Source organism: Brienomyrus brachyistius, chromosome 1 (genome assembly GCF_023856365.1).
Source record: "Brienomyrus brachyistius isolate T26 chromosome 1, BBRACH_0.4, whole genome shotgun sequence".
NCBI lineage: Eukaryota > Metazoa > Chordata > Actinopteri > Osteoglossiformes > Mormyridae > Brienomyrus > Brienomyrus brachyistius.
In genome coordinates, this window is record NC_064533.1 from 16,321,471 (window position 1) to 16,393,559 (window position 72,089).

At 43.8% G+C, this 72,089-nt stretch overlaps 2 protein-coding genes across 7 annotated transcripts; one reads left to right on the forward strand and one right to left on the reverse strand.

Moving 5' to 3' along the window:
- Positions 1-10,430: 10,430 nt before the first annotated feature.
- On the forward strand, positions 10,431-19,150 carry LOC125745121 (presequence protease, mitochondrial-like). 4 transcript variants are annotated; one of them, XM_049017656.1, is made up of 27 exons: positions 10,431-10,563; positions 10,809-10,911; positions 11,100-11,206; positions 11,384-11,535; positions 12,102-12,216; positions 12,378-12,474; positions 12,767-12,927; positions 13,112-13,238; positions 13,448-13,536; positions 13,654-13,782; positions 13,893-14,006; positions 14,611-14,707; positions 14,854-14,988; positions 15,063-15,081; positions 15,163-15,201; positions 15,518-15,634; positions 15,902-16,049; positions 16,160-16,280; positions 16,469-16,545; positions 16,686-16,851; positions 16,935-17,035; positions 17,129-17,246; positions 17,542-17,654; positions 17,960-18,085; positions 18,269-18,414; positions 18,522-18,624; positions 18,786-19,150. In XM_049017656.1, the coding sequence occupies exons 1-27, from the start codon at positions 10,517-10,519 to the stop codon at positions 18,877-18,879; spliced, it is 2,961 nt and encodes a 986-aa protein (XP_048873613.1). In that variant the 5' UTR covers positions 10,431-10,516; the 3' UTR covers positions 18,880-19,150. The 4 variants fall into 4 exon arrangements, with proteins under 4 accessions (XP_048873613.1, XP_048873586.1, XP_048873604.1 ...); XM_049017629.1 differs by having other exon boundaries at positions 15,063-15,201; XM_049017647.1 differs by having other exon boundaries at positions 15,063-15,201; positions 16,992-17,035.
- Positions 18,669-33,641, reverse strand: LOC125745141 (ATP-dependent 6-phosphofructokinase, platelet type-like). 3 transcript variants are annotated; one of them, XM_049017677.1, is made up of 23 exons: positions 33,622-33,641; positions 32,141-32,259; positions 30,297-30,370; positions 29,887-29,964; positions 29,595-29,784; positions 29,025-29,190; positions 28,887-28,931; positions 28,590-28,698; positions 28,374-28,469; positions 28,121-28,213; positions 27,815-27,940; positions 26,725-26,789; positions 26,232-26,301; positions 23,708-23,854; positions 22,525-22,595; positions 22,102-22,189; positions 21,710-21,862; positions 21,339-21,503; positions 20,961-21,022; positions 20,762-20,873; positions 20,408-20,507; positions 19,820-19,925; positions 18,669-19,744 (listed from the first exon to the last, which is right to left on the reverse strand). In XM_049017677.1, the coding sequence occupies exons 2-23, from the start codon at positions 32,232-32,234 to the stop codon at positions 19,591-19,593; spliced, it is 2,364 nt and encodes a 787-aa protein (XP_048873634.1). In that variant the 5' UTR covers positions 32,235-32,259; positions 33,622-33,641; the 3' UTR covers positions 18,669-19,590. The 3 variants fall into 3 exon arrangements, 2 of the variants coding, with proteins under 2 accessions (XP_048873634.1, XP_048873624.1); XM_049017667.1 differs by lacking the exon at positions 33,622-33,641 and adding an exon at positions 32,424-32,629; XR_007398583.1 differs by lacking the exon at positions 33,622-33,641 and adding an exon at positions 20,034-20,094 and having other exon boundaries at positions 19,726-19,744; positions 32,141-32,629.
- Between the last annotated feature and the right edge of the window lie 38,448 nt (positions 33,642-72,089).

A 72,089-nucleotide genomic window follows, 5' to 3' on the forward strand; every position in this document is an offset into this window, starting at 1 on the left:
GGAATACCATGTTTAGTTCCTTTTCAGCAACGTAGACCTGCACGCTTTAAGCTTACAGCGCTGTGTCAGCTCTATGTCCCAGCGGTGCCGCTGTACCACACCATCAGCGCCAACGATACCAGCAAGCTGCACGGCTGGCAGATTATGGGTTGCAGAACGCATGAATACATTTTCCGTCATTTTGGGATTCTGCCCTAGTGCTACACACTTCGCCGTGCTCTAGTGGATCAACGGGGAGGAAAATTGCAGGGGAAAAGCACACCATGTGCATAGTTTCCATGCAGATAACACAGTGCCTGGTGTGGTTTCCTTCATTCACAGGGCACAATTCCTTTCACAAGTGATAGCACCCTCATAAAAAAAGCGGCATTCTGCATCCATCCGTGGCCCGCTGCTTGCCGTGCGAGTTATTCTGTGACCAAGAGAGTCAGTTTTCTTGATGTGTGTCAGGTCCTCCGTGACGTTTCCTTCTCGACGGTCTTAAACCGGCCTTCAGGTCCTACGCCTCTGTCTCTCTTCAAACTGGCAGCTTGTTCTTAGCTCCTCAAACATCTCGAGTTCATCTGCATAATTCACGCCCCAAATGATTCATCGGCTTTTTAAATCGTCTTGCCGATCTTTATGAATGTTAACATTAAGGATATAAATGTTTAATGCATTATGGCTGGTTAAACTTCATAATTCTCTTATATATTAGTAGCATGGGGCCTACAGAGGGCCCATGGGGGCCCACAGGGGGTTCAACATAAACACAGCAGTTTATCTTGCAGAGACCGCCTCAGGGTTCACACACTCTCCTGGTCAGCAGCGGCTGACTGGCTGCTTGTGCTCGGAGTGCTGGCCAGATCCAAGCAGTCAGGCTGTCCAGCGGGTTCCCTTTTTAATAGGAAAAGTGCCTGTGACCCGTCGTGCTTCCATTACATCATGGTTAACTAAGTCTGATCCAGAGCAGCAACTGGTGGATATTTCACTGCCGGAAGAAAAAAAAAAAAAAGTGGGGATTTCCGTAGGTTCCCCATCCACGTCTTTGACCATTGGGACACCTACAGGCCAATGGGTTTGCTGCAGGTTTCTGAAACCATGATGCCTCTGGGCTCACTGAGCAGGATGAGGTAGCTAGGATGAGGTGGAGGGGGCACTGTCCTCTTATGGCATCTCCCCAAGAGCAGACTTTAAGAGAATAGCTTCCAAAAAAAAAAAAAAAAAAAAGAAGAAAAAAGCAATCATTTGGATCAGGCTTTAGTGATTTACACCACAAAGAAGTTTTCACTTTAAGAACCAGTATGCCTGTTCAGTCTTGGGAAACCTACGGATTTGGATTAGCTGGAAAGAGCGGCCCGACCCAGACGGCCACGCAATGCAATGCCTCGCGGTTCCTGCCGGCCGCGCCATGGGGACAGCGAGGTGGAGAGGCGCTTTATTGATTTGCATCCGTCACGCTAAGATTGACTCAGCAAGGCTTAGCTCTGTGCGTGATTTTTATTTATCTCCCGATACTACAAGAAATGAATAAATAAATCCACCCTGGAGATTTAAAAGACAAAAAAAACAACCTGAGAAACGCAACCAGTGTGAAAGTGCGTTTGGGGAGGAGCTGTGAGGCGGGTCCAGGGGATGTATTATTTTCAGACATAATAAAATGTGTTCCCTCTTTTTCTGGATGTATGAAATCATGTTTTCCCTCAGTCTTTTTTTTTTCAAACCGAAATTACAAACATTTTCCACAGGAGCAGGAGTGTATTTCGCGAGTTCAAACAAGGAACACGATTTTCCATTGTCAGAGCTTAATTAAAATGTTTCGAAATTGGCAGTCACTCGGGTCGTCGCTTTACACGGCATGCGGTGCGGTCCGCGCACGTTTTCTTCACCGGTTTCTGGCTTCTCGTTAGACCACGGCGATTCAGAAAGCACTGTGTCCATGTCTTTGCCGCTTCATGCATTATTGAGATCTCTGAATGACATGAATCAGGGCAAACGGGGGTGCAGAAGAACGTGATTTCATTACAGCCAATGAAGGTCACTCACAAGTGCCATCGACATAAACAAGTATTTCCACCTTTTTTTTTCTTTAATGGTATTGTTGGGTTCAGGTATGGCGGAGAGTGACCTTATTTTTCAATAATACCAAGGACAACTGCGAATGCACTTTTGAGCTATGGAGGTAACCATGGCAACAGATGTTTGCACCTGAGAATGCTATTTTGAGGAGTTTTCTTATTTCATAGTAATGTTGACATCTCCAGCTGTGTCTGCTATTCATTCAAATTACAAATAATTGATGGTTTAGGGGGCGGCATGGTGGTGCAGTGGTTAGCACTGTTGCCTCACACCTCTGGGACCCGGGTTCAAGTCTCCGCCTGGGTCACATGTGTGTGGAGTTTGCATGTTCTCCCCATGTCGTCGTGGGGTTTCCTCCGGGTACTCCCACAGTCCAAAAACATGCTGAGGCTAATTGGAGTTGCTAAATTGCCCATAGGTGTGCATTTGTGAGTGAATGGTGTGTGAGTGAATGGTGTGTGTGTGTGTGCCCTGCGATGGGCTGGCCCCCCATCCTGGGTTGTTCCCTGTCTCGTGCCCATTGTTTCCGGGATAGGCTGCGGACCCCCCGCGACCCAGTAGGATAAGCGGTTTGGAAAATGGATGGATGGATGATGGTTTAGTACCAGGGATTGTGCGACCAAGGAAAAGAAAAGGTTTGCATGCCACTGCAAATGAATACATATTCTTATAACGTTAGTCGCTACAACCACAATTAAAAGCTATACACAAAAAAACCATATACTACGCTACTTAAAAATAAAATTCTATTATAGCCTACAATTTTATCTTCCTCATACTTGCAGTAATAATGTTTCTAAATGCAAGCAACTGTCCGCCGAATTTAAATTTTAATAAAGTATGTATGTATGAGGGCATCTATCTGTCTATCTGTGTGCCGTATGTAATACGTATTCCAGTTTTATGGCTACTTTTATTCCTTACATGAAGGAAATTTACGGCAAGTAAAGCCACAATCTTTATTGTCCATAAATTACACATTAAATGTTTAAATGCTTATCGGTGAATCACGCTGAAATGGAGCCAGAGCTGATGTCTCATTTCTTTAGGATGAGGTCAAGGTAAGTAAGAGCTTTGAGAGGTCAAAAATCCCTCCATCTGCTTTGTAAGTTGCAAGTTTCCCACTGAAACCCAAAACTTTCTGGTGTGCGAGTGGTAACCGTTTTGTGGAACACAGGGACTGCAAGCACAATAAAAGTACAGGGATACATCATTGTTACAATCACAGGATCTTCCTGGGCAGCACACTACTCACATCAGACACAAACACAAAAACTTAATAAATTAACGTGACTGTCAGGAAGCTGAAGGCCAACAAAAGAAAACTGATATTTTCATTTGATCTACTAAAACTAATTATTCATATACATTTGGATGAATATCTTTGCTGTTTTTTTCTCTTTAATTATGCAACATTATGCAATATTACGTAATATTTGGCTTTAGAACCAAAACAAAGAAACTGCTTGCATGAGTGGAAATTTTTATTGCGGGTGTAATTAACGTGGCAGATTATTTATTTATACACTTGTATCATGCCCGCACGCGCTCGAGTGTTGAACATATTATAGCCATCTGTTGGATAGAACAATGGGATTTTTACAAATTATGGAGCAGACTAAATGTAAGAGAATATCAGGAGATGATATCAGCCAAGGAAAGCAGATTGGAGCGCAGGAACATGAGCAGCTGTAAGGAGCCACACGCTAACATCGACAAACAACCCACGTGACAAGGACACTCGCACTCAGCGCTGCGTTTCCCTGTCACTGTGGCACAGGCCTGACATGTACAGGTGGCGGACTAATTTCACTGCGAGCCCGGCACACTCACACTTTGCTGAATTACAATGAATTCACTGGGGGAGTAGATAATTTGATGATAATTAATGCTGGGACGTTCAAGTTACTTCGTAAGGAGACTCTCAAGGACAAGGGAGCGTGAGGACACAGAGTAAATTCCCAGACCCCAATCCCTCACCTCAGCAGACCACGTCTCTCTCCCCGTCTCCACTCCACGGCAACCCTTCCTCTTGCATGCGGACCTGAGCTTGTCGCCATGGAAACGCGGGAGGGGGGGAATGTACCGCCAGATTAGATGATTGACAAAATATCGCATGTTCCTCCTTTATTAAACTGGCTGCATTTCACCCAAAACAAGTTCCGCATACGACTGGGACACTAAATCAATCTAGTCAGGCAATTTGTCGATGTTTATTACTCTTTCTACGTATTGACACATTTCGGTCATCAGGCAACTTGTGATTTTAATGGCCTCTGCAAAGACTTCTGGCTGTTGGATTTGAAGCATGGTGGGCCAGAGCAACATTTACATCATCAGATCTGGGGATGCCTCAGCGCGTCTGATGAAATGTGCCTGTATACGCCAGGGCCAGCCGGAGACAAGACCGTCGCTCTCAACAATATGGGCAAAAAATGCACCAGAATCCAAGGGGGATGCAGAAGGGATGAAGTTAAAGAGGGACAGATCAAACGTACACGGTTCGCAAGTGAAAAAGACGCCAAATAAAGATGCACTCCGACTTTCTCTGCATGTTACAATTCATGGATGAATTTAAAATGAATCTGCTGCCTATTTGTTTCACTGGTCTATAACGATGCCCCTTATGTTATCTTTTGGTGAGGCGAGACTCTGGAGACTAACCTTCTAACCTTGTTGTCATACACCCCCCATCAGACATTTGCTGTTCTATGTAACTGCATAAATGCACATAAATGTCCTTTTATGGTTTCCCCCCTCTTAAACAGAGGATTAAATGCACCTTAATTTGCATGGTGTCTTGAGTATTAGCAGCCGCCCAGAATTGTCAGGAGATAATTCAATTCGCGCAGCGCCGCGATAACTTTAAACAGCGTAAATCTCAGGATAAGGTCAATGGCTGTAAATTTCTCAGCGTCCGCTAATTTATTCCAATCCTCCACGTGCAGGCTTACCGGGGAACCGCCAGTTCAAGTGCAAGTCGACCCTCCCTGCGGTTAGTTTTTACACGGCTTTACAGCATGATTGATCAGCGCGGGAATAAAACAAGCTATACCAAGTGATGGCTCAAAGGAGATAGGGGGCTTCCTCGGACATTAAATGGTGCTTTTTTTTTGGGGGGGGGGGGGAGGGGGTTATACATAGGCAGCCAAGAAGCTGAACAAAACAGAAATGAATGGGTTTATTTAGATGAGCATTATTAACCTTGGTCAGAGTCCAGAGAAATCCACTGGGTTCAGAGGAGAGTTCATGTAAACCTGGCAGGAAAGGACCCCTGTGCCACATACCCATGAAACTTTATTTCCTCTATCCCCCAATTATCCAATCATTCTCTATTAAAGCGCACATTTCAAATGCAAATGAAGGCCCTTTAAAATATGTTTCCCTTTTCATTTCCTCGCCTTTATACTCCAGCATGGATGGCCCCCAACAGGAAGTTAAGGGGACGTATCTCCAGGTCACCCAAACCGCCTTAATTGTCCAGCACCTTTTATAACATCCTCAGGGCCGCCTTGCTGCCCGGCAATGCCTTTGGGTCTAAAAGGTCTGTCCGTCACTCCAGAACTCTTGGATTATTGTGGTATATACATATATATACATATACAGGATCATGTCCAATTAAATTGCTGTTAAATATGATGATAGTCTATTGGTTTGTTCTCCAAATGCTGCAGGTGAAATTTTACAAAAGGAGGTAAATAGCAAATACAAAATAAACACAGAGGCACCTTAAGAAAAATATATCACCAGAATTTTGCTTAACACCGCTGCCCATATCAAACCTGTTTTTGCCATCTATTTACAAAGCCATATGCAGTAGCACCCCCTAGGGGTGTATTGGCAAAATGATGGATGTGACTCGATCGCACTAGTGTTTGTTGGGTGTCTTTGGGGGACAAAAGCAGCACACTGGGATCGATCTTAACCATTTACCATATCTTTAGTGGGTGTTTCCGGGCTGCTGCTAGGAATTATGGCCCCCTGACAATGATCTTGGTCCTTTTTCTGACCTCCCAGCTGCTGCATCAGTATTAACCTTAGAAACTCTGCCACTTGGTATTAAATATTTATGAATTCTGGGATATTCATTTATGGAATTCCTTCTTCCTTACATTTTCACAGATGTTTTCATAGGCTTTTTAATTAAAAACTCTAGTTAATTATTCCATTTGGAGTGACTTCATGACATAGAAATTGCTACAATATTGGGCTATTAATTATTACATCAGCAGTGGTGTAAATTCTTAACTGGTGATATACTGAATTTCCTAGTTTTCAACTATTTTCTTATGAAATATATAACTTCATAAGTGAAGTTATATATTTACCTGAATATTCAATAATCTGAAACACAGAAAATGTCATTAATGCTTTTTGTATTTATGAGTAATTATTGTTTCTCTTCTCATGTATTTTGGGCTGATCACAAGTCATCATTAACTAAGTGAATCCTAATGTCTCGGATGGGTCACAGTGGTGAGACACAGAAAACTCAAGAGGTGTGTCTCCCTCTTTTTTGAGCACAGTGCCCCCACTGGGGGAAATCAGCATCAACGCTCTTCTGGAGATTCAATCCATTTACCAGATGCTCCACTGCAAAAATACATATCTGGCAAATCAGTGTATGAATCAGATGCCTATGAGTAGGAATAGCGAGTTCCACCAAAGATACCAATATTCAAGAAAAATAAAAAATAAAAACACACAACAGAGGTAGAGAGTGACAAGCCTGACGAATGAGAGTCTCAGCCAGCAAGCTAAGCATTCCTCACGACTCTCCAGTCACTCTTCTTGTAGCCGCTCAGTAGCTAGCAAAGAGACAGCGTGCTGCTCAGACACTTGTCGTTAACCTGGGATTCTCAGTAAAGTGCTATTTGATTTGTTTTGATGGCAGTTGCTAAGCCATTAGCAATTAGCTACTCCTATGTCCTAGGGTGAACATGTCGTGAAAAATAAAATGTCACCAAGTTAGAAAGCGCTGAGGCAGCTGCCTTGGCAGGCGAGTGCAGCTTGCTAGCTATCAGCGGCTTGCAGTGCAACGCTAATCCCTCACATTGAGCCGCCTTTCAATTTACGCGGCGCCTCAATCTTTCTGCCCATGATTTAGCTCTGAGTCGGGACTTAACAGGGCCACTAAAATGTGACCTTTCTGCATAAAGTACTAAATTAACAAAGCTTTTTATTTGATTGCCATAACTTGTATTTTTTTTTTATTTGCGTTGCGACCAAAATACTTTTTTGTTTATGTGCATATGGATTTCTCTTCTCACAAATTTTTACTCACCATGCCAGATTTATCAGCTACACAGAAATGATAAAGTAATTAAAAATGTAATGTTACCATCTATCTGGGTAAGAATTTTACAGTTCCTTCACCGATTTTTCAAAAGTTAGCGCTCTCCGCCACAGACTCACAAATAACATACGGTATAAATAAAGTATATAATAGTAACAAGAGAAAGTTATTTATATACCAATAGCTGGGGTCCCTAAAGAGCCTTTAATCATTCCAGGGAGATGAGATCAATGTGTAATTTGAAAAGGGAATGGGGAAGAGATGACATGGTAATTATTATTGATCATTTCCGTGCACATTTCCCCAAAAGGTCTGCAGGACTAAATGTTTGCATTTATTAATTTAATTTGCTCAGGAGGCTCCAGACCAAGACTGCAGTGCTGGGTTAAAACAACAAGTGCCAACAAGCAGGGCTGCCTGATAAATGCTCTATAAACATGGATGAATGGGTTAAGTAGCAGGGGGAAATTGATGGAGTTATGGCGCAAACAGAAACGCCCCACTTAAGATAGGCCAGAACAAGTCAAAATAACAGCGTGTGTTAGGAGACTCAAAACGTCACGTTTAGTTAGCAGCAACGTTAGTCCACAGCAGCATACAAGAGAGCATCAGAGCGCAGGGTCAGCCAGAATCCCTGGAGCCGCTGAGGTTGTGGGTCTTGCTCAATGACCCATTACGAAACCACTCTGCCAACTGTGAAAACCGGCAACCTACTGACGAACGGCACAGTCTTAACCCACCGACCAGCTCTAAATAATAACGATGCATGTTTCCATGCACAGCTGAGTAAGGATTATGTATATCCCTGCAGGATGGAACACTGCTTCCCTCTACTGGCCTTTTGGGGTACACTGCATTATATCCGGATATATACCTAATCACTGGCACCTTCAGCTTACACAGAGTAGCCTTAACATGAAAATCAATGTTATTCACTTCACCTGTCAGTGGTTATCTTCTTACATTGGCACCTGTCAGTGTCAGGGTGTAATTATACATTAAGCAAGTAAACAGTCAGTTCTTACACATGACTCGATGGTGCATAATACGAGAGGACTACGGTAGCGCAAATTGCTGAACAAGTTAATGCTGTCTATGACAGAAAGATGACAGAATGCACAATGCATGGCAGCTTGAGGAAGGGGATGTGTAGCAGAGCAGTCAGAGTGCTAATGCTGACCTCATAGGTATGTGGGCCTCAGAATCAGATCAGGGGTAGTTAACCCTGTTCCAGGAGTGCCGGAACCCAGCGGGTTTCCCATCCTACCTGGTCTCTGATGAGTCACGTATAATCTCAGGCAGATAGTAACTCATCAGGTAGGATAGGAAATCTGTTGGATGCTGGCATTCAAGGAACAGGGTTACCAACACCTGCACTATGGGAAGAAAAGTGTGATGCTCTATACAATGGTCTGCTAAGAAACCTTGGGATCTGGTATTCATGTGGATGTTACCTTGACACGTACCACTTGCCTCAACATTGCTGTAGAAGTACAACTGTTCATGGAAACGGCATTTGCAAGTGGCAGTGGCCTCTTTCAGCAGGATAATGCACCTTGCCACACTGCAAAAGCTGTTCTTGAATAGTTTGAGGAACATGAAAGAGAGTTGATTTGATGTTGATTCGGCCTCCAAACTCCTTATAAGGCAATCCTATTCTCCATCACATCCCAAAGACGCTCAAATAAGTTCATGGACACCCCACCCCATAGGAATGGAATCCATGCCTGGATTGTTCAGATCAGTTTTGGTGGCGTGAGGGGACCCACACTATATCAGGCAGGCAATTTTAAGGTTATGGCTGATCGGTGTATATTTAAGTTATTTTGTAAGCTAGAGGGTAGATATCTGTTTAGATGTGAAAACGCTGCTGTGTGAAGTTGCACACCCCACGTCAGATCTAGATAAATTAGGGTGACCATGCAATCCATGTCAGGGAGGGCACTTTGAGTTACATCAGGTTTTAAAACTACTTTTAAACTAGTTTGATTCTTCTTGTGCTTTGACAAGGTTGTTTCCTTAATTTAAAGACTCATTCAGATGTTTCCTATTAACATTAGTGACATATGCATGATTATAGGAGACTGACCAATCAGCAGACAGCTAAAACTCAGCGCTTAAGTGAAATCCAGGTCTTTTTAATTGAAATGGTAGTTCACGAATCCTGTCCTAGCTCAAACTGTCCTCCATGACATGGATTATCTGGTCAGCGTTTTTAATGGTTTCTTTAGATTTGCAACCGTGAAAGTAGTACTCTATTTTTTAGATTAAACTGGCAAACAGAAAAGAAAAGTACAGTAGCAGGACTTCTACGGGAACCGGTTCCACAAAAATAAACGTGCTATGATGATCAAGTCAAGCACAACTTTATCACGCCTTTATAAACCCAATACCGATAGTAGCCTATCTAGCTTTTGCACCTCAGCCATGCTTTATAAGAACCACGTTCATTCCCAAATAACTACAGCAAGACTTTATGCCAACGCAATTAGAACTTGGCAAAAGGTTATTTAAATAAACCCTCAAGCATGGTACGCCGCGTAAATATGCCAGTAAATCTGGAGACGGTGCAGAGAAACAAACGGCTCTTTGCTCGCCTTCACTGTCGGTTTCTCTGCTTCACTGCCCTGAACTTATCTGTTATTATGGTTTACAGAAGGCACATATTACACTACCTACAAATGACAAAAGAAGCGTTAACCCATTTTAATGTTAAAGGCTGCACAGCGCCCGCAAAAGGCGGTCTGGTACCAGCCAAACCGAGAATGGGTCAAAGGGAGCATGTACCTCAGGTGACAGAAAGCTTCACAACACTGGAGGACTCGCACAGACTCGAAGGTGGCTTTGCAGTCATCTCACTGTCCCACTCACGAGGCTCCATGTGCAGAAATGGAATAATTCTACGGCTGCAAAAGTTGAAAATTTTGTACACCTAGATAACGGAGTAACAGCTGATCTTACGCTGCCACAGCTCGGCAGCCAACCCTCGTTGCCGTCCTTCAGCCTCGCAGCCAATGGGAAGAGAGGGTTCAAGGCAATTGGGGGCGGAGCATGGGCCCTGGTGTCTACGCCTGCGCAGACAAGGTGGAGCGCTGTCACATGGTGTAATAGGCGTTGAGATGGTGTTACGTAACGCCTCTTTAATGTTGGAGTCGTCCGATCATGTATAGACAAACTAATACTTTACTGTGGAAACTTCGATATTTAAAGTGAGTACCTCCATAATGAGCCGCCAATCAGGATTAACCTTTAATAATAATCAGCAGCAGCATGATAGTACTCGTTAAATTGCAATAACAAGCTACCTACATAATCTGTCAACCTGTAATTAGCACATAATAGTTTTGACAGCTTTGTAACAAGCCAGCGCGCACCAGTTTATTTTTTAATAATTTAATATGGAAGTAAAGTTATTTTGCAGAGTTCTCCTGAGCTATTGACATTGTGCACCTAGTATTAAGGTACAGAAATCATGGAGACACCAAAGTACATCTGTGACGGAGAAGGTTCTGTCTTATAAGGCTGGACAAAACATACATGGCTTTACAGTGAGGCAGGTAAGTCTGATGATCTAACGTCTTAAACCACCCTGTCACACGTGGTCCTTGTAACTTGTGTGTGTTTTATTCAAAATTCAGATAACTTTATCTATCCCTGAAGGGCTATTCAGTTCCACAACCAGCCCAGTCCATATAAAAATGTCAGTACAGAACATTCAGGGTTATATTCTGATTCTCCGTTTCAGGTCACACCTGTTCCTGATCTGTGCCTCACGGCTGTGCAGCTGAGCCACAATGTCACCGGAGCTGAGGTCCTGCACCTAGCCCGAGAGGACTCCAATAACCTCTTCAGGTATGAAGGGCATGTTCAGAGTACAGCTATTCATTTAGTTTTTGAAACATTTGGGGGGGGGGAAGAAACCACCCCTGCGCCTCAGGGAGTCGTCGTTTGTGGCACGACGGCAGGTGGTGCCTGTGTCTGTTAGCGTGTTCGGCTGCAGCATGTGTGTTTGCCGTCTCTTCCGCACAGCGTTCAATTCCGCACGACGCCGAGGGACAGCACTGGGGTGCCGCACGTCCTGGAGCACGCAGTGCTCTGCGGCTCGCACGAGTATCCCTGCCGAGACCCCTTCTTCAGGATGCTGAGTCGCTCCCTGGCCACCTTCATGAATGCCTTCACAGGTCCCGCGACAGACATGCCACAACTTCGAATGTGGCAGACTGCACTGCTTAGTGCTAATTTTTAAAAATCTTACACTGTTACACTTAATGCTCCTAAATGCAATATTTGATTGCATTACTTAGTTAACTGTTCAGCAAAACAGTACTGACTGTACCTGACTTGCCACCTGTGCAACATGCAGCGACTTGCACATGCGAACGAAGACTGCCTTTTTAAGAAATGAAAAGAAAATGGCATAAACGTATGTAGAAATAAATTCAGGTGGCTGTACGTTTGGCAGCGATACATCACCTATTGCGTGCTGCATGCTGTTTGTTAACTGCAGCGGTGACATATTAATTGGTAGTGTAACCATGGTGGGCTCACATACATATTCCAGTTTCATCCTCACACCAAAAAGTCAGTGAGATTATCCAAATTCTGATATATGTCCGTTTCAATGTATGTCTGTCAGAATAGAACAGAGTTGTAAGTTGGGGACAGTCTATAAAGATATTCTGTTCTATTCTATTTTTGTATCTTACAAATTTTTCTGTGTTGTTGCCTTTGTGTACTGTTATTTCAGCAAGTGATTACACTATGTATCCGTTTTCCACGCAAAATGGTAAAGATTTCCAGAATCTCCTCTCCATTTATTTGGATGCCGTGTTTTTCCCAAACCTCCATGAGTTGGATTTTTGGTAAGTCTGCCACTAGGGCGGTCTGCTTGAACATGGCCAATGGCTCCACCTTGCTTCATGCATTTGCTTGGCCTCCTCTGAGGCCTCTGGCAGTCTGCTGCTGGAAGGAGGGATCCCTGCTACGAGGAGCTTCAATTTCGCGGCTTTTCTTGTTCGGGCAGGCAGGAGGTATGGAGGCTGGAGGGCGAGAATCCCACCGATCCAGATTCTCCGCTGGTGTTTAAAGGCGTCGTCTTCAATGAAATGAAGGGGGCTTTTGTAAGTCAGAGTGATGAATAAAAACATGTAAAAATAAAAACAGTCAAAACAAATAAAACGATTGCCTTTGGCAAATCCTTGTAAAACTTGAAGTGTGCTTATTTTAGTAGGAATATGTTATTAAAACTTAATTCTATAATTTGTTGTGATGTTTAATTACCTGAATCAGTTTTTCTCAACTCAGTCCTTGGGGACCTAAATGATCTTACTGAATAATGTGAATTTAACAACTCTGTGCTGTGCTGGTCCAGGCTTATTTTCTAGCAGATGTTTCACCAGCCTCACCTTTCAGGCTCACAGCGAGAGTCTCTTCGCTCAGCACCTCCAGAACAAACTCCTCCCAGCCCACACCTACTCGGTGGTCTCGGCTGGAGATCCCTTATCCATACCCGACCTCTCCTGGGAGCAGCTGAGGCGGTTCCACACCAGACACTATCACCCTAGCAACGCGAGGTATCGCCCGGAACCATCAGGCCAGAAGTATCACACCAGCCACAAGAGCATCTGTAAAAAAGACCAGTTCAACTGTAGCCGGATCACTTGCTCTCAGATGGTTATTTAGTTGCTTGCTATAATCAAGATCTTTTTATATGGGAAAAGTGCATGTTAGTGTATAAAAACTTTGGTGCTTTTTCAGGTTCTTCACTTATGGGGACCTACCTCTCGAGCAGCATCTGAAGCAGATCGAGGAGCAGGCGCTATCCAGGTTTGATCAGATCGATCCCGACACTGCCGTGCCCCCAGAACCCCGCTGGGACCATCCTGTAAGTATGTCGTGTGTGGATCAGGAGGGAAACTTCCAGAAAGCAGAGCATGGTTATTCAGTCACGATGTATCAATAAATGCTGCTTCAGTTACCGTGGGAGCAATAAATGTGACCTTTGTTTGTGAATGAACTTTGACCTTACTTTTCATAATTGCAGCCATGGAGACTAGCCTTGTAAACGCTGACCCCATGTTCTTGCGCTTCCAGAGAGAGTACCACATAAGGTGTGGCTCCAACCCTTTGGCTCCGGAACCTTCTAAGCAGAATTGCCTGACTGTGAGCTACCTTCTCGGAGAGTGCGTACCATTTTGTAGTCACCCACTGTCAGATACACCGACCTAGCAATGTTTTGTCGCATCTTTTTACACGTTACGGTAATGAGCCTTGGTGACACTGCTGAAATTCCTGTCCAGCATCACAGACACGTTTGAGGCCTTGACACTGAACCTTCTGTCCTCGCTGATGGTAACTGGACCCAACTCGCCATTCTACAAGGCGCTGATTGAACCCAAGCTCGGAAGTGCCTTCTCCTCCATCGTGGGGTGGGCTTGAATTGTTTTTATTTATTCCCAGTGATGAGGATGTGCAAATATTGAGTTTTCACATGTTTCTCTAACAGGTTTGTCACTGCTGTCATCTTGTTTGTTTTCAGATATGATGGAAGTAAAAAGGAAGCATCATTCTCCATTGGCTTACAGGGAATATCCGAGGAAGACATGGAGAAAATTAAAAATATCATCCTCCAAACCATAGACCACGTTGAAGCGTAAGAATCGTCATTATCATCTTAATGGCAGCAACAGAAATTTCAAAATGAAAGGTCATTAGTCCCTATATATACAGGTCGTCGTCAACAGCGATCAGCTCCGACTAGCCGGTCGTAAGTCAATTTGGTTATAAATCGGCCCTTTATTATATATGGAACAATGATCGTATGTATAGTATATTGTTTAATAAAGTTAAATGATCTTTAAGTCATAATGTTTGGTGTTTTTTAACCTTATTATCGTATCATATATTATTTTCTAAGTTCACTGCTGCCCGCAGTCGGACTGTCAGACCCTGGGCAGCACTCCTGCTCTCCGACGCAGTGCAGTCATGGCCATTTGTATCTGCGGTCTCAGAACGGTCGTAAAGTCAGTCAGTCATAAGTCGCATAGGTCATAAGTCGACGATGACCTGTATATATACTCTATATACATATATAGAGTATGCCGAAGGTATTCTTCACTTGTTGAAGAAAATATAACTTATTTCAAGATATACTATTGCTCTTTGTTAGTGAGGTTGCCCAAGAAGTAACAGTGATTTTAAAGTTTGTTCTCTGTAACACTGCTTGGCTTTTATCTTCTTGGCATGATTTTAAAAAGCTCTGGCTTTGAAGAAGAGAGGATTGAAGCCCTTTTACACAAAATCGAAGTCCAGTTGAAGCATCAGTCCACGCATTTTGGTCTGGCTTTAGCATTAGTAAGTACCGGAGCTTAAATAAACCCTGGCTAATGGATGCCCATTGAAAACATGCTATCTGCAGTAATGTTTCCTTTAATAATGTACAATGTAACACTGTATTTGCATAAAACACGTTATGAGTCATTTCCTGTGTAAAAACATAGTATATTGCACCTTGCTGGAATCACGACGGAGACCCGGTGCCGATGTTGAGGATTGACGACATGGTAACGCGATTCAAGCAGTGCCTGAAGGATAATCCCCGCTACCTTCAAGAGAAAATCAAGCAGTATTTCAAGGTAGCATTTCTGATTGGAGATCTGCCTATTGATGGGTGGCATGTGTACGGTAACGTGTATGCTGTCGCCTACAGGACAACAAGCACAGACTGACTCTGTCCATGAGCCCGGACCAGGCGTATTTCGAGGAGCAGAGGAGGGCTGAGGAGGAGAAGCTCCAGCAGAAAGTCCGGGCTCTGTCCGATGACGACAGGAAGGAGATCCATGAGAAAGGCAAAATGTCTTCAGTCTCGCCACATAGATTTTGGTTCAGTTTGTCCTCGAGTTTGATTCCTCTGCATGTCAGTAACTTTGTATTAAAGACTGCAGTTACTCAGAGCATCTCGCTGCATAATGTACTAAGAAGCCCTGATAGCTTCTAGTAGGAATTGCTGAATGACAGTTCAAGAACCAAAGGGTATATCTGTGCAAAGTGGTGCAGGTCAACTTAAGAAATAAGAGCCCAATGATTATAGGCACATAAATGTGACTGGCAGTTTCTGATTGTCCAGTCCAGTACTTTACTTTACTGTGTGTTTTTTCTTTGAAGGCCTACAGCTTCTGACTATTCAGGGCTCAATCCAGGATGCCTCCTGCCTCCCAGCTCTCAAAGTATCTGATGCTGCACCAGTGATCACAGCCACTCCTTTAGAGATGGGGATGGCAGGTACATATCCAGTTGAGGAATTGCTGAGTTCTGGGTGCCGGATGGATAGACTTGGAATCCGTGGATTTTACCAGCAGGCTTAAAAAATTATGTTGGCCAAATGTTGTACTGAAGTAATTACTGGAATGTGTATGTATTTATGTTCACATGCACACAATTTGTATGAAAACACAGACCTTGGTAATGCTGTAGTTGCTGTTCAGGCAGGTTCTAGGGCTCTCTGTATGTTGATGGTCACCGGTAGGCCTTGGGTTTGTCATGGGTCAGTTCCATGTTCCCGTTCAGCTGAGGTTCCAGTACAGTACAGTCCCCAACCCACAAATGGGATGGTGTATTTCCGAGTGCTGTGCGGCCTGAGGACGCTGCCCGAGGACCTGAAGATTTACATTCCGCTCTTCTGCAACATCATCACAAAGTAAGGGAGCCTGAAGATGTCACAATGAAACGATTCAGGTAAAACTGTTTTGTTGAGATGTATTTTTACCTGGTGTCCCAGGAGTTTGATAGAGAGGTGTGCCATTGCAGGCTGGGTTGTGGAAGTCTGGATTACAGACAGCAGTCGCAGCAGATGGAGATGAAGACCGGGGGGATGGTGGTCTCTCCACAGGTCGTCACTGACACTGGAAACCTGGACACCTACGAGCAGGTGAACCTTAGCTTTCACAGCCCTAACCATGCTGGAAGGATGCTGTCTCTGGGTTCTTTAGGTCCTGTTTTACCCACCTGCAGTATGTTGATTTCAGTCATGGGTGTGGCTCTTTTAAAAGATTACCCATCATAACCAGCAATAGGTTGCTAATTCCTGTGAAGAAAATGAACTTAATTTCATTCCAGGGAATTCTCCTTACGTCTTCCTGTCTGGAAAGAAACGTCTCCGCCATGTTTGACCTCTGGGCTGAAATATTCAACAGGTTAGGGGTTGTCAAAGCCTTAACATGCAGTATGCAGCTCTTGTTTTAATACTTGAAGATGGGAAATGATTCAAATACATGCTTGCAAATGGGGGACATCGCCTTATGGTCATGGTTAGAAATGTGTACGTCTGTCCCAGCCCTAATTTTGAGGATGAGGAGCGCCTGAGAGTTCTGCTGATGATATCTGCCCAGGAGCTGTCTAATGGAATCTCCAGCTCTGGACATACATATGCCATGACGAGGGCCGGCCACACCTTGACATCAGCCGGGAGGCTTCAGGAGACCTTTGATGGAATGGATCAGGTGAGATGCACCAGGATGCCAACCACGATAAAGCAACGTGTTAAGTGCATCATTGTAAGTCATTAATGGTTGATTCATTAAAGGTGCAATTTATTCAACGGATTGTGAACCTGCCCAACCTCAGTGTTGTCCTTCAAAAGATGCTTGAGATAAAGAAATACATCTTCGACCAACAGGACATGAGGTCAGGATGCGTCACATAACCTACTCAAATATATATCAGGTCAAATGTTTTTTCTGCCATCTCTCATCTCTACACAATCGGCCATGTTCTCAGATGTGCTCTCAATGCCACACCCCAGAGGATGTCCGAAATTGCACTTCACATTGAGGAGTTCGTGGAGAGGATCTCCATCAAAAAGAATTGCAGATCCAGCCAGCTGAATGTTACTGAGGTACTCACAGTACCGACAGACTTCCGAAGGAGGCGTGGTAATTAGTTAGTGTATGTGATGTGTACATTGTTAACCATCAATAGCACTTTTAGCCCTGGGGATCTGTAGTACATGTTTAAGTCTCGGTTGGTACATGTTGGACGTTACGGTTGATTCCTATTTCAGCAGCCTGTTGACCTCCCATCGCCCTTTTCACCCAGCCCAAGTGGCAAAGTAGTCTCAGTAGCCAGGATAAAATGAGACGAGGCAGGATCTCAGGCTTCCTGCAGGGAACTCCTCTATGTCCCTTTTTCAGGAGCCGACCTTCACGCCCTCCCAGATGAAGACCTACTTCGAGCTTCCATTTCCTGTGAGCTTCATTGGCGAAAGTGTCCGTACGGTTCCTTTCACACACCAGGACTATGCTAGGTAATTCAAACCTTTAGGAGCCGAAAATGGCACTCTCCACACGCTGGTCATCACGCTCACTCTGCTGCCAAAACATTGCACGGCCTGTTGGTGCTGCTGCTTCTCACTCTTGTGTCATCATGCAGCATTGTATCTCCTTGGGCGTCTGGAAAGAGCTTGTCCAGTCCTGGCATCTGGCCCCCTTGCCTTCTGCTTACAGGTTTAGATTTCGTAATGCTGACCCTGAGGTGAAACCTCCCCCCCAGCTCCCCATAGATACACTTTCATTTCTACACTGTGGTTATTTTTCTCTGCATTTCATTTAGCCTTGTGATACTGAGTCACATGATGACGACAAAGTTCCTACATGGAGAAATCAGGGAAAAGGGTGGAGCTTATGGGGGCGGAGCTATGATGGACCACAGCGGCCTTTTCTCCTTTTATTCGTACAGGTGGGAGACCGTCAACCTGACCCATTAATGTGAGCTTAATATCACTGACTGCAACTGTCTTACTGTCATTTATCATATTATACATAATACACACCGAGTACTGCATGAGCCAGAATTCCAGGTATTTTTCAGTAATATAACAGCTGCAAACGAACTTCATTTCACCATTCAAACTCCCCACAGGGACCCAAACTGCATGCAGACGCTGTCCACCTTCAGTCGCGCTGTAGAATGGGCAAAAAATGGAAAGTTCTCCCAGCAGGACGTTGACGAGGCCAAACTGTCAACATTCGCCACTGTGGATGCGCCAGAGGCACCGTGCAATAAAGGCAGGTGGCTTCTGCTGGATGGCGCCCCCTACTGGAGCACATCAGACTGGGCCCTCTATGCGAGAGGCCTGTTCCCTTCAGGTCATGTGACTTCCTGACTGCTTTAGGTATGGACCACTTCCTGAACGGCGTCTCAGATGAGCTGAAGCAGGAACACAGGGAGCGACTCTTCGCCGTAGCAAAGCAGGACTTGATTGCTGTGGCAACCAGGTAACTATGAAAAATCCATTATCTAAAACGTTCACACAGACACCTTTCAGTGAATTGATCTGTGGGTGGAGTTTAATCATGGCCTTGGCTGGTACAGATAACGTGTATAAATACAAACACAGGCGTAACTATCACGTGGTAACATTAACGTGTTGTCACAGATACCTTTGCGTTGGACAGCAGATACATGGAATAGCTGTCCTCGGAGCGGAAAATGGAAATATCAGGAAGGATCCATCATGGGTTGTAAGATAATTAAGAATCATGGAGATCGATCCGAGGACCATCGCCTTCTGTGATATTATTCAGATACTGTATGGTTACAGGAACCTTTCATAGCCGCTGGGCTACATTCCCCTGCACAACAAACTCCTGATGTTCACAAACGTCAATATATAGAACAACCTACAGTTTGTACACAACTTTAAACCTTCTGTGGGTTTCTGAACATTTTCCTTGGCTGCACAGATTTTTAATCCACGATAAATTATTATGTACAGCTAATAAAATTTCAGCTTTTTGAACAGTTATAGTCTGACACATAGCTGTGCGTCTTTAGTCAATTTCGTCCCTATTCACATTCCATTAGTCAACTTTTCCCAGATGATCTTATGGGTCCAAATGGATGGATAAATGCTGCAAGGCCACTTGGGTAAATAAACACATACCAACATGAGATAATCTTCACGAAACATTAGCGTTACTGTTTGAACATGACTACCGTGTTGGTGTTCCTAATATATCTTCAGTTTGAAGGATCTGCAGTATGATCTACCCTGACATTGCTGGAAGGTTCTATTACATGGAGGTCAGTGGTAGGAGCACAGCCCCTCTGGCTCCCAAACTACAAAGTGAGTCACTTTCCTAAAACAACACAAGGTTTGCAGGTACACAAGAGCGAGGGGGCAAAGCCATACTAACTGTCTAACCAATGGCTAAACCATGTGGGAGGAGCCACAGCCGAGATCAGATGGTGGATGCTTCAGACTCCTTGGAGTGATTCCGTACCACGTGCTCCAGCTGGCCTGAGTCGGAGATGTCGTAGCTGGTCTTGTATTTGGCCAGGATCTTCATAAGAGGGCGCAGTTTGAGCCACCATTGTTCCTTTGGAATCCTGTGGCTGTGGGCGGAGCAGAAAGTGGTACATGAGCCAATAGTGGCAGACGGGAGATGGGTAAAAGTGGGTGGGGCTTACACAAAGTCAGTGTCATCCTTCAGCTGCACCACGGGCTGGAAGACAAGAGCACGACGGCGCATTCCCAGCAGGCAGGCCGTGTCCTCTGCACTGGTGAACACACGCCCTGCAGGTGACGCCACACACACAAACACACACAAAGATGAAATCCCATTTGACCTCAAACACCTACAAGTTAGCAGCCTGGCACACATAGTAAATATATATTTTGTACCTTCATCTTAAATGATCCGTATAAGAGGCATTCAGCAAGAAAAACAGCAGAGGGAATTGCACTGGTAAGTTAAACATAGGGATTAAAATGCAAGCAATAAAGTAAATATCAGACCACATCACATGCAAGACGGCAGCCTTATGTCCTCAGCATGTTTGAGGTTGTGCAAACCAAAATAACGAAACTGTTTGCCTGGAGTTAATATCCTTAACCAGCTTTTACCGAGAGGCTGAACCATTTAGGCATCTTTGCGCCAGCTCTTGTTGAGCGATTAATCATGCCTTGTGGAGCTGTGCACACAGACTATTTAGCATCCCTTTAATTTGTTGGTTCTATTTTGACCAGTGAAGGTTACAAGCATAGACGCATCTCACCTTGTCTGTAGCTTTCAATAAGCTTCCTAGAAATCCATTGCATAGCTTTGGCCGATATCTTTGTACCGAAATTCCTGTCAAAGGGTGATGGTGCTCCTCCCTTTCAGGAGTGAATGGAGAACATGTCAGCAAGTAGCGTCCACATTTATTTTTAAAAAAAGGCAGGGTCAGATTGTACTTTGGAACAGCTTGTGGTTAAGGACCTTGCTCAAGAGCCCAATTGTGACATCTGCAGTCTCCAGGGTTTGAATCGCTAACCTATGTATCATTAGCACAGTGTCCCAACCCACTGAGCTGCCACAAACTGCCCCCAACGCCGGGAAGCAGTGTCTCTCATTCGGTCGTTATCCTTACCTGCTGCATGTGACCCAGAACATTCTTCCTGCAGTCAAACACGCCTTTTCCTTCTTCAGAGTACAGCTGATAAATGAAGTCCGTTGTATAGTTCTTGTTGGAGTTTTCATTTCTGCAACAACAAACTTGAACTTGATGTCCAGGGTTTGAGGAAAAGAATGTCTCAGAGTAGCTATTTAGACAAGTGTGATGATGTTACCTCAGGACCAGACCTCTCTGGATGCTCGTCTTCATCTTTTCTGTCAAGTGCTCCACGTTCGACTGAAATTTAAAGATTCCACATCAGACATCCCATCTTTTGTCTTGTCTGTCTTCTCACAGGGTGTAACAGGTCACACTGATCTACAACGCTAGTTTGCATAAACCAGTTACGAACAAACCTAGTCTAATCACTCACTTTCAGATTTTATCAACACTTCATAAAGTTTGAGGAACACTAATTTTGAAGCAAAACAATTTGATCAATAATCATATGCTTATACTCAAGGGCGCGTTCTTGAGAGAGGGAAAAAAAAGCAGTATTGACTTTAGAAATCCCAATGTAGGCCAAGGTAAACTCATTAATTTCTACACATACCTGCAGGTCTCTGATATCGAAAGGTTCCTCGTAAACATAGGCTGCGTCCGCCCCCGAGGCGAGCCCTGCCATGCTGGCAAGGTACCCACAGTAACCTCCCATGGTCTCAATAATGAAGACCCTGTGCTTGGTGCCGCTGGCGGACTGCTTGATGCGGTCACATGTCTGAAATCACAGCGTTCTGTGAGAAAGCCATTCGGAACTTCTCCAGATCCTTCTCCAGAAAGAAAGAATAGAGCACATCACAGAACAATGCAAAGTGACTTCAGATGAAGACCACCGGCGCCACACGAAGAAGGAAATTAACCGCCATCTTTTGTCGTGTTTTTCAGTAATTGAATCGAAGGGCAGGTACGGGAGGTGTCGCTCACTTCCACGATGGCGTTGAGGGCAGTGTCGGCGCCGATGGTGAGGTCCGTGCCTGGCACGTTGTTACTGATGGTGGCTGGCAGCATGCAGAGCGGCACGCAAAATTCCTCGAAACGCAAACGAGCCTCGTGAAGCTGCAGCAAGCTCTCCAGCGCCTGCAGTGAAGACAAGGCACCAGGGCACTGATGCTTGCTTCCCACTGGTGAAAAGTGGGCGTCATTAAATCACCGAAAGGGCCGCCTCCGTGCCTGTCCTGCCGCTTCACCGTGAAACAAGGCAGACACAGAAATCAGAGACCTAACCGATACTCGCATGAAAATTCACAGCCCGTCAGTTTCTGCTAATTTCCGTTCCTAAGGCTGTGCTGCAAAATTATAACACGTTAACTACATACCTCAAACCCTCCAATCACGAGTAAAGCATTAATGTTGTGTTTCCTCATCTGCTCCGCAATCTTGTCCAGGTGCTTGCCAGGAAGTGTCCTAGAATTAATAAACATGACCATATCCTTGGTGTTTGTTCCCAAAGTATGATTTGATTACAGTAGTAATTTGTTCTGCCATCTCTCATCTAAACACATTTGGGCATGTTCTCAGATATGTTCTCTCAACATCACAGCCCAGAGGACCCCCAAGTCCGAAATGGCACTTCACATTGAGGAGGTCGTGGCGAGGATCTTCACCAAAAGAAAATTGCAGATCCAGCCAGCTGAATGTACTGACAGTACAGACAGACAAGAGTTCATGGTTGCTCAATATCACATTCAAATGGTGTTATTACAACATCAAAGTGAGTGCTACACTAATTAGCGCTTTACCGTTTTGTTCCTAACAGTGATCCGCCTTGTCCGGTCCAGCCTCCCACATCAGCCCACTTCACCTCCTTGATCTGAGGGTGAAAAGTGGGCAAAGTGCAGAGGAGTCATTTACACATTTCCTCTGGACGAGTCAGCAGGGTTGGGGTTAGCAGCAGGTGAAAACAATTGTGGAAAGTTATGTAATTCTAATAGTACGGCATTGCGTGAATTACTTTTACTACCATAGCGAACCTGAAATGTATCTTTATCTTCACTGACATTTATTTAATTTAACAGATGCGTTTTTCCAAAGCCACATTACGAACATTCACGCTGTCAAGGAGTCGATTAAGCATAAGTGTAGCTGAGCTTCCAATGAATACCCAGGTACGAGTGTAAGCTGTTTTGGAGCCGGAGCAACACAACGTCAGCCAAACAAAGCAAGAACATAATAAGACAGTTATTAAATGTAACAGAAAGTGCAACAATGAGAGAGTTCAAGGAACATGGAGTAGGTTAGTACAGGTATTATCCTGTGTCATCCTGATATCTAAGATATGGCATTAGCTGTTTCAAATCTTCTGTCCTCAGGAGCTCATTGCTTCCGGACAAATTGGCTGTAAATGTATTCAGCAAATGCTTTTGTCCGAAGCGACACAGAAGCGAAGCAGATCATCCATCACAAACATACATCTGTCAGGAGGCAGCTTTGGTCCAAGCCCTGCTAGGCTGAGCTTCCAGTAAAATGTAATGGCCATCAAGACACTCGTCAGTGTAAACACCACTGCCATGGCACACACTGCGGAGATCGTGAGACTGATTAGCTTACAGACCTATCTAGCAGAATCCTAGAAACACCGCAAGGGTAGGATCATGCATAAAGAGTAACGTGGGCTAAAGCAGCAAAGCTTCTACTGGACGTGAAGTAAAATGCTCCATGGATGGCAAATGGGTGGATACATTCAAAAATAAGCATCTACTGACATGGGAGAATCTGGGCTTAAGAAGCCTCAGTGGGTGGCAGTTTGTTGCTGAGTAGTTTACTGTAACAGGAAGTCATAAAAAGGTTATTTTATGCTGGTAAAGTCTTACGTACCAGGAGTATAAAACACCAGGCTAACGAGTGCTAAGCTAACAGTGTTTTGCTATTAGTAAGTGTGGTATCTGTCTGTCAGGGCAGTAAGGACAGTGAGGAAAGGCAGACCTGTCCCTTGTAGAAGCCCTCGAAGCCATCATAGACAGCAAACATCTTGTGTCCCTCGGAGATGCCCACCCTAACCGCCGAGCGGACCGCCGCGTTCATGCCTGCGGCCGGGGCCCCCACATTCAGGACAGCCACGTTGAAGGAGCTCTGGGGTTGGGGGGAGGACAGATCGGCAACTCAGGAAAATAGCAGCCAGGTTTCCATGGTCACTAAGCAACAAGTCACTAGGATTGCAGCCTTTCTCGATTGCTTTGGAGCATTTTTCAAATGACAATTAACATTTGCAAAACAACAAGTATAATCCCCACAACATAACGTCATTTCAGCACAGCAGAATGCAAATCTCTTAGTACATATATGCAAATGGTTTTGTACAATTGTCATCATTTGACACAATTTTCAATTTCTTTAGTCTTGTTGGTCAAAATAGATGATGTAATTTCCCAGTGTAATAATTTTACACCCAAAAGTATATCTGTATGTGATCATGGTGATAGCCACCACTTGCAAAACAGTCAACCAAGCTTTCAAAATGATTTAAAAATATATTCCATAAATTGCAGTGATATGGCATTGTTGTGTTTTAAAAGAGGATTTTGTTCCTCTTATAGTGCTGTGTGACGTTTTTATTTGCTGCTGTACTGTGTCTTAAGATCTGAGGAAAATACGTCTGCATGCGAGTGTTTTCTCTTTCAGTGTCTTTACATACTGTAATGTAGAGCCTTGCAATGGTGAAACTGCTGGCATCTTTGACATGAATAAATATCAGTTTGCTAAAGAAAACTGATCAATTAGTGACAATGAGAAAGAGAAAAATGATTATCATTCAGAATATTGGAGCTCAGGAGCATAGTTACACTGACATCTGGACTATATAGAAGTATTTTGACTCCCATGGTCTCATTTCTGATGGAATTATTTGCTTTTCAGACATGAGTTAATTGTTTTGTGTAAAGTTACAAGCTTTTGGAGCTAAACCATAGTGTTGTGCTATATGCATGAACTGTTTTGAGAAATAGTCTTATAGTCTTGAGTGTGTTAAGTATGTTTCATTAAATATCGCAAAGCAACCAAGAGAACTGTAATGAAGCCCCTTCTATAAAGTTCTCTGGAGCAAAATCATTGTACGTACGTATGTACTTACAGACAGACAGACAGACAGACAGACAGACAGACAGAGCATAGTGTCGAATCAAATCTTGTTGAATCTCACTGCATCGTAATAGGGGTGAATCACATTAGTAGTTGCTTCATTTGTATCTTTAGTGTATGGAATTATTGAAAATGAATCGAGATACGTGTAGCCTGAGTGATGGAGATGCACATGCCTAGTGAAGACCATGTGCATAGCTCCACATGGTTATTAAAAAATGAACAGATAAATACAAAGACCAGTGAAATTATCTGTAAAGCAGAGGGACAAGTACACTTACAGGATTTTGTTCTTCTGTGATTCTATACAGCACAGGTACACTTACATGTGGGAGCTGAGAATTTGTATGGCCCATGGACAAACACAGTTACATGTGGGAGCTGAGATTCTGTACGGCACAGGCAGACTTACGTGTGGGAGCTGAGATTCTGTACGGCACAGGCAGACTTACGTGTGGGAGCTGAGATTCCGTACGGCACAGGCACACTTACGTGTGGTAGCTGAGATTCCGTATGGCACAGGCACACTTACGTGTGGTAGCTGAGATTCCGTACGGCACAGGCAGACTTACGTGTGGGAGCTGAGATTCTGTGCGGCACAGGCAGACTTACGCGTGGGAGCTGAGATGCTGTATGGCACAGGCAGACTTACGCGTGGGAGCTGACATTCTGTACGGCACAGGCAGACTTACGTGTGGGAGCTGAGATCCCGTACGGCACAGGCAGACTTACGTGTGGGAGCTGAGATTCCGTACGGCACAGGCAGACTTACGTGTGGGAGCTGAGATTCCGTACGGCACAGGCAGACTTACGTGTGGGAGCTGAGATTCCGTACGGCACAGGCAGACTTACGTGTGGGAGCTGAGATTCTGTACGGCACAGGCAGACTTACGTGTGGGAGCTGAGATTCCGTACGGCACAGGCAGACTTACGTGTGGGAGCTGAGATTCTGTACGGCACAGGCAGACTTACGTGTGGGAGCTGAGATTCCATACGGCACAGGCAGACTAACGTGTGGGAGCTGAGATTCTGTACGGCACAGGCAGACTTACGCGTGGGAGCTGACATTCTGTACGGCACAGGCAGACTTACGTGTGGGAGCTGAGATCCCGTACGGCACAGGCAGACTTACGTGTGGGAGCTGAGATTCCGTACGGCACAGGCAGACTTACGTGTGGGAGCTGAGATTCCGTACGGCACAGGCAGACTTACGTGTGGGAGCTGAGATTCCGTACGGCACAGGCAGACTTACGTGTGGGAGCTGAGATTCTGTACGGCACAGGCACACTTATGTGTGGTAGCTGAGATTCCCTATGGCACAGACAGACTTACGTGTGGGAGCTGAGATTCCGTACGGCACAGGCAGACTTACGTGTGGGAGCTGAGATTCTGGTTTCCGGTGAGCCAGAAGTTTGTAGGTCTTCAGGTTGTTTTCAAAACTCCTGCATTCATGGAACAAAAGCAGAGAAAGCCTCAGGCCAGCCCCCTTTGTGTCATACAGACCAGACACCACACTACAATGGGGATTACAGTCTCTGAACACAGATGCTTGGCTGGTATTCACCATCACTCGGATAATGCCTTTGCAGAGGTGAGGGGTTGTTACCGGCGCAGTTTCTGCCAATACTGTACCCCCCCCCGCCCCGTTATCACGGTTGGCCAGCACGCCGTCTCGCTGGGAGTGAACATGTTCCCCGGATGTGGTCGCGCACCGTAACCTCAGACAAGCCGGAAAAGCAGTGCTCCCCCGTGTAATTTTCCACTTGGCTGCTCCTTTTATCGTTTCCCTTTTCCCTTTTCCAGCTCGCCTCTAGGACCAGGGGTGGGGAGAGGCCAGTAGGGGGTGTCTTCAATGTGGTACAGACCTGCCACGCAGTTTCACAGCTTCTTCAAATTTCTGCTCGTCCATGGCCTTCTGCACCTCCTGAGTCTGTTTGAAAAAATACATCATCCAACCAATCACTCTTCATTTCACCCAGCCATTCATCTATGGACACAGGTACAGTATGTGGCATCTCCTCCCACAACCTCAGTTCCTATGCATCATTCATCCATCCATCTTCTTTAACCACTTCTCCTCTTTAGGGTCACAGGGGGTCCAGAGCATATTTTGGAGGCTATGGGTACAAGGCAGGGAACAACCCAGGATGGACCACCAACCCATCACAGGGCACACTCACACATGCACAGTTTGGTAACTCCAGTCAACCTCGGCATGTTTCGGGACTGTGGGGGGAAAATAGAGTACATGGAGGAAACCCCATGATGACACAGGGAGAACATGCAAGCTCAACACATATGGGACCAGGGCTGAGATTCAAACCCTCATCCCAGAGGTATGAGGCAACAATGTGAACCACTGCACCACCGCCCTCCTATGCAATTCTTACCATCTAAAAGATTGTGGTCTGGGTCCTACATCAGAGGAGACGTAGGACACAAGGACGGGATGGTAGGCTGTCATAGGTCATGCAAAAAGGCCAAGTCAGGCACCAATTCACTGGAGTCATACCTCTTTGGGCTGAAATATGTAACCCATCCGAGCATTAGTAGGACATGCTGACTTTGCCAGCTTTAAAGCACATGCTAATTTGAAAACTAAAATTATAAAACCTGCACGGGCAACAACAGGAAAAATCATTTTTAGTGCCAAATTTTCTAAACAGCCCTGCTTTGTAGCGCAGATTGAAAACAATGTAGGTTATACCTTTTACGTGTCAGGGTTGGGGTGCGGGTTCCCATCCGTGGATTTCGCCGACCAGGGGGCTGAACCAAAATTTTGAGGGAGAATAATTTTACTACCTGGCCACATGCCTGATCGGTAATTATAGGTATTTTGGGAGACTACATGCCAATGCATGCCTGCTCTGGATGCCCTGAACCTTACAGCCACACGTTGCCAGACGGAGTATGATGGTCCAGGAGACACAACCAGGCCCAGGAGTGGGAACACACCATCTGCACACACTCCATGAGGGGGAGTCGCACTGCCTGGTTACCGCAGAGCGACACGACGCAGGCCTCGGTGCTCGGGGATGCCTCCAGCAGGGCCAGGACTGCCTCCACACCCATTCGGCTTGCCTGGGGGGTCAGATACTTCAACCAACAGCACTGGAAAAGACTTACAGCCCGGATGGGGATCACTGTCCAGTATGACACAGTGGTGATAGAATCTGATCACAACCTGCATCTACACGCCAAGAGCGGCAGAACACAGCCGCAATACTGATCACAGGCACACGGGGTCGTGTTGTGATTTACCAGGATCCTGTCGAAGGCTGAGGGCGTGCCACCTCTCTGCACATGACCCAAGATGGTCACACGGGTGTCGAACCCCACGCATCGTACGACGAGCTGGGAAAGAAAATCCTGACGCGTCAGCAAACACTGAAATCAGTCTGACACTAAACCTGCCACCGTTTTAGCGTTAAGAAACATGGACCCCACTTTCCGCATGGAAATGAGAGAGATCCTTCCCTACGGCCCACATTTGAGAGCTCATTCTGGGACTTACAGCCTTTATATAGTCAGAGGTGATGGTCGTCCCGTGCTTGTCAGTAGCTCCTTCAGCAACTATGATGATGTTCAGCCTTGAGCCTCGGGATCGAGTCTGGACAACGGCAGTGCAGTACTAAGTGTCTATCATTCCCGCAACATTTATCTCTGCATGATTAGCTGGTTTAAAGGCCTGATGCAGTACCAGGAGGGAGAGCTAGTGGGCACCACTCACCTCCGACAGCTTCCTGCACATCTTCTCTTCCCAACCATCATCTGGGGGCATCTCGGGGATCAGCACCCAGTCTGCTCCACACGCCAGAGCACTGACCAACGCCAGGTACCTGAAGAAAACGCTCACAACTTCATCTCTTAAACGCTGTGTTTAATTACAGCTAGATCAGATTAATCAACCCTTCTGGCAAGGTAATAATTAAGCCTACACAAGCCTTCCAGAATAGCTTCAGCTAGAGACATGCACATTTCAGATCTGTCGCGGTGATGGCTACTAACATGCAGAGAAGGGTCTTACCCACAATGCCTGCCCATAACCTCCAGCACAAAGGTCCTTTGATGGCTAAAGAGAATCAATCACAGCATGTCTTGAACAAATAGATAAAAATGTGGAATCTGATGTCAGCGAAAAGACATCTTAGGGGACCCGGGTTACCTCTGGGCAGTGGTCATGATCGCATCCACAACCTCAATGATCCGGTGCAGGGCGGAGTCTGTCCCGATGGTCATGTCGGTGCCGCAAAAATCATTGTCGATGGACCCGACCATCCCCACAATGTGAAGGGCGGAATATCTGCTCGCAGCCTCTTCCTCGATCTCCCCTGAAAGATGTCGGGATTAGAGAAGCTTTATTTAAACTTTATTAAAACTGTATTAAAGTTGTATTAGATTTGACTATCGCAAGCCAAGCCAGGGGAAACACATTGCACAAATTCATCTATGATTTCATCAAATGATTTTTGTGAACCTCTAATTTTGACTTTTCAAAAAAGGTTGACTGACTGGATATCTCCTTTTAAGGGTGAGTCCTATGCTGCCTGGGATAGGCTCCATCCCCCCACACCCCCCTTACTCTGATCAGGATTGGCAGTTGGAAGATGGACGGATGGGATGATGTCAGTGTTCCACTCGGTCCTTGACAGCATTCAGAGTAGCTCATGTGTTTTTATAGTGACCCACCCACATGGTCTGCCCCCCCCCCCCCCCCCCCCCCCCAATGCTATACCTTGCTGCACCAGCTCCTCCAGCAGGCCGCTCCACTCTTCCCTGAAGAGGTTGGCCCCGGTGAGGCTGCCATCGCCACCGATGACACACAGGTTGGTGATGCCACGCTGCACCAGATGGAGGGCGGCTTTCAGGCGGCCCTCACGCGTGCGGAACTCGCTGCAGCGGGCACTGCCAATGACAGTGCCACCCTGGTGGCAGATAGTGCACACCGCACTCGCTCAAGCAAATCTCCTAAGAAACATTGCAATGCAAATGCCCACAAGCAGCCACAGCCCTCCATACCCACTCACCATCTGCAAAACGCTGGACACGCTCTCCCACGTTGCCTCCTTAATATTCTCGCCACCGTCCACCATACCCTGATAACCCTGCAAGGAAGCGGAAGGGAACACACTTAATTAAGCTCCGCCTCTGCACCAACGAGGACATTGTTAAACCAATTAAGCGGCATTATTGGGTTCAACATTACACATGTCCCAGGATAGCGCATCAGCTAACAGCGTACATTTTTACTGGATTCACAAACAACAACAAATTGAAATGTAAAATTTAAACAAATTTAAATATAAAATAAAAAATAACAGGAGCTCTTCTGTAAATTTTATGATATTTACCACTAGATCAGAGCTGATTCTCCCTCAGCAGGCATATAAACTCAGTATATCGGTGTTTATATAACATATATCGGTATATAACTGACTTCATGAATGAAGTAGACTTTAGCTCCAACGTAGATCCCCATTCGGATGACAGCACGGACGGCAGCATTCATCCCTGCAGAGGCAAACGATGCACAAAAACAAACATTGTCAATGGTCAACACAAACCATGGACAACAATCAACCCCAAGCACGGTCAATGCGAAGCGTGGTCACCGGTCAAGGCCAAGCACAGTTCAACAGCAAACATGGTCAACGATCAACACCAAGAATGATCAACACAGCACAATGCAAACCCATCAAGCACACATCCCATAAAGGTTATTCAAAGCTTTTTTCTAGGGAACACCACCCACCAGCAGAGAGGAAAGCCAGAGGGCCCTAAATGAGAGGAGTGAGTGCCCTTGGGGTAAACATGACCAGCAGCCCAGGTAATCCCAACAGTGATCATGATGCCAGTGAGCTCTACCACGGCCTGGGGGGGGGGGGGGGGGGGGGGGGTTCATGCCGCAGAAGGGTGTGTGAAACCTGCACAGGTCCAGCTCCTCAGAGCTGTCAGAAGGCTATCTGCTAAACCATAGTGGATTTTACATTGCTCTGTATAAATCTTATTGATTTTTGAAGGGTACTCTATGCATTTTTGACAATACTTCATACTCACCTCACAGTTCACACATTATGTTTTAACAATTCTCCACACATGTCACAGGACTTGTTTCCTACGTTCTCTCAAAGGTTCTTCATTAATGCGGAACAAGCAGACAATAGAAGATGTACCAGATTAATTAGTGTGCACTGGATTATGGTCTCTATTCAAGGTGTTTTTCCTAATTGACATACTGTGGATAACTAAATTATGCCTTATTATTGTTGCTAGGAAGCAATCAACAAACTCACAATGACAGTAAAGCAGCTGCCCTACATTAGAAAAGTAATTTGGTTAGACACACTGAGATCCCATCAAATAAAATACATTTTCACATACCTACTTGATTAAGTTAACAGTTAAATGAGGAGAGATTTAGTATTACCAAAGCCGCATATTACGCCTTTTGCGGTATTGTGGCACGTAAAGATGTCAGTAATGGAAGGTTCTACGGAAAACCATAAGTACTGGGGCGATATTAAAGTCGATCGATTGTAATATTAGCCTACAGTCATGATATAAACAGAAAATATGAAAATGTGATCTTTACCGCCTCCCACTGTTCTTTTCACGGGCAGGGAAAAATATTAACCCCCAAAGTACTTTTACCCCAGCACCACAGTTCTGCCAAGAAGGTCATAAATCCTGAGTCCTGCGGAGTCCTTTATGGGATGGCGGCTCCTTCGGGCGCATCCATAGACGTCATCCGACTAAAAGGGAATTGCTGTTTACCCCAGCTTCGACGTCATGCACGCGTTAATCATTATATGTATTAGTAGAACTATTCCCCGATTTCACTTAATATAGAGTCTAGATCCCAATTAAACACTTCCTGCAGTTCCGTTACCGCTATGATTTCTAAACTCAAAACTGCAGTTTATTAATAAACGATATAACTGACGGAAATCCGCCCCCGCAATGCAGTGATGCTGGTTTACTGATGCAAGACCGTGGTATGCATCTGTCTAAAAAGTGAATTTCTCAGTGACAGTGCTGAAGACAGACGGGCATGTCGGTTAATAAGCAACGGGGACGACGACAGGGTTGCATATAATGATGAAATGATTCGCACAGCAGCTGAAATAATAATACATTGAAATATTAATTGAATTTGCGGCAGCCGCTTATTAAACGGTTTGCTCTGAGACTGTCTGCGATACGGACGATGTTATTATCTGCGACTCGCGGTACTTCATGTGGACGTTACGGGTCGAGGCCAATGTCACCCAGTGTGGTTACCTTGCGCATCTCCTCCGCTCGTCAGCACGGCGATGGCTTTTCCAGCCCCACAGAGGCTTTCGAAAAACTTCTTATTATCGGGCTGCTTTTCCATATCTGCGCTCTTCCTTCAGCAGGATCTAAGTAGGAGTCAAAGCCGGGAATGACGCGTTAAAGACCGAGCGGGTTCCGGCACGGTGTCGCCGCTGCTATGGCTGTCCGATCCCCCTCCTTTCCCTTCCTTTACTGTTGCCCGTTCCGCCTGGTTTTCCCCATGGCTGCATCAGCAGTTTTGCCAGCTCACCTGATTAAATGACACAGTGCACATCCAATAGTAGCCTTTATTAAAGCGTATATATGCGCATCTCTCTGCCCCATTAAACCTTATCTGCACATCTCCGTCTGCTTTATTGACCCCATCCGCGTATCTCTGCCTGCGCTATTAAACCCTATCTGCGCATCACTGTCTGCGCTATATTAAACCCTATCCGCGAATCTCTGTCTGCGATATTAAACCCTACAGTATCTGCGCATCTCTGTCTGCTTTATTAACCCCTATCCACGTATCTCTGTCTGCCCTATTAAACCCGATCTGCACATCTCTGTCTGCCCTATTAACCCCTATCCACATATCTCTGTCTGCCCTATTAAACCCTATCTGCTTATTTTTGCCTGTGCTATTATTTAACCCTATATGCGCATCTCTGTCTGCCCTATTAAACGCTATCTGCGCATCTCCGCCTGCGCTATATTAAACCCTATCTGCGCATCTATGTCTGCCCTATTAAACCCTATCTGCGCATGTCTGTCTGCTTTATTAACCCCCATACGCGCATCTCTGGCTAACCTTGCTATTTATTATTTTCAGATTATTATTATTGCCTTTGCACTTGGCTTCCGATGATACTAATAATGATATAAAGAAAAGCTTTCGCTGGGATCCTAACTAGTCCAACTGTTTAGAACATGTCTTTAAAGTAATAGTTGATTGAATATGGGGTTGTGCCCCCATAAAAAGTCCCCATAAAAGAGAATTTCGGATTCTCGCACATCAAAGTATATCACGTCATGAAATGCAATGTCACCCTGCGCCTGCTTTAGCTGATCGCATTTTGTCATATTTCACAGCGCACGACTATCAGTGCTGTAAGGCAAATGCATATCATTCGTTATTGTAGATATTTCAAATTCTAATTACGAGAGAAGCATAATGAAATTCACAATTTCGCAGCATTGTTAAGTATGTTGGATATATTAAGTTGAAAAAGTCATAGCAAAATTTTAGCTTATTTCATTAATAAGGGTTCCATAAACACTGGAACTAAAACCGAGAACGTGTACTTATCTATTAACTATATATGCACTTAAAAATACTCATTAGTATTTTTGCTTTACAAGTATGCAGCCTTGTTTGTCGGTATTATTTTGTATTCCATTTAAACTTAAATATGCATTCAATTAATATAGAAATTATTGTTTTTAAAATGATAAAGACAACATACCTTTTGCAATATTTTGAACAGTATTAACCTGCACTGTATAAACGAAATACCCGCAACAAGACGTCACTGACACGGCCTATTAGTTTGTCTCTGGCGACATCTAGTGGTAAATTTAAAAGAAACTGGTGGAATGTAGTCCCAAAAGTACAAAGAAGGTTAGTCCTCAAATAATAAGGAAATACCGGTGCTCCTCGACTTTACGTTACCATACCTTAAAAGGGACATTGCTGCCTTGGAAAAGGTGCAACGTAGGGCTACGAGATTGATTCCTGGTCTTAGAGGAATGTCTTATGAGGAGAGGTTAGCTGAGCTGAATCTGTTTAGCCTCGAGCAAAGGAGACTAAAGGGGGACATGATCCAGGTATATAAGATTTTAACAAGTCTGGATGCTGTTCAGCCAAATGGCTATTTCAATAATTGTTTAAATACTAGAACTCATGACCATAAGTGGAAATTAGCGGGAGAACATTTTAAAATGAATTTGAGGAAGCACTTAGAGTAGTTAGAGTATGGAATAGCCTTCCTACTATTGTAGTGCAAGCTAAAACCCTGGGTTCCTTTAAATCAGCGCTATAGATAAGATTTTAACAACTCTGAGCTATTAGGCCACTTAAAAAAATTGGTTCTCGTCATTTTTTGACTGTTTGGACTTTCAAATATGTAAGGAAATACATATTTGAAAATACATACCGAAGAGAGCAGACCTACTTAGTACGCCTCCTCAGTTCTTCCAGTTTGTTGCGTTTCAAATATATTAAATGTAAGAAAATACAAGAATGTAAATTCCTTGATCCATGTGTATCTCATAAATGCCTTCCCAACTATGGATTTGGATACTTTATGCTGATGTTTCATTCGTGAATATAAAAATGATACTATTTGAAACCAATATTCTGTTTGTCATTCCCATTCTAAATGAACAACCAAGATTTTAAAATATATATCTAGAAAGAAAGTGTATTAAAACATGTTAAAACACGAGGAATTTACTAAATACAGGAACCTGAATGGTTGAACAAGGAAATGCAACTCTACAAACAAGTACTTAAGAACATGTACCACATCACTTCCCCAGATTTAAATCTTTGCACCAGCCCATCTCAGGTAGAGACAAATTTAGGTTCATGAAACCATTCCAAGACTAGGATTACACAAGGTGGATCAATCGTCGATGTGGAATGCGCGGGTAATTCAAATTTCGTCATTCTTGGGCATTTTCCATCCGATTTTTACGAAATAAAAAATAATTCGGATCTGAGGCATTTCGGCGGGTCGGGCGGGGACGAGAACCTTTTTTTTTTTTTAAGTGGCCTTAGTTAAGTTCTCCCCAAACGAGCTTGATTGGTGGAATTACCTCCTCTCGTTTGTAAATTTCTTATGTTCCTAAAATACCGTACGATAGGCCTACCTTGCGAAACACTGTATAAGATGGTTACGCAGGGGATCGGTACAGATACACGGTACATACGCTGTCACCGACCGGAATCAGTACAAAGCATCCTATCGCATATCGCTACCCAATGAACAGCTCAAAAATAAAAGTTACTATCGTCGAAATATATTAAGTAAAAATATAGGCTAGTATAAACCGTGGAGCATCTGTACAGCTTTCGGGAGACGTTCAGTCTTAATATTTATTTACTTATGAAGCAGACACAATCCAATAGTTCCAAAATAGTTTATTAATTATTAGTGGTAAGATATATAAAAAAGTACAAAAATGCATAACGCGTATCCAATACGTTATATACACAAATAATGAAAAAGTAATTACGTTAATTTAAAGCAGCGTTTGCTCATACACAGTGTAAAGAGTACATGGTATTCCTTCCGAAAGCGTTCATCGCCTCCTCACTGTGCGTTTCTGCATCCTCTGCAGGATCTCTCGTGTATTCGCAGTTACAATTTCCAAAGCGCACTGACGATGAGACTGGGTGAAGGAGACGATGGACACACATGAGAGTCATGTCATGAAGCCAAATGCAACAGGTAAAATCACCCTAAACATGTTTTACGCGGTGTTGTGAGAAGCAAACTCTATATAACTTATCCTCTCATATTTCATCATTCGTCATTTTGGCCACTGTTGTTTAGCTCATTAGCTGTACTCACCTTTTTGATTTCAAGAAAAGTCTCTAGTTTTTCAAAGCATTCTGTCACCGGCTCCAAGTTTCCTTCCAGGAATTGATTTGCCTGATTATATAGGGTCACAAAAACACACACATCACACACATATAGAGAAGAACTTATACTGTTAGTTTACGTAACGCCAGTCTCTTTTCCTTATTTTTCTTAGCCACTTAAGGTTTATGAATTCTATTTTCTTAATATGTACAATAACAACACCCGGTATTTAACTATACTGGCCTAGCTACAGTGATTGCGCAAATGGCAAAACGGTGTTTTAGTTTTGAATAATAAAATGTCGCACTCTTACACAGTCGAGATTTCTGAGCGTGTGAAGCAGTCTTTCCACAAATTTTCTAGAGTCGTGGTGTTTCTTGTAAATGTACTGAACTCGCTCTATGACTTTGGCAACCGCTATTGCGTTGAGTTCCACCTGTTTTAAAACACAGAAGTTGTTAGGTTTGTGTTTCGTTCAATTCTAGAAGATAGATGTTACACCTATCACGTTCTTTTGCTGTTCACTTTAATTGTCGATATTATCATTATTATTATTATTGACATCTTCATTAACACATATTGTTACGTTCATAACAAACAGAAGAAACGTAACGCACCATATTCAGCATTTCCTGAGCGTCACAGAGGCTTGTCTTATCGTAATGGGAGCCACAGTCGATGGAGATGCTGCTGCTCTGTTGAATAAGAGCCAGAACGGCCACATCACACATCCAAACGATGCACCAAACAGAAACACAGATAGAGACACATAATCTGGCGGCTGTTGCACTTGGGTGTGGGTGCAGGTGTGTTTACCAGGCTGTTCAGGTCCTCCATCAGGTCTCCCCATCTAACGTTCTCAATGCAGTCTCTTTGACCCTGGACAAGGCCGACGAGAAGGCAGAAGATGGCAGCTTGGGTACAGCGCATTGTGCCTGAAATGTATCAGGTTTAAATAATCTTACATGGAGTCAAAAGGTAATTATACCACAACAACAACAACAATAATAATAATAATCATAATAATAATCACAATCATAATAATAATAACAATAATAATGACATCTGCATCACATAGGTAAAAAGCATAATTCTCCTCTTCATGGGATACTGTGATCAAAGCACCAGTCTTGCTTTACCTCTGATGTTCTGCACTTTTGACTTGTAGGTCTCCTTGACTCGTGATGTATTGCCATGGTCCTGCCCTGGTCCTTTTATATCAGTCTGTTCCCATTTCTCTGCATCATTCCTCTGCAGCTTACGCAAAGTGAAACCACTGCTCCATCAAGGAAAGGATACCTGTGGAAGGTTTCACCTGGATGCACGGCATGGAGGCGGGGAGGTGGAGGCGGGGAGGTGGAGGCGGGGAGGTGGAGGCACCTGTTGCACTCAGATAAACATGTGAGATTTACAGCTTATCAGATGAGAATAAAGGGGTAGATTGTCAGCTATAACGTGCTAAATTCACTGTAAAATTCTCCCAAATACTCCTCTTCCAAAATTCTGCTAGCATGTGGTGATATTAAACAAAGAAATTGTTCATTCATTTGAGATTTTATGTTTATTTAATTTTATTTATCCTTTATTTTGCCAGAAAGGTTAATTCCTGGCCAAGATGGCAGCAAATAAGAAAAAGAAGACAAAAGTTTCATTTACGTTCACACCCAGATGATTAATATGAACACAAACTAAAACACATACAAATACTCAAACTCTCCAAAAATACATAGCATAACATTAATTTATATGAAACAATGACACTGATCTTTAAGCTCAGAGTTTAAGAGAGAGCTGACGTTACTAGTTAGTAGGTCTTTCATAGCTACATAATATTTAGTTTCAGTGATATCTACACAGATGTCTTGCAGATAGATAAAACTTCATAGACATGAAGAATAGGGTGCCACATTTATTTGGTTATTTTTCGGTGTGTTAAAATAATGTCAGAACATTGGTGATATTGATTATTCCACCAAGGAAAACTGGAAAAAAACCATGAACTGGTAATATTTGCTCTTTACGGAGCATCCAGGCCCAGTGGTGGGTTACTAAAAAAAAACCTGCTAATTTATGAAATATATCGAGTCCCAGGGATGCTTCCAAACTGACTGTGCATTTAGTACTGGTGCTGACTCCTCTGCTCCTGACATCATCATCAGGTAACTGCGGCAGGTCCTCTCCAACTGCAGGCCATGAGGAAATCAAAACGGCAACGCTGGCAGGGGAAATGAAAGTGAAACCAGGTCCCGCTCGGGTTTGGAAAGCGTGCCAGTGCTTTCAGGTCATTTTTGCCATTCGCTTTCCTGCAGTTAACCCCTCCCACTTCCACACCCGGGGTGAGATCCAAGAACGTAACTGTTGCATAACAATATACTATAAGGGATCACACTTGCTATACAAGAGTCACTGCCAGGAAAGCCAGGCTATAAAGTTAGAAAAAAGCTTCTTTTAACACATTATTATTATTATTATTATTGTTGTTGTTGTTGCTGTTGCTGTTCATAATAATAAGAATAAGGACAGGTAGTGTTGTGTACCATCTTTCATCGTTTTTACTTGTCTTTGCTTAAAACAGTGGTGGCTAAACTTTTTCTGCCATGCACCCACCCCAATACAGACATAGACACAGATTAAGCATCTATACCTTTGTGGGGACTCTCCATTCAATTCTATGGGCGTAACCCAAATCCCAACTTTCACGACCATAGCCATTAGTAACCAAACAAAATATACGAAAATAAAAAAATATGTATTTGGTATTTTTAGTTTTTTGATTGCAGCCACAGATTTTTATAAAACAAATTTTATAAATTTGTTTCCCCTTGTGCGGACAGAAAAACGTGGTCCCCACAATGACAAAATAATAGGTTTTTATCACATTGTGGGCATCTTTGGTCCTAATACACAGAGATTGGTCTCCATCTATTCTCTCTTTAGATTCCCGAAGGAAACATCTGCAAGGCTGTTATTACGGCATGGAATAAAGTTGGCAGACTTGAAACTTTTGGACGTTAATGACAGATTTAAGTGCTGTAATGGCTGTAATATGAAATGGTGCGCTAATACAAAAATTATCTGAACTTTATAAAAAGTTTGTGTATCATTAAATAAAATATACACAAAAAACAACTTTAGTGTCAAACAAATTACTTGTGCAAGATGCACCTTCAATCATATTAAAAAATAAGCACCAGCACATAGATCTTGAATAAAGAGAAGTGAAGTGTCCTCTCAAAAGTACAAAAATGTGAACAAGAATCAGTTTAGGGAAAAACCAACTAGGCTTATTTCCACAGCTTTCCAGCCTCATTAAAAGAGAAAGCTTTGTTTCTATTGATTTCAGAAAAGCACTTTGATGTCTGTGGTCTTTTTCCCTCCAGATAGTTTGTACTGAGTCTTGTTTTCTTTAGCGTCAAATGTTAAACTTATCCGCATGTCGGTACGTTTTTCATAGATTAAGCCAACTGTGGCACAGCCATAATGGTAAAAGTTTACTGACAGACCACAGACAAAATCACATGGTTTCTACTTGTACTGATGCATGACGTACACACTAGAAGTCGGTGAAATCGACATTATCCAGTCATGCGCTGTTACAATTAACAGTATCGAAAGATATTACTTTGGATTGGATCAGATTCAGCTCCCTGACATTTTTGGCTCATTTTTATTTGGTGACGAAAGTATCAGCACATTTCATCATAGTTTCTGATCTCATGTCCTGTATTCATTCACATCTTATTATTCCATCCATCCATCTTCCAAACCGCTTATCCTTCTGGGTCGCTGGGGGGTCCGGAGCCTATCATCTTATTATTGTCTTTGTTAATTAATAATTCTCGTTATAATCAATGAAAGTCATGCTGATTCAGCCATTGCAGTGCCCCCCCCCCACTCCTAGCAAGCCCCCCCAGTTTGGGAGCCTCTGGTATAAGAACATACGAGTCACTTTCAGCAGTGAGTCTGCTGTATAACAGCAGACTGGAATGACAGGTTTAACATTAGTGTTCTCTAACTAATGCATGATTCCATGCTCTTAGTTTTGCTGTGAGGTGTAAGTTTCACTTTTGCTCCTTTGCAGTCTTTACCGGATGGCAGGAACACACGCTGCATTGCATCACAGCCTGTTTCAACACGCACAGCAGAGACTATTGATAGGTACCGTTGTGGTGCACTTTCCGGGGAAGGATTCCTCAGTAATTATGTAATTGTTAGAGGCAGCTGCCAATCAGCATGCAGGATGGCTGTTTTTATGAAATGCCAGTGTTATTTCCGACACAAAAGCCTGAAGAAACTTGAAGTTAAAGGCCCAGCTCAAGGGTATGATGGCAAAATGCTTATTTGGACCGGGGGATTCAAACTAACAACCTTCAAATCACTGGCATAGCAGCATAACCCACTGAGCCACATATTGACATCACTAGTACTGTCTTATTCTGACACCTTCCCGAATTGGCTCTGCTCACGTAATTGCCTCAGCTGCCTCAGTAATTAATTACACCAAAATGAAATTAAATTATGTTTTATTTTCCATTTCTACAAATACAAGACTAAGGAACACTGAAATTCTATATTTTTCTCATACCTTATTTGCTGTCCTTTAAAACGCACACACATAGAAGTGAGGACACAGCTTGGGGTCTGAGCACAGGGTGTCATTTAATCAGGACCCTTGGGGTTAACGGCCTTGCTTAAGGGCCCAATGGAGATGAGGGCTCTCTACCCAGCACAGCACTGGAACTAGCGATGTTCAAATCACACACACAGAGGTCTAAGTCACTGAACCTCACACAAAAGAAACACTTTGCTCAAAAAAGCCTGCAGCAGACACAGAAGAGACAGAAATCAGCATCCGGAGCCTGATCTTCCACCGTCTGTTCTATTAACGTACACACACAGTCGCACTGACTCAGAGGTAGAATACGGGTCTGTGGGTCCGAATGACAAAAAACAGGTGTATCATTATGAGAAAAGCCAGGAGTAAGCCAGCGGGTCCGGTGGACAGGGAGGAGACCTGCAGGGTCCTGCTCCGCAAAGACGCAGTCACAGCAAAGTAGGAAAACACCTCGCAGGTAGTGTTTCACCATTTTGACTTCACCTGAGTTCATCCCTTGACTAATTTCCTCACACTGAAAATCTCTGGCATGTCGAATTTCGGGTTTAGTGCAGGTGACGTGTGACTGAAGTCGCCCTTCATTTGCCGAAAGCGTTTTCCCCACTGGAAGTCGGTTTAGAAAAAGAAAAGTGCTAAACACGAAACTTTAGTCTGCAGGCAGGATTTCGGTAGAAACACCCACGGTGGTTCATAATGGAAACCTAAGGAAAACATAATGCACCCAGAAAACATAAAGAGGGGAAACCCCACACGTGATTTCGCAATGCGATTCAGAAAACTGTCACTGAGTGTCACAGAAGCACCAGGCATGCAGATTTTAAAATAAGATATAAAATTATCAATCAAAATAACATAATTATATTTCTATGCTTAAAAGGTCTTATCAAGTGCCTTGTGGTCACTATGTTGTCCATCCATCCATCCATTTTCCAAGCTTATCCTACTGGGTCACGGGGGTCACTATGTTGTGAAAAAACAAATTGAATAGAATATATAATAAGAAATTAAGTGTGTTTGAACCGTTGCTTTTTCATCATCATCTAGAATAGAATAGAATAGAATAGAATATCTTTATTGTTATGGTACATTTACAATGCAATTCTGGGTGCTATGGCCACCATGGCTATACAATGTAAAAATAAAAACATTTTAAAAACCACTGATGTTTTCATTTTATCTATGGTATTATATAAAATCTAACCCGGTGGGTCAGAAACTCAGTAAGTTTAAATGATGATGCTAAATGCCGATTAAACTGCTGGGTAGCTGATCTCCTCAGCTGCCGCGGTAACTGCTTACTTTAAGCACACTCCCCCCCCCCCCCCCCCCCCCACCCCAGGCAAGTGGAGGCCTTTCCCTGGTGCTCCATCTATCCAGCATGAATGGCAAGTTGGCCGGACAGCCAGAGGTCTCCCAGGAAACGCTGTCTTCCCAGGAAATTGGCCCTGAGATGGGTTGTAATAAACACGGCCCCTTCCTAAATTATCACAGGGTATGTGCTCCTAGCCCATGGGAAATCACCCGTGGCAGTTGGGTTTCTGATTCATTATTAGCGGAGCTTAACGGACAGCTTTAATGTACATTCAGTCCTGGCACAGGGGTGTCTCCCTTTGTCACTGTCTCTTTTAGAAAGGACTTGGTCCTTCTCAGCAGTCCTCATTAACTCATATCATTTTCATTTAAAGGGTGTGTTTAATGTTGCTGTAACATTTCTGCTAAACCATGAAGCATGCAGTCAGAATGAAACCTCTTATTCTGTCCAGGGTCACAGGCTAATTTATCCACTCCCAGTACTTAAGTTACTCTGATTTCAAAACCTTGTTTACCCAATTTTTATTATTAACTATTATAACTATTGTTGCTGTTGTTGTTGTTGAGTCTTGTTCATTGAAAAACTGGCCATGCTTAGTCAATAATATATGTGAAAATTAAGTGACAACAAAGGTTAATGAAAGACTGCTTTTAGAATGAGGGCACTTCCTGAGAAGGGTGCCCCCTTGTGGTCATGGGGATTCCACCAGCACAGCCCATGGTTGGAATGGAAAGGTGGTTTTACACTTTGTACAGAATATCGGGGGTCATCCTGCTTCACCAGAGTAACATTTTGGTTAAAATGGAAAATGGGTGTTTTTCTTTTATTCTAGTTAATAAATGACTGCTGATTTATCTAAGCAAAAATTTTGTTATTGTCTGTAAATATATAACATATTACATATGATAAAAATAATATGTTAATTTATTGTAGGTGCACCAGTTTCCTCCCACAGTTCAGGTTAATAACTATATAAAATATCTGGAAACTGCCTAGAGTATGTGATATGTAGATATGAGTGTGTCCCTGTGATTGAGAGAGTCCCTGTCCTGTGCCCTGTAATGGATTGGCCCCCCATCCAGTATGTCCCTTGCCTTCATGCCCTGTGATGGACTGGCATCCCATCCAGGGTGTCCCCTGACCTGCGCCCTGTGATGGACTGGCATCCCATCCAGGGTGTCCCCTGACCTGCGCCCTTTGATTAACTGGCATCTTGTTCAGGGTGTCCTCTCACCCGCGCCCTATGATGGACTGGCACCCTGTCCAGGGTGTCCCATGCCCTGTGCTTCCTGGGCTTGGGGTTCCAGGCTCATTGAAACACTGTACTGGGTAAATGGATCTTAGAACATGCCAGAAGGTGGGTTGTAATAAATAGCACTTTCCCAGATTAACAAAGAACGTTGTACAAGAAAAGCTATTCAGCTCGTGTGACTCCAAACGCAATTTTCCTGTAATGAATTATTTGACGAAGTGTGACCTAGTTGGAGTGGATGGCCATCGCTTGCTCCCGGCATAATTTGATGTGGATTTTCATTGTTAGAATAATTCAGGAGCAGGGATAATGCAGAGAAGGAGTGATGAGCAACAAATCAGTTTGCTGATCAGCATTAGACTGCAAGATAAAGGAAGCTCTGTTATACACTTCATCTGGCTGTTTAGCACAGAGACTGTTGATAAAAGAATTTATATATATTTTTGGTGGCTACAGTGCTGCTTATTGGCTAAAAGTATGCAAAGGGAGAAGACAGATGAGCCTCATCTACATCTGAAAATGGGAGGAAATCTTCCATCTATACAAGGGAGAGGAAGGATCTTTTAAGTTGGGGTTCATAGAAGGGGCCACAATGCACACTAAGGGGGCAAGCTTATCATTAGCCGTTAATACACTAGTCACCCATAACATTAAAACCAGCTGCCTAATATTGTGTACGTCCCCCTCATGCTACCAAAACAGCTCTGACCCATCAAGGCATGGACTCCACATGATCTCTAAAGGTGTCTTGTGGTATCTGCCGCTAAGACATTCGCAGCAGATCCTTTAAGTCCTGTAAGTTGTGAGATGTGACCTCTATAGATCGGCCTTGTTTGGCCAGCACATCCCACAGATGCTTGATCAGATTGAGATCTGGGCATTTTAAGTTCATGTTAACACCTTGAATTCTTATTCATGTTCTTCAAACCATTCCTGAAGGGTGCATTATCCTGCTGAAAGAGTCCACTGCCATCGGGGAATTCCGTTGCCAAGAAGCGTACTTGGGCTGCTACAATGTTTAGGTAGGTGGTACATGTCAAAGTAACACCCACATGAATGCTCTGACCCAATATATCCCATCAGAATATTGCCCAGAGCATCACACTACCTCTGCCGGCTTGTCTTCTTCCCATAGTGCCATCTCTTCCCCAGGCAAACAACACACATGCACTCGATCATCCACATGACGTAACTGAAAACTTGACTCATCAGACCAGGCCATCTTCTTCCATTGCTCCATGGCCCAGTTGTGACGCTCACGTTCCCATTCTAGGCACTTTCGATGGCCCATAAGACCTGTCGTTTTGGAGATGCTCTGATCCAGTCATGTAGGCATCACAATTCAGCCCTTGTCAAAATCACTCTGATCCTTACACTGTTCCTGATTCCAACACAAGAACTGACTGCTCACTTCCCTAATATATCACAGTGCCTTTGAGAGCTGCCATTGTAATGAGATAATCAGTGGTATTCACTTCACCTGTCAGTGGTTGGCTGATCAGTGCATGCTTTGAATCAATGAGGAACTGGGGAGGGGACACTCCGAGGGCCAAGCATCTTTCTGCTGGGGCCAGTGTCCCGGTGGCCCCGCCCCTGTATAGCCCCTGCATCCATCCAGGGTTACGGTCAGGAGACTTTGTTGGTTTATCCCATCAGACCCCATTCCTAGGGTCCCCCTTTAGGTTTAACCAGTAATGGCAAAATGAAGGTTCATGAACCATTTTCTGACCCCACTGCCATCATGCTTTCTGTTCAAAAAAGGGCTCAAAGCATGCGCCAAAGCAAGCCAAGGGCACCATCTAGTGGCGTCAAAAAATACAGCAAATGGTTCATGAAGCTTCAGCTGGCCATCAATAGTTTGAATGCAGGGCTGGAGGCAGTGCCGTTTGAAGCCCATGTTCCGGTCCCTCAGAAAATCCCGGGCAGCCACTTACGTAGCCCAATGCGTTGATTGACCCTGGCTGGAGGCCTCTTTCACATAAGGCCCAAACGGCCATGCATGGTCTTTTCATTTCCCCATCCCCCATTCACTCTTCAGCCAACCATTGCTCTAATTAATAATCCAATTAGGAAGTGACAGCGAAAACCCGCCTACACAACAGCCCTTTCTGCATTGTCCATCCCCAGTCTATTCAGATAGTTTCGCCCAGGTTTACTGGGCAGCTGCCCAGGTACTACCCTCCCTTTTTGGATTTGTTTGCCCAGGTACTACCTTGTGATGAGCAAACAGCAGACACATTAAAAAAAAGACAATGGAAATGGGAATAAGTGGGGAAGCAATAAAAAAGGCCAATAGGATGTTGGGTTACATCTCTAGGTATGTGGAGTTTAAGTCAAGAGAGGTGATGCTACGATTATATAATTCCTTGGTAAGACCCCACCTAGAATATTGTGTGCGGGTTTGGTTACCATACCTTAAGAAGGACATTGCTGCCTTGGAAAAGGTGCAACGTAGGGCCACGAGAATGATTCCTGGTCTTAGAGTAATGTTTTATGAGGAGAGGTTAGCTGAGCTGAATCTGTTTAGCCTTGAGCAAAGGAGACTAAGGATGGACAATATCCAGGTATATAAGATTCTAACAGGTCTGGATGCTGTTCAGCCAAATGGCTATTTCAATATTAGTTTACATTAGGTCTGTTAATAGATTAAAATATTTAATCGTGATTAAGCGCACAACTGTCCATAGTTAATCACAAATTAATTGCAAATTAAATCATGAATTTATTCAACATTTACCATTATGGGACTTTTTCAGGTGTTAATATTCTTAATATTAGAGTTGGCAAGGCATGATTGCTTTATGCAAATGTATGCATTTATTATTGGAAATCAATTACCAACAATAAACAACAACAAAGATTGTCCAAGGGTCATCAGAAACCCTTCATCACTTAAGAAAAACCCAACAACAGATTGACATCCTAAATATTACGTATTACTTAGTCATATAACTAAGTATATATCAGAGGTCGGCAACCTTTTCAAAGCAAAAAAGCCATTTTATCCTAAATTTCTGACCCAAGATTTACAAAGAGCCCCAATGGATAGAGAAGAAGGTTTGAGATAAAATTTTTTATACGATATCGGTATATATGCATTTAACACAAAAACAAAACTTCAAGTACTTTGCAAATAATAAAGAAATACAGTTGCGGGGGTGGGGGGTTCTCAGTTTTAAATCACTCAGACGAGTAACAGCGCAAAGGTGACTAATATCACAATATTGTTCCGTTCTGTAGCAATAGTATTCACCCTCACCCAAGTTCATTTGGCTCTGCAGTTGTCTGCCCTTCACTCTCCAGTTCACTACTTGTAACTGTGCTGACCGAGCAGTACAAAATGTCCTCACCATTCCGAACTCAGCTGGTTATAATATGTAAATCGGAGAAAATATAATAATTTTACAAACATCTGCGAAGGCGTGGTGACGATATGAAAAGTATATGAAAGAATTAGGAATACCAATAAACTTAATAATAAACTTAATAAAGCTACATCCAATCTTGGACACTAAAGAAAACTCTGCAAAGCATACCATTTATGGAGACATACTCTCGTAGGGAGTGACTTTGAGTATGTACGTTAGCATCATCACGAATCGGCCGTCGCCATATTGGTTCCGATTGCGCGTTATGGATTTTTTTGACTTGGCAGGGGTATACCTATTAAGATCTCCTTTTATGGGCAAATGGATGGAAATTCCCGGGTATCCTTTTGACATAGATACAAGATACCAGAATTCCCCTTGTTCACCTATTTTAGATTTCCAATTTTTAGGATCGCGGCTTAAGCGTGTAGAGTTTTTTGTTCACAAAAACGTCCTTCAATTTAATAGAAGGTAGATAGGAATTTGAATAAATGATGTATAGACTACTAAGTTAGATATTCAAGATCAAATTTAGAAAGTTTAGTGAGGTTTGTTCAAGTCTCCGCCTGGGTCACATGTGTGTGGAGTTTGCATGTTCTCCCCATGTCGTCGTTGGGTTTCCTCCGGGTACTCCGGTTTCCCCCCACAGTCCAAAAACATGCTGAGGCTAATTGGAGTTGCTAAATTGCCCGTAGGTGTGCATGTGTGAGTGAATGGTGTGTGAGTGTGCCCTGCGATGGGCTGGCCCCCCATTCTGGGTTGTTCCCTGCCTCGTGGGCCGAATGGCCTCCTCTCGTTTGCAAATTTCTTATGTTCTTGTAGCTTTTAATATTGTCGGCCATTAAATGCGGCCATGTTTGTGTAGATTCTGTTCAGGATTTTATTTAAGTTTCTTAAACTTCTAATATCTTTACCAGGTATGTGTGTAAAATGCTTTAGAAACCCAAAAAGGTGATACATACCAATACATCAAATTAAGCACTTTTTATTTCATGGATTTTAGAGGCAAAATTTAATATTCGGCCAGGCTGCTCTTTGTTCGGGTTTTTTCAAAAAGTATAACAAAGGTGATGGAAGTTTAAGTTAAATTTATCACTTATGACATTTGAGAAGAAAAGCACACAGCTGCATACAGTTTACGAAACCTTTACAAAGACTCTAAGCAGTGAGGCATTAAAAAAGGAAACAATGAAATGGTCAGACTCAGGCCTGGCTGATTGGATGGAGCACAAGTACAGCGAGGACTGGAAAAGCCACATGATTGGTGAGGCTACATTGCCAATCACTGTCATGTCCATCAGGCACGGGTAATTGCTAGCTGATTGGCGGTTGATTATTAAGGTCTGGCATTGGGTTAAGAGCACCTTGCTCCCCAGCGTGGCGCCTGCCTCACCACGGCTCTGATTAGGTTAATCACCCCAGTGTCCTTACGACACTGTGCCTCCGGCTCTCGCCGAAATAGAAAAAGGAGGGATTTGCTCTGGGAGGTGCTTGCCCCCTTTTGCCATGTCCAATCTGCACCATTAGCTTCTCCATAAAAAGCCGCCGGCCATCCATCTAGCTCACTTTAACGATTGCCTCATTATTATTTAGGTGATTATATGTTGCAAGCCATTTACCATGGCCAACGAATCATGTTTAATTTATTTGCAGCCGGTAGAGTCTGGGAAGGGGGGGGGGGGGGGGGTTGTCACATGACCACATGTCGCTTTTGTAGAGAATGCGATCCAGTGTTAAGCAAACGTGTTTTATAAAGCATCTTATAAATAAGCAGGCTTTATGAAGCGGCGTAATTGAATCGTGTTTCCGTTAATGACTCTACAAAGCTTGGCTTCGTTTACCGTAGGCCTGTTTGCCCAGATATGAGAGCACAATGTGGGCCGTCAGATTACAGCTGCTCAGCTAGTGTTCCTACAGACAGCAGGCCGAAATTCAGGCCTGGATACATGGGATCCTGTCAGGAATTATGCTTTTAGATATAAAATAATCTAATTTCTTCTTATTTTTATTGCTATTATTATTACTACTACTACTACTACTACTACTAATAATAATAATAATAATAATAATAATAATGATGACGATGACATTTTTTATTTATATAGCATCTCACACTGAAGACCGCTTTGCAATACAAACAAGTCAATTCATTAATGAAATAAACAAACAAAGAAATAAATGTCATATTTAGATTCCAGTGATTACATGATTGTAAGCAGGGTTTGAGAGTTAGGGTTAGAGTGTTATTGAACTTTTTTGGAGTTAAGGCTACATTTTAGTCTCGTGAAATGTAATTTTAATCTAAGACATGAGTATAATGCATTTTTAATTTGCCCAAAATTGTTACAGTGACACAACAAAAGGATTTGTGTCATCACAAGCTTAAAAGACTCTCAACAGTAGTTCAGAAGTATAAAAGGAAAAAAAAAACGTTTTATTAAAACAGAATAAGGCAAATGAAAACAGCTTGTGCCGTGAGGTTTCAGGAGGGTATCTGAGCCATTGTTCTGGCTGGTCACACTACAGCGTGTGCTTCTGATGAGTGTAGGTGACTCTTTGCTTCATATTGCGTGGAGCACAATCCACCTTGGAGACAGCTGGGCAGGGAGGTTCTGATGAGAAGGTGGGTTTTCATGCATCTGGCTGGCATAGACGCCTTGCAGAACGCGAAGAACGACCCATACATTTCAAACATGTTTCATGTCAGCTGAAATGCCTAAAGGTAGCAGAAAGTGTGAATGCTGCCTCAAGTAGAACACAGACGTGCAAAAAGGCAGCTGTACCAGCAGAGGGAGATAAATCTACATAAACAAGGAGAAGGAATTTCTTACCCACAGTCAGTCCCAGTGAAAAGCATCTCAGATCACAATATCTCGTTGGATGTTTGATTACGAGTGACATTACTCCTAAATGAGAAAGGTTAAAATTCACCGCACTCTGGGGCGACAAAACAAAATCGCCTCAGGCCAAAAACTAGAAATAGGGTCACCTTGGAAACGGATTGATAGACAGCAGGGCCCCCCTTAGGTTACCACTAAACTGCAGGCTGAAGTTCCTATCAAAAGAGGTTATCCATAAAAGGAACAATCCAAGGTGACTGCTTCAACCTCCATTACAAAAAGACTGATTTCATTTAGCCATGAGACATTTTTTGTCAACAGCCCATATCCATAGAAATTTAAAATTTAAAGTAATCATGGATATTATCAGACTGACGTCTGCCTGAATGTGCTAAATCTCTCCGAGTTAATTCTTTTTAAGAAAATTTCACACTATGTAGGTTATTGGGATTGTGCACAGATAAACGAATTTGCCATATGTAAAATTTTGGCGAGGTTTCTCGGATTCCATTAATATGCGCACATGTGCCCTCAAACAGAGACCACAGCTGTAATTCCCTCAATAAAAACCCCCCCTTTTCTCATCTTTGTAATAACCCTAATCATGGAACATGATTAAACTGTGTGAAATTGCCTTTGCAATTTGATATAACTCCTTCTGGTCGTCAGAGGTGCCATTTCGGTTCTGGGAGGCCGTCGGATTCAAACTGAGTCTATTATCCCAAAGAAGCCTTTGTGTGGCCATTGATCAGACCCGATCAAAAGTTATTTATTTCTCTTCCCCGAGCATGGAGGGTTATTTGCTGGGGTCTGTAACTCTTTTCAAGGCAGAAAAAATAAGCAATCCAATTTGGAAATTCAAATCCAAGAGCCTGGGGCTGGACAGGCGAAATGAGTCTTTTTTTGTGTTCTTCAGCATGGTTTAGCCATTATCTGCATAGGAAGGGTAGATTTATTTTATTTTTCTATAGATCTCACTTGCTAACTTACTGAGGAAAAAAAGCTTATTATTTATTTAATCCATCCATCCATTCATCCATCCATCATCTTATCCTGGTCATTTTAAAAATATAAATGAATACAAAATCTGACACTGCTTGATTGTCATTGTTTGGCGCTAAGTGGCTGAGCCTCCATCGGCTATAGGTGTTGATAACTTTCATTTTCTATTGTGAGGGAAGCCAGACGGGACATTTATCATCTGTTATAAAAATTCACCTGAAACAAAACTAGTTATACTCCATTTTTACAAGTCCTTTAATGACATGTCTTTCTAGTAATGACTAACCTCCAAAAGTAACTGCTACCTGATCAACGGATGTGTTCAGGGATTTTTTTTTTTGATAAATGATGCGATGAGTTTCTTTTAGCTAAATGTCACGGGTTCAGCCATGATGTCAGAAGTTCAAGTACCTCTGCCACAGCAGGGAAGTAAAATTTAGTGCTATGTGTCAAGATAGAAGTAGTTAATCAAGCACTTTCCCATAAAACGCTCTGTCAAAATAGAGTAATTTTTCAGTGCATATGTGATAGAGTGCTGAAGGGTTTACCCCCTTATTGTGGAGAAGAGGATTTATTGGGCTTCATTAATGAAATGTTTAATCACTTGAAAGAAATCTGCACTGCAAAAAGCTCATTAATAAAAAAAGAATACAGAAAAATAAAAAATGAAGGACTTCTGTGTAAATGAAGGTATAAGGCACTGTGCATGTCGGGGCAGACTCATGATTCACGCTAACACCTCTCTGGACCTTGGTTGACATGATAACCATCTCTGTGCTGAGGTAGATATGATAACCATCTCTGTGCTGTGGGAGGTATGATAACCATCTCTGTGCCATGGTCGACATGATGACCATCTCTGTGCCGTGGTTGATATGATGACCATCTCTGTGCTGTGGTAGATATGATAACCATCTCTGTGCTGTGGTTGACATGATAACTATCTCTGTGCTGTGGTCGACATGATAACCATCTCTGTGCTGTGGTCGACATGATAACCATCTCTGTGCTGTGGAAGATATGATAATCATCTCTGTGCCATGGTCGACATGATGACCATCTCTGTGCCGTGGTTGATATGATGACCATCTCTGTGCTGTGGTAGATATGATAACCATCTCTGTGCTGTGGTTGACATGATAACTATCTCTGTGCTGTGGTCGACATGATAACATCTCTGTTCCGTAGTCGACATGATAACCATCTCTGTGCTGTGGTAGATATGATAGCCATCTCTGTGCTGTGGAAGATATGATAACCTTCTCTGTGCCGTGGTCAGCATGATAAGCATCTCTGTGCCATAGTAGATAGGATAACCATCTCCGTCTTGTTTTTATAATAGATTTAGTATCGATGATAATATTGCCCTCCCCTTAAATAACAGATCATAATATCATAGCTCATGATATCATCATGATAGAAAACTACCACAACAGTGTAACTGCTATGAACTGAATAGGCTTGATGCAAACTGTCCAATGCTCTTGAGAGGGCCGGTGATGGCTCTCAGGATTATGGGATATGAGTATGATTAAACCATCTGTGTCATGACGGCCGAGCACGGAGGAGGCAGACCCCGAAATGCAGATGTCAATTCTTTTATTTCTGTGATTGGGTAGTACAGAAACCAAGGGAACATTCTAAATCGTAGTCGAGGGGCAGGCAAGAGCACCGAACCATGATGAACAGGTGGACGAGACGGGGATCCAGGGAGGGAGGAGGAGAGCCAACGAAGGAGCAGGAAAGGCAGGGAAGGACAACAGGGTATACAAACGGGTCCAACAGGGAGACGAGACAGGCATGGAGGGTGAGGTGAACAGGGAAGGCAGACAGGTGACCAGGCAGAACACAGTGGGCAAGACAAACCGGGAAGACAATACACAGGAAAGATTGTTTGGTATGGCGCATTACTAGAACGGCAACAATACTTTGCACTGCCTGCCAGGTGGAGTGTGGTGATCGGTGGCCAGTGCTCTGCCCCGCCCGCGTGGGCATGACAGTGCCCCCTCTTTGACGACCGCCTGCTGGAGGCTGAAGGCGGCCCTGCGGCGTGAAAGTCTGAGTTGAGAGAGGGGTTGAGGACATCCAAAGTGGGCACCCAAGACCGTTCCTCCGGCCTGAATCCCTCCCAATCGACCAGGTATTGCAGGGGCCTGGCCTGACGCCAGGAGTCGAGAAGGGCAGGAACCGTGTATGCAGCAAAACCATCGGACAACATCATCGAGGGAGGAGGCATCAGTGTCTATGAGGGATCAAGAGGGAAACATGGAAGGTAGGACACATACGGTACAGGCTGGGGAGCTGAAGGCAGTAAGAAGAGGGCCTGACTTTGTGAAGGATGCGGAACGGCCCAATGTACCGAGTGGAGAGATTACGGCACAAGGGTAGCCTTAGGTTCCGCTTGGAGAGCCAATCTCTCTGCCCTACCCTGTAGGTAGGACCCGGCTACTGGCACCAATCCGCTTGGCTTTGACGCGAGTTGAGTGCATAAGAAAGGCCCGCCGAACCAGGCTCCAGACTCTCTGGGCGTCCTGAAACCAACCCTGGAGGGGTTTCTGGAGGGGAAGTCCCAGGAAAATAGGTGAGGTTGGTACCCTAGCGCACATTGGAAGGGAGAGAGGTCCGTTACCGGACTCACCCGAGTGTTGATGGTGTATTCTGCCCAGAGGAGGTGAGTAGCCCAGTCCTCCGGTGACCATAGCACAGGAGTTGGAGGGCTTTGGAAACCTGGGATGTGAATTGAGGTCCTCAGTCAGACACGAACTCCGCCAGGAGGCCATAGTACCGGAACACCCAGGAAAGGAGAAGGTCGGCCAGATCCATTGCTGGCTGGAGTTTGGGGAGAGCTATTAACCGACACATTTTGGAAAAGCGGTCCACGACAGTGACCATGGCCAGGTGGGACCACGAACAAGTTGGGATCTGGAGCGGACCAGTGGGAGTTTGATGGGAGGCCTTTAACTGGGCGCACTCTGGGCAGGAGGCAACGTACTCCTCCACATCCTTCTACCATCTTGGCCACCAGTAGCGTCGCGCCACCAGTTGTAGGGTTGCAGAGGTCCCTGGGTGGCTGCGAGGGATGTATGGATCCATTGGAGCAAAGCAGGATGATGTACCGGGGATACGTATAATTAGCCTGGTGGACCTCGCATGGGAGGCAGTGACCGGTCATTCAGGGCCGGAGAGTTTCGTCGAGGGACCAGGAGATGGTGGTGGCAAAACAGGATGGGGAAAGAATGAGTGCACCTGAGTTGTCGAATGTGGAGGGATCATGTTAGCGAGAGAGGGCGTCAGCCATTCCATTTATGGAACCAGGGAGGTAAGTCATTGTAAAATGAAAGCGAGAGAAAAACATAGACTAACGTGCTTGTTGAGGGCTCAGGCTGTCTGGAGGTATTGTAGGTTCCGGTGGTCAGTAAATACTTGAAAAGGGTGTTTGGCTCCCTCTAGCCAGTGACACCACTCCACTTCATGACCAGGAGCTCCTGATCTCCGACGTCATAGTTGTGTTCTGCCGGGGAGACTGTTTTTGTAAAACAGGAACAGGGGTGATGACGGCTGGTTACTGGGTCGTGTTGTATTAGGATACCTCCCGCCTCAGATGCATCCACCTCCATCTCGAACGGGTCTTCGGGCCGAGGCTGTTGGAGGACGGGGGCAAAGCAGAAGGCCTCTTTCAGTTTACAGAAGGCTAGGTCAGCTTTAGGGGTCCACCTAAATTGGCTGGGACAGTTGCGGGTGAGCGACGTCAGTGGTGCTGCGATCCGGCTAAAATTTCGGATTAATCTCCGATAGAAGTTGGTGAACTCTAGGAACCATTGGAGCTCCTTCACCGTCCAGGGAGACAACCACTCTTGGATCACGGCGACCTTGTGCTCATCCATAGATGCTGCGCCTGTTCGAAGGACATAACCTAGAAACTGGACCTGGGATTGGTGGAACTCACATTTCTCCCCTTTGACAAATAGTTGATACTCCCATAGGCGCTGGAGAACCTGGCGAACGTGATCAACATGTTGGGAGAGAGAGGGAGAGTAGATCAAGATGTCATCTATGTAGACAACCACAAACCTGTTGATCATGTCGTGGAAGACCTTGTACATGAATGCCTGGAAGAAAGAGAGGCTATTAGCTAACCCATACAGCATTACGGGATACTCGTATTGACCAGTATGTGTGATGAAGGAGGTCTTCCACTCATCCCCTTCTCAGATGCGAACGATGTTGTATGCGCTACGAAGGTCCAACTTGGTAAAGACAGTTGCTCTCCGCAGATGTTCCAGGGTGGAAGGAATGAGAGGGAGTGTTTCTTGCCGTTTGATGGTGACCGCATTAAGCGACCTATAATCTATACAAGGACGTAACCCTCCATCCTTCTTCTTAACAAAGAAGAAACCAGCTGTAATTGGTGAGGTAGAAGGGCAGATGATACCTTGCGCTAAGGCGTCCCGAATATACTAGGGCGGCTTCTTCAGCCTTGGACAGGGGGTACAATCAACCTTTTGGAAGGGAGGCACCTTCGATAAGGTCAATGGAACAGTTGCAGTCTGTGAGGGGGTAGTCGGAAGGCCAGGACTTGTGAGGTCCTACAGGAGATGGAGCAGCACTTGGAAAGGCACCTTGGAGACCAGGAGATGAGTTCTCCTGTAGCCCAGCTAATATGGCAATTGTGATCCCGGAGTCAGGGGAACCCCAGGATAATAGGATCTTGTGAGCTGGGGAGGATCAGAAAGGTTAGTATCTCTGAGTGTAAAATCTCAACCCGGAGGGAGACAGGTCCGGATCGGTAAGTGATTCGACCTTTAGGAACAGGTTTTCCGTTGATCCCTAGGACAGCTATAGGTTGGCTGAGAGGGTGGAGTGGAATATTCAGCTGTTGGGCTAGGGACATGTCCATGAAATTACCGGCTGCACCGGAATCGATCAATGCTGGGGTATTATGTGTTCTCACATTCATTTTAATGGTCACAAGTAATGTAAACTTAGTTTGTGAAACATATGGAGAAGCGGGTGAGCCTACCTTGAGTGTTGACTCAAGGTCGGACTGGGCAGGAGCGTAGAACATGTCCGGGGTCTCCGCAGTATAGACACAGACCTTGTTCTGTGCGCCATTTCCGTTTGGCCTGGGTTAGCAGAGATCTCCTGAGTTGCATGGGCTCTGGGGACTCGGCAGGGGTGATGTCAGTCAGTTCCAGGAGCCGGGTTCGTCACCGATGACGTTCGCGCATGTTGTTATCCAGAGTGACGGACAATTGAATATAGTCCTCAAAGGACAAACCTGTTCCTCAAAAGAGGAGTTCGTCCTGCACTTCCGGGGTAAGCGCTCGACGGTACAGGATATGGAGGACATTATCCGGCCAGCGGTGAGGGTACGAAACTCCAGGGAGAAGTCCACAGTGTTCCTTGTCCCTTGTCTGAGGTCTACTAGCCGTTTCAGACTGTGCAATACGGCGGAATGATTGAAAAGCTCCTTAAATGCTGTTTGGAAAACGCGTGCCGATTCGAGCAAGGGGCTGTCACCTGTCCATAAGGCTGTCGCCCAATTGCGGGCTTGCCCGGTCAGCAGCTAGATAACAAACCTGATGCATGCGGTTTCCTCCTGGAATCGCTCAGGGTGTTCTTCTATATAGAGTCCACATTGCATCAGGAAAGCTTTACATTGGTCGGGATTACCGTCATACTTGTCGGGCAACGCAACAGGAACCGAGAGAGCTGAGTGGGGCAGAAACACAGGAAGCCGAGACTGACTTGCCTTCTGCTTGCGGAGTAGTGACACCTAGGAGGTAAGACTATCCTCCTCTTGTTGAAGGTGTTGGTTCTCCGCGTGGTCCATCTTGTCATGGTGAAGGATTCTGTCACGACGGCCGAGTAGGGAGGAGGCAGACCCTAAAATGCGGAGGTAAATTCCTTTATTTCTGTGATCGGGTAGTACAGAAATCAGGGGGAATGTGCTAAATGGTCAAGGGGTAGGTGAGAGCCGATGATCAGTCCAGAACAGGTGGACGAGACAAGGATCTGGGGAGGGAGGAGGATAGCCGACGAGGGAGCAGAAAAGGCAAGGAAGGACGGCAGGGCATACACACGGGTCCAACAGGGAGACGAGGCAAGCATGGAGGATGAGGCGAGCAGGGAAAGCAGACGGGCAATAAGGCAGAACACAGAGGGCAAGACGAACCGGGAATACAATACACAGAAAGATTGCTTGGTATGGCGCATTACTAGAACGGCAACAATACTTCGCACTGCCTGCTAGGTGGTGGAATGTGGTTAAGTAGCCGGCCGATCATGTGGTCATCGACGGCCAGTGCTCTGCCCTGTCCGCGTGGGTGTGACAATCTGTCTGCACTATGGTATAAGAACAGTTCCAAAAATGAGCACTGAAATGTAATGCTGCCCTCAATAAAGAAATCACAGTTCGACTGTCATTCGAATATAATGTACAATTGTAATTCTTGACATTTTTTGTAGTTATGAATATTTCTTTTTATGTCTGTAACTACATCTGAAGTTAATCTGTGAATCGCAGAGTGTCCAAGCAGGTCTCTGACTAACCTGATTAACCTGAGCAGTTTTATATAGTTATCATGGTGTAAGCCAGGAGAATCAAGCTAATACAAACACCTGGCTCATCAAGAAAATTTCTGTCTGCCTGTCCATCCATCCATCCATCCATCCATCCATCCGCTCATCCTGCTCAGGTTACCAGGGTTTGATCTTACAACATATATATGCATAAGTAAAGAATATTAAAAATTATATATTTCTTTGTTCAGGTACTAACATCTACCCTGAATGGAGTGATAAATTTGTTCTTTAAAAGACAATGTTTGCAGAGGCAAAATAGGAGAAATGGTCAGCTTTGCTGATGTAAATGCGGAGGAGCGGCGATGCTGATGAGGGCCCCGTTTCCGTGGACACGTCTCTGGCTGATCGCAGGCTGTATCGGCGGGTGGCCTCTTCCTCAAAGGGACTCTCTGCTTAATGGCCTGTGAGATTCTCCTCATTTGCTTTGCACAGAAATAAAAGGATGCTGGTTGGTGTACAGAGGGGAAAAAATGCTGGCTCCAGTTAAATCCCAGTGCGAATCAGAAATTACAAAATTTTAAGTGCATACATCAATCTCTCCAAAACGCGGGGGTCGGAATGCCCCGCCATTCCCGGCGCCGACCTGCAGAGGGCCCCTCACTGCTTGACCCCTCATCTAAACAGAAGCCACTTACACTGCTGCTTGTCTCATTTACTGAAGTTTGGGCAGACAGACCTTCTCTGTTGCTGAGAGGCCGTTCAGCAGGGGGGTGGGCCTAAGCCTGCTCCTGTTTTGTCGCTGATAAACAAAAACCTGTCATGTTCTCGCCACTCTTCCCAACCACTTTCTTACTTCAGTCAATTCCTGAAGGAATTTCCTCCCCACATGGCTGGGTTATCTTGAAACCATCCAAGCTGCGGTGGAGGGGGTTTGGGAAACGTGACTTCAGGAATGGGACGGGTGTTTTCCCCTGTCATCTGATAAACTCTTCCTGATATCCAAAGTAAATCGCAGCTCAGGCTGGAAGGGGGGGGGGGGGCAAGTTGACAGGGAGTAGAGGGTCCATCTGTGCCTAGGAGTGCGCTCTCTATCCCCCTGCACAGCACCACATCGATATCACACTGTGCCAGGGACAATTATGGGAGCTGGCTTTGCCTGTCATTTAACCCAAAGGCTCTGCCCTGATAGGATAACTGCATAGTTAGCCTCTGCCCTATAAAAATAACACAAACACAGAGGACTCACTTATCAATAAAAAGCCTATTTTGCACTGTATTACTGCTGTATTTCACTTGTATGTTAATCAAGTTTTACGAGGCAGGGAAGAGATACGAAAAAAAAACACCAAGTTCTTCAACAAACTTGTAATCCAAAATATTCCCATCCATCCATCCATCCATCCATCCATCCACCAACTGCTTATTCTGCCCAGGTTGTGGGGAGTTGGAAGGCTACAATTAAATGTACAGAAGTAAAGAATTACTAAAATGATATATATATATATATATTGGTACTCTGCTCTGACCTGAATGGATGCCCTACAGCTGGTTATACATATAATTTGCTATACTACCATGTGGCATGAGTCAAACGTGGAGTTCTGCCAGTATGAATAGATTTAAAAGCTCAGGTGTTTAGAACTAGCTGATAGCAGGGAAATTGGAAAAATTCTGAACAGTCAATAAGTTGTCGCCACGTCTCAGGGTGTGCTGTGATTGGCTCATCCAGCTCGTCAATCAGCTTGTCTTTGTGACTCTGAAATACAATTGTCATCTCCAACCCTGCTTTCATCTCGATAAACACCTCGCCTCCGAAATCCCTGCCTCTGCTGATCTCGGTAGTTTGATTCCAGAAGCTTCCATCAGCAAGTCGGCATTGAAGACCATCCAAATCAGCTATATAAAAATCATCAGTCCTTTATAAAAGAACTTGAAAGTCAAGGACAGATTATTTTCTGATGGGTCAGACTGAGTTTGAATCATTTCTCAGGCAAAAAAAAAGCAGGAGGAACATGACTTTTGGACGAGTCCTCCTGGTCGGGTCAAGCAGCTAGTTACCGCTCATTTAGGCTCAGGAGTCACACGACCCTAATTACACTCGGTATTATGCCACGCACCTGCCTGGCACATGGGTTCACCGGCAGCTGAGTTAAAGTTAATCAAGTACAACAGGCTTAAAATTAGCACATTTAAATGTGAGCGGCGGAGCCGTTAGCGCAAGCCGCGGTCCGTTTGCCAGGGCGCGGGCCAGCGGAGAGGAATTGCCGGGGAAGTATCTTACTCTCCGGGGACTTCATGCTCCAGTACGTACCACCCATGCATATGGAGACAGTAATGACGGAGAGCCAGGCCATCCGGGAATGCAATTCCGCGCAGACATTTTCGCCGAAATGGATTATTTCAGCCTCGTTGGTCACAGATTCCGGAGTTTTCCAGCGATTCATCTTACTATTAATAATGTCAGGGAATTTTAGGCCCCTGAATTAAATAATGATAAATAAGGGCGGCGGAGGGAGCTGGGCCACGGCACTGCTGTTTATTTCTGTGTGAAGTTCTGTCAGGCCTGATAAATCGGATTCCTGAAATAGTTTATAAAGTACCGAATTGATGTGCCGCCCGGCAACGGGGGAGAATTAATGTCACGAAATGGGCGTGCTACCTGGCTTTGATGAAAGTCGGGAAAAGTCTTTTATATAAATTGTCTGTGTAGGAAATGGTGTAAATGGGAGGTGAGGAAGACACTGAGGGAAATAATGGGAAGTGGGGCCCCCCTGTGGCCCCCCAAGTGGGATGGAGGTCAGACCTAGAGAGCGCCCTACAAACATCCGCAGTGCCGGGCATGTGCTGATCATCCATAACGCCGCAGAGAAAAGGGCAGCATGCCGGCAAAGAGAAATGAAAACTATTAAAGTCTGGCCGGGATGCGGTGGCAGCCGGGAGTCAGCGATTATTAGCCAGGGATGCTCTCAGATCCTGGGGCCCACAGACAGGAAGGGCTGAGGTGTCTAATGACGCCCGGCCTCTGTGGGGATCCGGGAAGGAAGCCATTATGGGGGCGCTTCCTTCCAATGATGCGAAATCACAGCCTAGTGTTGTTTAAAAAAAAATAAAAATAACAACTTTGGAATGATTCAGACTTAAGAATTTTTTTCCGGAAAAAGCACTGCCTTTCTTCAACCATGACTAAAGATGGAGATTTTAAAGACAAATATAACTACACAAGTACTGGGGACCCTACTCGATCTACAGAGCTGTGATTTATATGTGGCAGAGGCTGGAAATGGATTCACATATGAGGTTTTGTGTGGTTTTTGTTGTGTGGAATGATGGAGAACTCTGCCCGTAAGTGGTAGATGGATCTGATCCACCTCTGAGTTGGCTCTTTCAGATCCAGAGCACAACATAAACAGGCTAGAACCCAGATAGTCACAGAGAGGAGACCCAAAAGTGTTTCTGCTGTCGAACCCTGATGTGCCAAGAAATGTTCTCCACACAGACTGGCATCGACAGTATGAAAAACTTCTGAGTGTTAAGCTATCAGCTTCTCTGCTCGTCTTGGACGAAAGGCGAGAGTAAAAATTTAATTCTCCCGACTGTCAGAGCATCCCGGCAGCAGCGAAGTACTGATTGCTGATTTTTCCGCTGTTTAGAAATCCATGGTATGAAGGCGAGATGAAAGGCTGATGTCCACACAGATCAGAACAGCAAAAATCCACAAATCGCAACATTAAAAATGAATTATTATGAAGCAGAATAGCTGGCGTGGGCCATTAGGACACAGCAGACAGCTGACGGGAGAACAAACGCATGAAATAATGTCATGTTTGCAGAAACCACTCTGACCGAGCTAGCAGCTCATTAGCATGCCTCTGCGCGGGGCCACATTCCACTGTATAAATTGGACTCCAAAAACCTGCACTAATCTGAGAGAAGGAAAAAAAGGTGGTACCTCAAAATGAATCAGTCAGTTGCTCAGGAATCAAAACTATGGCACATCCACTAAAAAAAGTAGTTTCTTTAATATCTACGTTTATATTTCAGTTTAAGAGAGTCGTCAGAAGATTAGATCAGATACATATAGATGAAAACATCCATGATTCATGCTTTAACTTGTGTTATTGGTACTTCAGACACCGAGAGACCTTTGTTTTTCATTAAACCAAAGACGGAAAATTAGATTAATTCTGCTGGCTTCCTCCCTTTGACTTGGGCTGAGGGTGCTTCATGGACACCCATTCAAAATGCTTCTTATTTTTGTACAAAACCATATATATGGCATACACAGATGCACATTTTCTGATATATATATATATATATATATATATATATTTCAGAAGAAGAATCACTCCAAGGCCTCAAAGCAATATAAATAATCAACTTGTAGTCTTAATAATCATTTGTTTTCTAATACCTGGGGTAAAATGAAGTGAACTTTAGAAAGTGCTATAGCAGCGTCCTTTAAATCACTTGAAGGAAAATAAAAGCAGAGGACTTTCACTGGCAGCATGGAAGAAATCCCACATCATCTTGTGATTCATTTGGATCAGCAGAAAACTTGATTTTCTGCTAAGTTAAATAAATGGCACCCATAAGAGGAACATCAAAATTCAATAATTCTTTCTGAGAGCAATATTATTACATTTCGGTGTGTTACATTTCTTTTGCGGTCTTTTGCGGGCGACTCTTGCCAAAGGACAGGCTCTCAGAGCTGTAACACACCGGCTCGGTGAATGAGACGCTAGTTACATTTTGCAGTTTCGTGTTTCGTTTGTTTTTCGTTTTTATGAGGAAAAGCGGCCTTGCTCATGTGGGCAGCCCTCCGATAGGTTCACAGACGGAGATCGGAAACTGGTGGAGCAGCCACCTCCAGACGCAGGAGAGACCCTCTGGGAGAGAGGTGAGGCTGCGAGGTGCCCGGCATAGAGAACAAGGCGAGACATGCAGCGAGAAACACGTGTCATGGAGCACACATGGACCGGCACAAACAAAGATCGGTGAATGCAATAAAAAAACTAAAAAAAACAAAAGTCTCATATTTTGTTTGCTTGCTTATGGTTACGGTTAGGGCTGGGTGGGGGTTAAGGTCGTCATGTTGTGATTAGAGTTTTTCCCATAGAAATGAATGGAGAGTCCCCACAAAGATATAATTACAAACAAATTCTTATTTATTTTTCATTGCGTCAGTGTTAGTTTGCTTATGTTCTAATATAAAATTGTACTTTATTTCTGAGCAAATATACTCTTACTACGCAGATAAATAGCCTTAAATATTTTGTGCTGTATTACAGACACATAATATAGCACAAAAATCACAGGCAACCAAAGAAAATGAAGACTGACACAATGAAAAATAAATAAGAATTTATGATGTTTAGTTGGGTAGCTGGATGAAAATCAGTTTGGTTCCCAGGCTTCTCCTCAGTGGCACCTCAGCCATTTCACAACCAGTTCTAAGTAACTTAATTTATTAATTAACTCAATGAGGAATCGATTAGCCAAACAAGATGTGCTAGTGGTTATGGAGTCAAAAAATATAGTGGTGTATTGGATGGTTGCTGCAAATACCGAGGTAATTTAGGAGAGGTTTTGAAGAGGCACAATATTATAATTTTAAACCAACATGAAGATCATTTACACATCGTTTTCTTTGACTAAGACTTTTGCACAGTACTGTGTGTGTGTGTGTGTGTGTGTGTGTGTGTATATATATATATATATATATATATATATATATATATATATATATATGCACACACAGAAAAAGTAATCATGGTTTCAGTTATCTACGTTTACTACGGTCTGAAAAAAAACCTTTCAGAAATAAATGGTTCCTAAGTTCCAAACTGCGTACCATGCAAGTACAGACTGTCACATGGCGGAATCTGCCAGCCCAGTCATACTCAGTACATGCTTCACTTCCCTTTCCCACATAACCATGCTTCTCCGCAGTACTCCCATCCAGTCTGCCTGCAGCGTTCTTGCCAATCGCATTTGTTGCCGCACTGTCACACTGTCTGTGTTATAAAAATGTACAAAGAGCATGATTTTCATTGCTCTGTCACACACTGATACATGATATTTTTTCATTGCTCTATCATCTCTTGAGAATTGGGCTAAAACGTCAAAATCCCTTTCATTTGAGCCAGAGAGTACAGTACCGTACAGTGCTCTGCAAAAAGTACAATTACTGTATTAAACGTTGGTAACGTCTTACTTTTTTTGTACATCGCTTTGGATAAAAGCCTCGGCTAAATAAAGGAAATTGTAAATGTAGAAATATAGAAAAATGGCAAGATGCAGACATTGCTAACAGGTTGAAAATGACACCATGAACAAAAACACGTTATGGTGGGCACATACAGAATATTTTGGAACATATACCTTAAAAATACACGTAGCTTCTGTATTTAAGAACGCTACGTGCTCTGCCTCCTCGGCACGCTCGGTGCGCATCGTCACTTTATCTTCAGGGGCGGCTGCTTCCTTATAGGCCGTCTTCCACCTTGATCGGCGCGTGTCGCTAATGGCTCGGGGCGGTATTGGGTTTGTTGATGGCGCCAGAGCCGCCACATACTCAATAAAGTCGTGTTGGTGCTTGTATGTTTATTTGCTGGGTTTTAAGCAGAAGGGTTTGAAGGACAAAAGAGGCAGAACCTATCTAGAGCAGTTATCGGCCTGCCCCTGGGGCAGCTGTTCGATATAAACAACAGGCGACTCAAACAAGGGGCCACGACTGAACCACACACAGATCACACTAACCACTAATAGTGCATCAAATAACCTTCTTATTTCATATATATTAGATATTCACAAATCTGTTCAGCTAAAATGGGGGGTCCTTTGACTAATTGGCAGGACATATGTTTCGTAATTGAAAGTCGAGGACGATTTTTAAACAGTATATTAAAGTTTATGATAAAACATTTATTAGGTAATTGCTAAACCATTACGACTGCATTAGGAGTTCTTACATTAAAATGGCAAAACACTTCAACTGAAATTAAGCAGAAAAATACAAACAATATAGATAAGTATATGCTGATGCAATACTTATTAGATATTCGCCAGTCCATTAGGGATAAATAAGAGTTCATTACGTTTAATTGGCTACACATTTGTAATTGAAAGTATATTGTGGAAAATAATGAATTATTCCATTGCCATTTTACGCAAAGCTTTTGGTAAATGCTGAAATACTCAAATATTAAACAGAAATATATATATCTTCATCCATTAAAAGCAGATGGTCTTGTGACTCATCGATTCATTTTAATTTGCAGCCATGTAGGCCTAAATAAATAAATATGTATACATCTATAAATAAATGCTAATTTATTGCTTATTAAAATATCCCTTTGGAGCACCTTCAATGTATCTGCTCTGAGTCACGTTTTAATCATAAAAGGACTGAAAAAGTATATATCAAGGGTAGAAACAATTACATGCAAACGTATTAGGAACAATTAATTTTTATGTCATTAACTTGTAAATATATAAAAAAAAAAAAAAATTCCCCACTCGCCCTCCTGTGGGCGGTCTTTTGTCCTTCAAGCTCGGGTCCTCTACCAGAGGCCTGGGAGCTTGAGGGTCCTGCGCAGTATCTTAGCTGTTCCTAGGATTGCGCTCTTCTGGACAGAGATCTCAGATGTCATTCCTGGAATCTGTTGGAGCCACTCTCCCAGTTTGGGCGTTACTGCCCCGAGTGTTCCAATTACCACTGGGACCACTGTTACCTTCACCTTCCACATCTTTTCTAGCTCTTCTCTCAGTCCTTGGTATTTCTCGAGCTTCTCATGTTCCTTCTTCCTGATGTTACCATCGCTTGGGATTGCTACGTCTATCACTACGGCCTTCTTCCTCTGCTTGTCCACCACTACTATGTCCGGTTGGTTAGCCATTACCAGTTTGTCAGTCTGTATCTGGAAGTCCCACAGGATCTTAGCCTTATCATTCTCAGCCACCTTTGGAGGTGTCTCCCATCTTGACCCTGGGACTTCCAGCCCATACTCCCCGCAGATGTTCCTGTACACTATGCCAGCCACTTGGTTATGGCGTTCCATGTACGCCTTGCCTGCTAGCATCTTGCACCCTGCTGTTATGTGCTGGATCGTCTCGGGGGCATCTTTGCACAGCCTGCACCTGGGGTCCTGCCTGGTGTGGTAGACCCCAGCCTCTATTGATCTTGTACTTAGAGCTTGTTCCTGTGCTGCCATGATTAATGCCTCTGTGCTGTCTTTCAGTCCAGCTTTGTCCAGCCACTGGTAGGATTTTTCAATGTCAGCCACTTCCTCTATCTGCCGGTGGTACATGCCGTGCAGGGGTTTATCTTTCCATGATGGTTCCTGTTCTTGCTCCTCTTCCTTCTTGGGTTTCTGTTGCCTGAGGTATTCACTGAGCACGTCATCAGTCGGGGCCATCTTCCTGATGTAATCATGGATCTTCGATGTTTCATCCTGGATAGTGGCTTTGACGCTCACTAGTCCTCTGCCTCCTTCTTTCCGCTTAGTGTATAGTCTCAGTGTGCTGGATTTGGGGTGAAACCCGCCATGCATTGTGAGGAGCTTCCTTGTCTTGATGTCAGTGGCTTCCATCTCCTCCTTTGGCCAGCTTATAACGCCAGCGGGGTATCTGATGACTGGTAGGGCGTAGGTATTGATTGCCCGGATCTTGTTCCTATATTATTCCTGTATTATATATATACATCATTGTACAAAGTTAAATGCACATGATTCAGACTTGCTGGAAATAGCAGCCTGGCATTGACAAAGGGTGAATATTACAATGAAGAAAGGGAGACAAGTTCAAATTTATTTATATTCTAATTAATGTAGAAATGTTGGTGTGGGTCTGTCAATATTCAGTGCTTTACTTAAACGCGAATGTAACATTACAATTACCTGCTTCTAAGAGCACAGTTTACACGTCCCTCCGCAAATAAAGTGTTTGAAATTATAATTAAAGGGATGCATCAGAAGGTATCTGCACAACCTCTGCCAGGCTATATAATTACAGGTCTATATTTAAAGTGACAAGCTTAGTCCCTTGGGGATTCATTCCGCTGACATCTTTTGGGTAATACAGTCAGGCTGTAAGGAATGGTGTCGGGAATTTCGGAAGCTTGGAAATGACTCCGGGCTCTTCGATCTTAAACTGGGAGCGAAATACAGATTATCCGTGGAGGCTGTGTTCCTGTAATTAACAGTCGCAATGAATTCCGCTAATCAGATGGCTCGGCCGCTGGAGGAGGCCATGGAAGAGACGTCCGCTGTGCCCGGCTTCGCTAATCTAGCGGGGACAGCTGTTTTGTGTCACCGATCTGCCCGGCTCTTCTTGTTTTGTCACGATCGTTCACTGCTTTTAAAAAAAGCGGTGCCCCCCCTCACGCCCGCACCGCCGCCCTTCCCGGGACACACACGCACACACCCGCCACTCGCCGATCCCCGTCTATGTCAGCCTTTGCTGTCCGTTATCACCGGCACACAGCCGGACTTCGTTTAAAATCAGAGGCGCGGAGACTGATAAAAGTGAACGGCTTTCAGCTCCAATCACATCCTGTTTCAACACGGCGCGGCCGGCAGCTCCGAAGGGAATAATGGGCTTTAACCTGCGCGCGGCGTTCGCGCGTGTCATTCCTAAAAGACAAGGCTTCCTAAACCACCAATGGGAAATAATCATGCGAATAGCACTGATGGCCCGGCGTGTTCTCGCGCACACCCCCAAAGGCCAGCAGAAAGCAAATTTTGTCAATTGTTTAATTATATTAAAAACGTTTAATTGGTGTCCGCTTCACAAGAAATGTTGTAAAAAAATTATAACTATGGGAAATAACTGTAATGTCATGGAACGCAACCAGAGATATATATTAAGATTTTAATCAAATTGCGCTGTAGGCGATCGCCTATGCCCCCCCCCCCCCTCCCGCAGGGCGGGCAGAGCCTGCCAGTCACCTAAATACGTCAGATATTGATTATTGCGCGCATACGTTTTTTATTCTTGAAATTATTATTTCAATTAAACATCATACAGGGGAAGCCTAGGGATCAGAATGATTCAATCACCACAGTATGTGGATGAAAATGTGTCTGCTACCTTTCATAGGTCATATTTTAAATTCATTCTTTATTTCTTTATTTAATTTAAAATATGGCGCTTTACCTCCTCAGATGATAAAGACTGTCCACAATGCAGCACAATCAAAAAAATAAAAATCAGGTCCAAACTCACACCAACAAAGGTCTGGTGAGGAAACATTTGTGCTGGTCATCTGACTGATCCTTGGTATCTTACCTGACAGTGAAAAATTAACTAGCCCTACGACTAATGTCAGCTGTGTCAGTCTGAATTCCTGTTGTTTTTATACATATAAAACACAATAATAATGGCAGTCAGGACACCAGGTAGTAAAGTACAAACAACGGTCTGCTGAAGGCGTGTTCAGAATAGGCCGGGGAATCTGGCCACATGAAGGTTCCCTATTGGTCTGTCCGCTCCCTAAGAGCTACCGGTCGCTCTCAGATGGAGATGCAGAGATGTTGTATAATACAATGCAATCTGGAGTAGCCCAGTTTCCAGAAAGAAGTCAGCTGGATTATTTTGAAATATACAAATTTTTATCAGTTGAAACACACTATACATGAAATTCTTCAACAAACTAAGAAATCGTTATATGTGTATATTTTGCTATTACAACACCAGTATTAAAAACAAACTTTGAAAATTAGTTTCCTGAAGTTTCAGTCATGCATATAATTTATATTTTTATATAGAAGCTAAAATATGTTAGATGTTAGATAATCTCAGTCACGTAAGACCTTGAAATATGTATGTATTGTCTAGATTAGACGGGGGGAGAAACTACAAAAGATGACCCGCATTAACTGGACTATGACTCCAGGTCATTATTTTAAGGTTGCACTTTTTCAAATTTGGCCAAAAAAGTGGGAAGCTAATGCTACTGTGGAATTATCCGGATCTTCAAAAACAGCCCAATTTGTTTTCTGGAGAAAAAAAAGAAGTAAATATGTTATAATACTCCTTGCAGTGTAATATTTGCTCCGAAGTGCTGAAGATCAAAGAGAGAAGGGGGTGAAAAATGGCTCTGGGCAGTGCTAAAAGCGAGGCTGCTCCGCGTCGTCTCCCTGCAGACCCTCTCCTGGGATGCATCACAATGATGGCGCGTATCCACACCACTCCTCGTCACTCCTGACCAGCGGGGAGCATAATCACAGCACGGCGGAACACGAGAAATAAGTATATAAGAAAAAAAAACTAAGTTACATGAACTAAGAAAAATTAACTATCCCAGATATAACTTTTATAACAGGGTATCAAAATGAATCAACGAATATCACATTATTTTAAACAACAAACTTACAGTCAATATTAAGCATCAACTTAATAAATAACTAGATTCTGAGATAATGGAAAATGGAAAATATTAGTTTCTGTATTGCGATACATATAACACAAATACAGGAAACGAACGATCATTCTCAGTCTTATTAGTCAATCGTAGTTTGCTCTTATTTTTACTGTCTGCATGTGTTTCACCCTTTTCTGCAAAAACGACCCTATAGCATGTTCACTGGAACATGTTGCTCGAGTGCATCTGAAAAATCAGCTTTAAGTCTTAAGGCTTGTTTGATTAATTTATTAATTTTCCCTAGCAGCACGGCCTGTGATGGCAGCAGATAGTGTACTACATCACGACGGTGTGTTACCTTCTCCAGACCCCTCGTAAACCTGATCATACTGGATATTCCACATATCAAGACAATGGATTGGTAACATTAAAACGAGACCCAGTGTGCAATGGTCCGGTTTGTCCCGATGCGTTTATTGATTAATAAGAGATCCTATTTACCAGATATACTGCCCACCAGAATGCTTCTGCTGCCTAAGTGATCTGAGGGTCGTGCTGCATATCCTCTTTTGTTTTTAATTTATTTCTGCATGAGTACTTCTTGGAATATACATTGATCACTATCTCACTGAAAATAAATCTAACCCTAAATTAAACACATTAACTGCATTTGAGAGCGCTATGCATGTATTACCGATCATATATCTGTAGGTGAGCAAGGTCCATACAATATTAATAACAGCAGTATTAAATCTATTATAAAAGTCTCTGAAGAATATAACGCAGGTATAATAAAATATAAAATAGTCTGGACATAGTGGTCATAGATGGACATCAATATAAGACTGTTCAAATTACCACGCTTGTGAAATATGCTCACCAAGGTCAGCAAACTTTTAATGTATTCACATCAACAACACTGTCGCAACAAAAAAGTATTTTTTTTTCCTCATCAAAATATGAAATAAAATTCAGCCCCATTCGTTCACATCAATAGAGATGGAAATAACAGCATCATAAATATGCTGATACTTTGCGGAACATGAAGGAACTATCTACACCTTCCATTTTTGAAAGAACTCTCCGCAACGTCTGATTTATGGACAGGTTGTCCCGCAACTTTCAGCAGGCACCTTTTGTAGTCCACATGTGGAAGCTGAGCTTTGGCTCTTCCTCCGGTTTGTTACTCCAACACACTCGATTGAGAAAGATAATTAGTGCTAAAACTAAGCTCCAGTGACTGTGTCCTGCAGCCTTTTAAAGAGCCGCACACAATGTTGAGGTCAATTCCTGCTCGTTCGCCTCTTATTTAGAAGATTCATGATTTTCTAATGCAAAATCAATATTTCACGAGCAGGGAGAGTTAGTGCACAGCTAACTATCGTTGTAAGGTGCTTTAAAGAACATCTTCTCCGCTTAGGCGTTTAGAAGACAAGCAGAGGTACCCATTCAGGCAGGGGCTGGCCGCTCTGTCAGGAGTGATCGTTCATTTTGATTGGTGGAGGCCACACAAGACTTGCCACTCATCGTATAAGGGGAGCTTAGGATGCTAGGAATGCGAGGCGGTGTGCTTCTCTTAGCTGCGAAATTGTAGGTGCACTTGTGGCGTTAATGAGCGCACAGAAGACGGATGTAGGAACGGCCCTGGACAGGCGTGGGTGAAGGCTGCAGGGGGGACGAGCTGCCTTGTTAGACAGAGTGTGCACTGCTTTTCTGGAAAATGATGCTCGAGCCTTTGATCTGAGTGAATCACTAAGCGAGGGTTCATCTCCGGTCAAGGCCCTTGGGGGAAATTAACTGAAAGTAACAAGGGGGCTTGAGTGAGAGCTGGTTAAAAAATGGATTGGTGCACCAGCGCTTCTGGAGTAAAACAAACACCTGGATAGTGAGGATCTCCTTGTAAATTTGAGAGCTGTAGGGTGTAGAGACTTTGCTAGCTATCGACACAAAGTACTTTAGGTTTATTAGCTAGTGAACTAGACGCCCCTTAACAAACAGGAAACAAGAATCTTTGAGTATGGGTAAGTGTCATCGAGACCCTCATGTTAACTTATACGTTTTCTGAAATGTATGGATCCCTGGTGATATGTTTAACCCCGCCCCCTTCACAAACACCCATCCACTGTCCACTAGCTCTTGTGACATGAAGCACTTATAACATTAATCTTCAGCATGCATATTTAGCTAGCTGTTGTTACTAACCGTTGGGTTACGACATTCCTCTTTGTTAACTTTATCCTTTCTTTATAGATCGTTGCACACTCCTCCTCACATCTACCCGCGGCACACAATCAAACACTCTGTGGGATGCCTTCTTCTGTACCATTATAACGCTGGGGAAGTAGACTGCATTTCTACATTAAACATGTTTGCTGCCTTTACATTAATATATATGCTTGCTAGAAATATTTACAATAAATTCATAAATAAAGGAACACTCAATTCCAAAAAGTACATTTGTTTTTCAGGACACAGACTTATTAAATTTTAGCTTTTAAGGCATGGAATTTCTTTTTTTAAACTTCAGTCTCAATAATAGAGCATAAATACTGGTTTTTGACAAAAATGTTGGGCATGTCGACTAAACTTCAAGACAAAGTAATCCTGCAGTCCATCGGTGTTACTACCTGGTCCAATATTTACATTTATTTATTTGACCTGATTTTTTCCAAAGCAACATACAATTGAAAGCAGGTCAGCAGGATCCTGGACCACTTTGGTTAAGGTCCTTGCTCAAGGGCAGAAGAGTGAAGTCATACTACAGAACATGGGTTTGTTATCATATATATATATATATATATATATATATATATATATATATATATATATACATATATACACACACATGTATACACACATACACACACACAGACATGCATACATACACACACACGTACACACATACACACACGCACACACAGACCGGCATCTATTTCAGGGGGGGGGGGGGGGGGGGGGGGGGTAGAGATTTGTATGTTTTTATCTCTGGAAGACATTGAATCCCAAATTTTTGCTTTTTGCTACACACCAAAACATTTGGGGTTTAAGATGAAAACATTATGCAGTAAAAGTCTAGAAAGACAGTTTAATTAGGTTGAAATATGTTTTGCCCATCCAGAATAGCAACGCTTTAGGACAAGCAAGCTGATGCGTGTTTTTATTTTCTTGCATAGAGACTGCGCCTCCCCCTGAATCCCAGCCGTGATCCCACAGTGCAGGATAAAGCTCACACTTATATCTTCTGCATGTTCTCCTTATGAATACAGGAGAGAGTCTGAGCACCTCTGACAGCAAACAGCGAGAGGGTCCCTGGTGCTTTCCTGGAAACTTTCCAGAAACATACCGGATCCGAACAGTTTTGCCAGTTTTGCTTTCTATCAGATCCACTCGGGCTGCCACTTGCGAGCGGTTTGTGCTCCCAAACAACAGATTCCAAATGTTTCCGTAGATTCCCGACGGGATTAAAATCATGTGTGGCCCCCCAGCAGAGATCGCCCCCCTCCCAAACCCACGCAGTGCTGCTCTGCTCTTGGTGCCTCTTCATCATTTGGTTCCTTTCCTCCCCATTTTCATTTTCATCAGTATATCTGCTTACCTAGTCATCATTTCACAGTCATTAAATTCATGTACATTACATTTTAAACGTATTAAATTTATGTATTTGCTTAAAATAAAGTTATTTAGCATTTAATCATTTTTGCTTTAATAACGTGCTGTAAAGGCACCAGTGTGCCATTTTACATACTTTGCAGTTATTCTGAAATACACTGAATTTCCCAAAGTAACGTGTAAATTCCCCCCATTTCGCAGGGCTGTCGGGACCCTGTATTGATATATTCAGAGCCACAGTACCATCCTGATTAGTAAGCGCTGTTTTGTAACCCACTGCATGCGCTACATTAGGGGTTGATACGGGGATTCGGAGGCAGTAAATGCAGACGCTGTACTCATTGCTGCCTTGTCATTCTCACTAATGAGGCCAGTCCTTCATGAGAAGCCCCACAAATAACTGTGACTCTGAATAAAAATCCATCATACAGGTGAGAGTAAAATTCACAGTAGGCAGAT

Coding starts and splice junctions, on each gene's coding strand:
- LOC125745121 (XM_049017629.1), top strand. CDS start 10,517: ATGTATAGACAAACTAATACTTTACTGTGGAAACTTCGATATTTAAA. Junction 12,475..12,766: donor ATGAAATGAAGGGGGCTTTT/GTAAGTCAGAGT, acceptor CTCACCTTTCAG/GCTCACAGCGAGAGTCTCTT. Junction 13,239..13,447: donor AACCCCGCTGGGACCATCCT/GTAAGTATGTCG, acceptor TTGCGCTTCCAG/AGAGAGTACCACATAAGGTG.
- LOC125745141 (XM_049017677.1), bottom strand. CDS start 32,234: ATGGAAAAGCAGCCCGATAATAAGAAGTTTTTCGAAAGCCTCTGTGGG. Junction 28,932..29,024: donor ATCATGACCACTGCCCAGAG/GTAACCCGGGTC, acceptor GATTCTCTTTAG/CCATCAAAGGACCTTTGTGC. Junction 21,023..21,338: donor TCGATATCAGAGACCTGCAG/GTATGTGTAGAA, acceptor TTTAAATTTCAG/TCGAACGTGGAGCACTTGAC.